The 54492-nt window shown below is 54.6% G+C and overlaps 2 protein-coding genes and 2 long non-coding RNA genes across 14 annotated transcripts; 2 read left to right on the top strand and 2 right to left on the bottom strand.

The window, feature by feature from the left end:
* Positions 1 to 1105: 1105 nt before the first annotated feature.
* Positions 1106 to 12529, bottom strand: FES (FES proto-oncogene, tyrosine kinase). Of its 7 annotated transcripts, none has more exons than XR_015150049.1 (19): positions 12402 to 12529; positions 11703 to 11924; positions 11345 to 11518; positions 9640 to 9736; positions 9328 to 9511; positions 7219 to 7356; positions 7025 to 7144; positions 6760 to 6882; positions 6441 to 6627; positions 6227 to 6345; positions 5548 to 5757; positions 5063 to 5185; positions 4382 to 4435; positions 3535 to 3653; positions 3115 to 3209; positions 2872 to 2995; positions 2487 to 2644; positions 2249 to 2371; positions 1106 to 1469 (listed from the first exon to the last, which is right to left on the bottom strand). XR_015150049.1 is itself a non-coding variant. In XM_086364509.1 (19 exons), exons 2-19 carry the CDS (start codon positions 11913 to 11915, stop codon positions 1327 to 1329), a joined length of 2469 nt encoding a protein of 822 aa, XP_086220635.1. In that variant the 5' UTR covers positions 11916 to 11924; positions 12402 to 12529; the 3' UTR covers positions 1106 to 1326. The 7 variants fall into 7 exon arrangements, 3 of the variants coding, with proteins under 3 accessions (XP_086220635.1, XP_086220634.1, XP_086220636.1); XR_015150050.1 differs by having other exon boundaries at positions 4382 to 4504; positions 12457 to 12529; XR_015150048.1 differs by having other exon boundaries at positions 12457 to 12529.
* A 1049-nt stretch (positions 12530 to 13578) lies between these two features.
* Positions 13579 to 26705, bottom strand: FURIN (furin, paired basic amino acid cleaving enzyme). 3 transcript variants are annotated; one of them, XM_086364505.1, is made up of 16 exons: positions 26582 to 26705; positions 22000 to 22340; positions 21554 to 21652; positions 21372 to 21467; positions 20941 to 21069; positions 20778 to 20854; positions 20400 to 20488; positions 19263 to 19435; positions 18536 to 18748; positions 17436 to 17536; positions 17216 to 17319; positions 17009 to 17126; positions 16727 to 16906; positions 16177 to 16301; positions 15954 to 16064; positions 13579 to 15728 (listed from the first exon to the last, which is right to left on the bottom strand). In XM_086364505.1, exons 2-16 carry the CDS (start codon positions 22174 to 22176, stop codon positions 15127 to 15129), a joined length of 2394 nt encoding a protein of 797 aa, XP_086220631.1. In that variant the 5' UTR covers positions 22177 to 22340; positions 26582 to 26705; the 3' UTR covers positions 13579 to 15126. The 3 variants fall into 3 exon arrangements, with proteins under 3 accessions (XP_086220631.1, XP_086220628.1, XP_086220627.1); XM_086364502.1 differs by lacking the exon at positions 26582 to 26705 and adding an exon at positions 25807 to 25997; XM_086364501.1 differs by lacking the exon at positions 26582 to 26705 and adding an exon at positions 25138 to 25431.
* Positions 22481 to 24381, top strand: LOC147349627 (uncharacterized). Its single transcript, XR_015150060.1, has 2 exons — positions 22481 to 22615; positions 24153 to 24381. It is a non-coding gene; the product is annotated as an uncharacterized LOC147349627 (long non-coding RNA).
* On the top strand, positions 26115 to 32342 carry LOC147349625 (uncharacterized). Of its 3 annotated transcripts, none has more exons than XR_015150058.1 (3): positions 26115 to 26281; positions 31637 to 31736; positions 32026 to 32342. It is a non-coding gene; the product is annotated as an uncharacterized LOC147349625 (long non-coding RNA). The 3 variants fall into 3 exon arrangements; XR_015150057.1 differs by having other exon boundaries at positions 26155 to 26281; positions 31637 to 31724; XR_015150059.1 differs by lacking the exon at positions 31637 to 31736 and having other exon boundaries at positions 26137 to 26281.
* Positions 32343 to 54492: the final 22150 nt, after the last annotated feature.

Below are 54492 nucleotides of genomic sequence, written 5' to 3'. Positions count from 1 at the left end.
ATTTCCTCTTGTTTAAACAAGTATTAGGCCTTTCACCTTTCAACCCTTTGAAACTGGATATCAACGGCTTGTTGAACTTTCTTGAAAGATGGTCATTTTTACCTCAAAATTCTTACTGCTTTGTCCTTTGGAGCTAAAAGTCTTCCTAGTTTCTGTTTTTCTGTTTGTTTATACTTCTTCTTTTTCTTTTTTTTTGGCTGCACCGCACAACATGCAGGATCTTAGTTCCTCAACCAGGGATTGAACCCACTTCAGGAGAAGCACACAGTCTTAACTGCTGGACCACCAGGAAAGTCCCTCTTTGTCTTTTTTACCTTCACCGTTGCTGCTAGAAAAGTTTCAAATAACCTTTTAGGTTTCGGGGGACTTAAGGGAGGAAGTGAGGGCCCCTCATTGCTCGGTAAACTTGTCTTGAGAGATGCAAAGCATTTTCTTTCTCTCCAGCCACTCCCTCCGCTCTGGGTGGAGCTCCAACTTTCCCTGACACTCTCCTCTTCCCTCCTGTGTCTCATCTGACTGTGGGACACAGACTCAGGGTCTGTAAACATTTATAAGCTAATGACTTCCCTGGTGGCTCAGCTGGTAAAGAATCCACCTGCAATGTGAGAGACCTGGTTCAATCCCTGGGTTGGGAAGATCCCCTGGAGAAGGGAAAGGCTACTCACTCCAGTATTCTGGCCCAGAGAATTCCATGGACTATATAGTCCATAGGTTTGCAAAGAGTCGGACACGACTGAGCAACTTTCACTTTCACAAACCTCAGCTGCCAGCCTTTACTTCACTCTGAGCTTCCAGACTTACATGTTGCACTTAGATCCCCACAGGCCCCTCAAATGCTTCTCCTAACTCGCCATCGTTCCCATAGCTCTGATCCTCTGCCTGGGCTCCTAGTTCAGAAATAACACCTCCATCTGGTCTGAAGCCTGCACATTGTCCTGGTCTCTCTCCCTCCTCCCCAAGTCTCACGTCCAACAGCTACCAACCACACCACGTCGGTTCCACCCTGGGAACGCTGCCCGTCCTCCTCCTTCCCCACGGCCACGGTACAGGCCCTCTGGTCCTCCTAAGACCTGCCCTCCAGAGGACTGCACATGCTGAGAGCACCTGATGAGCACAAATGGATTTATTATTTCTGCCTGGAAGAGGAAGCCCTGGAAGGAGCAGGGATGCAGGGCAGGCCAGGAGCTGCAGCCCTGCTCACAGCATAGAATCCAGAGGCTGGAGTCCAGGACGTCGAAGAGCTGTCCAGCAGAGTGAGCTGGAGCCCCGTTGAGGAGGTATGATGTTGCCCGCAGGGGCCGCTGGCTTGAGCAGTGAGGCCCAGCCTCACCGGTGCCGCTTTCGGATGCTCTGTAACTCCTGGTAGATGACGCTGAAGGTGGGCCGCTGCCCTGGCTCGTAGGCCCAGCACTGCTCCATGAGTCTGAACACAGCGTCAGGGCACAGCTCAGGGCAGGGCAGACGGCCCCCTGTGAGGACAAGCACAGCATACCAGGCATAAGGAGGGGGTCTGAGGGCCCCTGGCAGCCCCTGGGGACATGGCAGCTTAAGCTGCAAAGTTCTCCTTTTTTTTTTCTTGCAGCATTTTTAAGGAGCCCCCTGTTCTTTCCCAGAAACACAGAGATTCTAATCTCAAGTCACTGTGTGCTAGCTGTGTGACTCTTGTGAAATCTCAATTTCCGTCTGTAAAAGAGACCTTTTAATCCTGACCTCACATGTTATGAAGAGTAAATGAGGGGCTTCCCTGGTGGCTCAGTGGTAAAGAATCCACCTGCCAACGCAGGAGACATGGGTTCAATCCCTGGTCCGGGAAGATCCCACGTGCTGCAGAGCAATTAAGCCCATGTGCCACAACTACTGAGCCTGTGCTCTAGAGCCTGGGAGCTGCAGCTACTGAAGCCTGCGTGCCTAGAGCCCATGCTCCCCAACAAGAGAAACCACCACAATGAGAAGCCCAAGCACTGCAACTACAGAGTAGCTCCCGCTCGCTGCAACTAGAAAAAAGCCCACACAGCCGCGAGGATCCAGAGCAGCCGAAAATAATTGAATACATAAAAATTTTCAAAAAAGAGTAAATGAAATAAAGGTATAGCCTGGCACATAACAGGGGTTCCCTGGATGGTACCTCAAGAATTGTCCTTACTGTGCCCCAGTGGGGAAGATAGACAGGAGACCTGGAAGAGTCCAGCTGGAGAGCCAGGAAGAGGGCCTGGCTCTGGGGCCACTGTCAGGCCACCGGTTCCCTTACCCTTTTCCACGAACTCCCGGGTCTGCTGATTGCTGAGGTTGGGGTAGGGGGAGGCCCCCAGGCTGAAGGTCTCCCAGAGCAAGATGCCAAAGCTCCACACATCGCTCTCGGAGGAGTAGCGGCCTGCGAGGAGGTGAGGCAGCGTGAGTGGGCTGCGCCCACCGGCCACAGAGGGGCAGGCGGTGGCACCCGTGCCCGGCCTCGGGCCTTGTGGCCAGCGTGGATCAGGCCCAGGTACCGTAGTTAAGGGCCTCCGGTGCAGTCCACTTCACGGGGACTTGTCTGAGACCCCCTGAGGCCGCGTAGATCCCGTCGGCTTCCTCCCGGGACATCCCGAAGTCGCTGATTTTCAGGACATTCTTCTCTGTCACCAGGCAGTTCCGAGCAGCCAGGTCCCTGGGCAAAGCAGGACACAGGGCTTGTGTGGCCAATGTCCGTGTGGCATCTGCCAGCTGCCTGGCCAGGGCGCACTCGACACAGCCATGGGCCAGAGCTGCCCCTGCAACAATGCCTGGTCCCTTTGAGGCACACCCCACCTCTGGAGCTGGTGGCTGCTGGTGAAGGGGCAGGGGTGGGGGAGGGGTGTTGGGATGGCCTGCCATGCCCACCCCTCACCCCCTCACCGGTGAATGCAGCATTTGCTCTCCAGGTACTCCATGCCCGCGGCTGCGTCCCCTACCATCTGCAGCAGTGTCTTCACCCGCAGGCGGGCTCCCTCCGTCCGAAGGAAGGTCAGGAAGTCGCCCCCTGGGAGTGGGCAGTGTTGGTGGGGAAAGCTCGGTGAGCCTTTGGATGGGGGGTTTGAGACGGAAGAGACCTAGCCCAGCTGAGTGCCCCACCCCCAGAAATCAGCCCCCTTGGCTCACCCTGCACAAGCTCCATGACGATGTAGATGGGCTGTTTTTGGGTGCAGACGCCAATGAGACGCACGATGTTTGGGTGGCTGTACTGCTTCAGGATCCTGCGGGGTTGGGGGTGCTGCTTATGCTCCGCCTCGGGCAGGGGTGGGAGGGATCTTACACATTCGCTTCCCTAGCCCCTGGAGTCCCAGGGAAGGCCAGGTGGCCCGAGGGAGAACAGAAGACAGGCAGCAGAGGAGAAGAGCAGCTGACCAGGACGTGTGATTTCGGGTGGGTCCCCGAGCCTGGACCCTGCCAAGCTACGGGGGGGCCAGGACGCTTAAACAACACGGCAGAAGTCAAGCCCTTTGGAGGTCAAACGTCCTGCCATGCACTGGGAAAGTTGTAGTATGGGGGACCTACAGGGATGGGTGTTCTATCACCCACCTCGCTTCCTGGAGAAACTTGGCCTTGAGGTCAGGAGGGAGTGTCTCGCGACAAGATTTCACCGCCACCAGGGTGTTGTCTGCTCGCAGGCGTCCGCTAAACACTTCGCCAAAGTTGCCCTGAAACAGTCTGGGGTTCCTACCTGTCTTCCCTGGACTGTGGGCCTCTCCTGCACCCAGGAGCGCAGCCCACCCTGTCCCTACCCGCCCTTGACTCAGCACCACCCCCCCTCCCCATGCTTAGTCCTGCTCATTTTGGCTCTCAGTTCAGGGGGCCAAGCAGACATAGGGGACAGGCGGAGAAAGTCACCTCTGATTGACTACAGTCACTGAGACTGTGACGTGCAGGGTTCAAAAATCACTTTTGCTTGGGTTGGAAAAGCATTCTGAGTTTTAGGACAGTGGCTTCTTTCCTAAGAACGTATTGTATGTATTTATATTCGTTTATATTTGTTTATCTATTTATTTTTGGCCATGCCATGCAGCAGGCAGGATCTTAGTTTCCCGATAGGAATCAAACTTGTGCCCCCTGCATGGGGAGCATGGAGTCTTCACCACTGGCCCGCCAGGCCACAAGCTGATATTTTATAGGTCACATGAATAGAGCGTGTCTCACCTCCTTGAGGTGGGCGGTGGGTGGGGGTGATGTGCGTGCGTGTGAGGGGAGTAGGGTGCGGAGCTGGCAAAAGAAGCGTCTCTGGGGAGTTGTCAGGGCAGGCACTCTCCCCTCGGTTTCTGGCAGGATGGTGTATGGCAGTGGATGGACGGTGGACAGGGGTGCAAGCTGGGAATCAGATTGAGGGTGGGAAGGCAGGCGGCCAGGAGCTGGCAGAGCACACTCGACTCACCCGTCCAATCTGCTCGCCTAGCACCAGGTCCTCGTGGCTTAGCGCCCACTTGTCCTGAGGAAGGGAGGTGGTTGGAGGGGTCGGAGGTCAGTGGCGGGCACACGTGCTGGGCCCTACAAAGGACTGAACACCCCCCACCAACGCTGTGTCTTTCATTGCTTGGCATCTTGGTTTGTTGCTCTGTAAAATGGGGACTGGACCCAGGATCACACCTAGATGACTCGGGGACCAGACAGGCGCACTGAGTGTATGAGCACCAGCCTGGCATATGAGGTCCAGGAAACGGGAGTGATCTTGACGTTCCAAGCCTAGCGGGAGGCTGACTGGGCTCCCTGTATGTATTAATGTGCATCCTGTATGTGTGTGCTAAAGTCGCTTACAGTTGTGTCTGACTCTTTGTGACTCTATGGATGGTAGCCCCACCGGGCTTCTCTGTGCATGGGATTTTCCAGGCAAGAATACTGGGTGGGTTGCCATCTTCTTCACCAGGGGAATCTTCCCAACCCGGGGACTGAACCCACATTGCTCGCGTCTCCTGAACTGGCAGGTGGGTTCCTCCCACCTAGCACCACCTGGGAAGCCCACATATGTAGATGAATTGCCGGGGACCTGAAAAGCCCTTGGCGTTAGGATCCTCTGTGGGCCTAAACCCGCAGCCCCCAGCCCCTGCCCCAGGCTCACCTTGGGCACGGCCCTGTTCAGGATGATGCCACTCTTCTTGGTGAGGGGCTGCTGGGAGCGCAGCAGGTGGTCGATGAGCAGGGGGATGCTGGGAAAACCATCTCCTTCCAGTCGGTACAGGTTCTGCAGGGGTGGGGGGACCTGGGGTCAACGGCCTCCATTGCTGGGGGCAGGGAGTCACTGAGCCATGGGAGAGGAGAGGAAGGAAGAGCAGTGGAGAGAAAGGGACTGCCTGGGGCGAGAGGCAGAGATCTGAGGGTGCACGACGAGCCTGCTCCCCCATCTTATGGGGGGATGCAGGCTGAAGGCTTAACTTCTGTTGGTTTTTGCAGGGATTGGGTGGTCTCTGCGGCCCCTTTCAGCTCTGCCGGGAGGCATCTAAGATATAGCAGCTCCTTTCTACCGCCTCAAGGTCATTCTCTGCTGAAGGGAAGGGGAGGGGAGGGGAGGAGAGGGAAGGGAAGGAGAGGCTGGGGTCCACTCACGTCAGCGGACTGGATGATGAAGTGCCGGGGCTGGCCGTCCCAGAGCACCGACAGCACATACTCCTGCTTGCCCTGGCTCTCCCGGACGAGGAAGTCCCCGGAATGTGTCAGGAGCTCAGCCACCTCTGTCCGCGGGATGGCCCCGTGGTACCACACCTGCTCATGCAGGGGTTTCTGCACCTCTGGAACGAGCTGCAGCGGAGGGGGGAGCTGGAAAGGCACGGGGGAGGAGCAAGGAGGAGTCGCTAGGCCAGCCAGTTGGTTGTGGGGGAGGTGTCTCTGGCTGTCTGCCTCTCACAGGCTTCCCGTCCTCACAAACCACCGAAGTGCCACATAGAGCCTCCTGCAACCCTCAGAACCAGCAATAAACTTGCCCAGGCTGGCCGACCTCAAACCAAGCTTTGCCTTGAACACCAGTCTGCAGCCTGCAACCACTCCAGGAGCAGGGAGAGCCCTGGGGTGACCGTGCCACACAACGTGGGTGATAGAGAAGAAGGGGTAGGCAGAGGTGACAGGATCTGGACTCCCAGGGAACAGAGGGGTGCCCCAGTAAAAGTGGCCTGGGAGGAGCCTTCAGTAACTAAACTCCGGGACTAAACCTAGTGGCCTAGGGAGACATCCCTGAGAGCCCTGGCCTGGCCCACCCCTTAGGGAAGGGTGGAGCTGTGGATCCACTCACCGAGAACTTGGGACGGAAGATTCCCGAGATGTGGCTTTTGAGGATCTCCAGGGTGGGCGTCCTTCCCCCTTCTCGCTCCTGCTCCTGAGGCCAGGGACAGACGTCAGCGGGTGGCCGGGCTTGGGGAGGGAGGGGGAGGTGAAAATGAGGCGGGCAGCCCCTGGGGGTGGGCGGGCAGGGCTGGCGGCATGGGGGCAGCCGGTGGGCGGCTCACCGAGGAGGAGGTGGAGTGGCGGTCGTCCTGCAGAAGCAAGACGGGCTGGGGCTCGCCGGGGCCCAGCCACTCCAGCTTGGCCTGCAGCAGCTCCTGCTGGGCCTGCAGCTTGGCCTGCCTGCACAGCGCGACCTGCAGCCCCTGCAGTGCCTCCTGCAGTGCCTGCTTCTTGCCCAGCAGCTGCACCCTGCAGGCAGGGGCGGGCAGTGATGGAGGGGAGAGAGGGGGTCAGCCTGCAGCTGAAGGCTAGGGGTGAGCCAGGCAGGCTGGATGGAGGGCAGGGAGGACCAGGAGGCCGCTGTCAGCAGGCCCCACTCACCGCTCCCGGGGGTGGGTGGTCTGCTCCTCATTCCAGAGCTCTCGCTGCAGCTGAGTGACTGCTTCCTGCCGACTGAGCACCGTCTGGGTGGCTGCGGCCAGGTCATCTGTCACCGAGGTCAGCCTGTGCCCGGAGGAAGGGCAGTGTGAGAGCCATGCCCCTCGGCTGCCTCCCTGCCAAGCCGAGTAAGCCCGGCAGGCTGGCCGCAGTGCTGCATGGGCAGCGTCTACCGCCCCCCTTGGTCCCCAGGAGAGCCCCCACACACGTGTGCTGCACGCTCTCCACTGTCAGTTCGTTCAGCTGCAGCTCCCCGGGCTCCAGCAGCTCAGTCTCCTCCAGCAGTGACTCGTCAAAGGTGACACAGGGTGGGATGTCAGGGGCGGACCTACGGCAACGGTGCCCGTCAGTGCCCGACAGTCCAGCCGCCCAGGCGCCCGGCCCCCGCAAGGAGGGGCTTACCCGTACTGCTGCAGGAAGCCTTGGTACTCAGCCTCCGGCTGGATGCGGGCCACTGCTGCAGCCATCTCCCGGTGAATGGTCACCACCTCGTCTTGCACCAGGCTGCTAATCTCCAGGTACTCCTGCAGGGTCTCCTTCCTGCCCCCAGACCAGACCCTGGGTCAGGGAGACCTCAGGCTGGACGAGGCTAGAAGCTTGGGGCCCATGGCACTGGATTTGGGCTCACCTCCCCCCTCCCCCATCACTGACCAATCAAATGACCACAGGCAAGTCACTTAGCATCTCCCGGAAGTCATAACAAGGCCCCAGTGACCGCAGATGAGTGGAGCGTTTGGTGTGAGGAAGTGCTCGGGAAATGTGAGCTGCAAATGTGTCTGCTCTGGGCAGTCAGCCCCACAGTGGGGCTCCGGGGGCTCTGATAACCCCCGAAGCCATCACTGTGCTGACCCCATATTGATACCTCCAGTCCCAACACCTCCCAGAGCTTCAGTTGTCTCATGTAACCATCCATCTATTCAACACATCCCATTGGACATCTCTTAGACACCCAGACTCCACCAGCTGAAAAATGAACTCCTCTGGCTGTCCTCTGAACCTGCTTCTCTCAGTGCCTTCTCCACGTGGCCTCTGCCTTCCAGGGGCTCTGGACCAAGCCCCTGGAGCCATCCTTGACTGTTCTGTCCACACCCCGCTTCCAGTCCATGAGGAAATTCCACTGGCTCCACTTTCAAAGTACTTCCGAGACCGGACCACTTCTCCCCTCCATTGCTACTGCCTGGGTTTAGTGGCCGTAGTCTGTGGTCCGGATCACTGCAGTGGCTCCTGTCTGGTCTAATCCTGTCTTGCCCCCTTAAGTCTATTCTTAACTTGGCAGCCAGACTGACCTTAGTAAGACGGCTCAGATCCGGCCACTCTTCTGGTCCACTCGGAGCCAAAGTCCTCACAATGGCCTGCCGGACCCTCTATTATCCTCCTGCAGCCCCTCGTCTGACTTCCTGTGCTCTGCACAGGCTACCCTGGCTTCCTAGCTGTTCCTTGATTTCAGGCATTCTCCCACCTCGAGCCTGCGGTTCCCTCTTTCTAGTATGACCCTTCTCCAAACATCTGCCTGGCTCACCCTTGCACTTTTGAGGGTTTCCCAGACCATTCCCCTTAAAATAGTAAGCTCCCGGACTTCCCTGGTGGTCCAGTGCAGGGGACACAGGTCGATCCCTGCTCTGGGATGGTCCCACATGCCTCAGGGCGACTACTCCTGTGTGCTACAACTCCTAAAGCTTATGCTCTAGAGCCCGTGTTCCACCAGAGAAAAGCCCTCACAGCACAACTAGAGAGTAGCCCCTGATCGCTGCAACTAGAGAAAGCCCTTTGCACAGCAGTGAAAACCCAGTGCAGCCAAAACTAAGTAAGTAAAGATAAAAAATAAATACATATAAAGAACTGTCTCATAAAAAAAATCCCAAAAAACAATAACCTCCTACCCTGCCCCCCTGCATCCCCATTTTCTTATTTTTCTCCATAACATCTATCACCTGTAACAGGCTTTCTGCTTTACTTGCTGATTTCCTTTTCTTTTTCCACAAATGAATAATCCTAGAGGACAGAATTTTGTCTCTATTTGAAAGTCTCTATTTGAAAGAATTTTGTCTCTATTCTCTGCTGGGTCACCCAGGAGAGCCTAGAATGGTGTTCAATACATATAATGAAAGTGAAAGTGCTAATCACTCAGAAGAGTTTCGTCCGACTCTTCTGTGACCCCATGGACAGAGGAGCCTGTCCATGGGATTCTCCAGGCATGAATACTGAAGTGGGTTGCCATTCCCTTCTCCAGGGGAATCTTCCTGACCCAGGGATCAAACCCAGGTCTCCCGCATTGCAGGCAGATTCTTTACCATCTGAGCCACCAGGGAAGAGCCCATACACATAATAGAACCCTGCAATAAGGGCCCCAGAATAATATAATTTGGATGTCAACTGACTGGCCCAGGGCTCATTTGCACGTGATTACAAGACTGTCAGTTTCACAGGGTGGGGTTTTCTGGACCCTGCCTCTGGGCGTTAGGGCTGTGGCGGGCTAGGTGGGAGCAGGGATGGGCGGGGCTGTGGGCTCACAGGATGCAGGCCATCTCCTGGTGCAGGTCTTGCAGGGACTGAAGCAGGCTGGGCAGCATGAGCCGGTGGTGGTGCTGGTGATGCAACTGTGCTGCCCGCACGCCCAGGACGTAGCGGTTGTGGTGAGCAAAGAGCTTCCACAGGCTGCGCACATACTTGTCCTTGGCCTTGTCACGGTCCTTGTCTACCAGATCGGGGGAAGGAAGTGAGGGTTACCCAGAGCAGAGGCCTAGGCAGCGCCCGCTGCCCCGTGATACCTGTGGAAGGGCCCGGGCTGAATCCCCACCCTTTTCAGGGAGGGAAGCCTCGGACCTTTGCCGGCCTCCTGGTACTTGCGCCGGGCCTGGGCGCTGTCCCGTGCCAGGGCTCGGTACTGGCTTTTCAGCTTCTCAATGTCCTGGCTGTGACTCTGGAGAGAGAGGAGGGATCGGTGTAATTCAGCAGGTCCCTGGAGGATTCCTGCCTAAGGTGCAGCCCTGGATGGGGCCTGTGGTCCAGGTGGGCAAGTGCTCCAAGCCCATACTTCAGGAAGGACCTGGAGACCCCTGAGACTTAGCCGTTGCTGTTGAGGTTAAGGTCAGAGGAGCTAGGCTAAGGACAGGGAGGCTCTGGGGGTGGCAGAGAGCTGGACTGGGCAGGCGACAACTGTCCCTCCTTGGCCTAGAGTGGTATCAGGTGGCAGGCGTGTGTGTGGGCTGTGCAGAGCTCCACGCTTAGAAGGACCTGTGCTTGGCTGAACGCCGTTGATGCCATCTTGAAATTCTTAATTATTTGTTGACAAGGAGCCCTGTATTTTCCTTTTGTACTGGGTCCCCAATTATGTTCCTGGTGGCAGGAACAACAGATGGTCAAGATTGGATGAAGACCCTAGTTCCCTGCTGATGCGCTGGGATACTCAGAACAAACCCCACCCCTCTCCTCTGAACCTCAGCTTCCTCATCTGCCACAGAGCGAAGTGCACAGACTAGATCAACCTTTTCCTTCAGGGCCAGAGCGGAAACATTTTAGGCTTATAGGCTGTGCAGTCTCTGTTAAAATTGCTCGGCTCTGGCATTTTAGCTCTTCAGTGCTATTGTTTAGTCGCTAAGTCACGTCCGACTCTTTTGTGACCCCCATGGACTGTAACCTGCCAGGCTCCTTCTGTCCATGGGATTCTCCAGGCAAGAATACAGGAGGGGGTGGCCATTCCCTTCTCCAGGGGATCTTCCTGACCCAGAGATCCCATCCGCAAATGCAGGCGGATTCTCTACCACTGAACCACCAGGGAAGCCCTAGCTCTTTAGTAGCCATAGTATGACAAACATATGGGCAAGTCTGTGTTCTGCTTACACTGCTTACAAAAAGCAGGCTGACACCTGAATTAGGTGATCTCCTGGAGAGAGGGATGACTGGGTGAAGACTGGCCACCAGGGGCCGCTGTGGGGCCACTGCAAAGCTGGGGTTTGCGCTGGGAAAAGGGGTGTGGTGCAGACGGCTGCCCAGCACATTGAAAAAGGCTAAAGCCTCCACGTAAATAGCTCCTATCAAACAGCCTCTAGACCGAGGAGCTGGGCAGGATTCAAATGCGGGCAGGCCCACTTCACAGCCCCAGTCCTTAACCTCCGAGTCAGGGGACCACGCTGCTGCCTCGTGGAGTCCCTGAGTCCCTGGGAGGAGTGAGCCTTGGGCCAAGTGCCATCCCTCTCTGTCTCCCTCAAGGGCCAGCTGGTGCAGTGCAGGAGATGAGCACCCCGCCTTGGTCCTGAGCTCCTCCCAGGCGATGGCTGGATCACTCATCCTTGTGCTTCCCAGTGCTCCTCTGCCCTGGCACACAGTAGGGGGACAGAAAAAAGAACAGAGGGGCCCCCCGCCAAAGGCCAGTCCTAGCTGCAGCGGGAAGGAGGGAAGGAAGCTGGACCTTGCTCTGGGGGCAGGCCTGTGGTCAGACACTTCCACTTCTTCAGGAAATCCAGGGGTTCCTTGCAAAACCAGCCCTCTAGGCTCAAAATGTAGGCAGGGAAGACAGAAGCCCACCCACCTTGGTGAACTCCTGCTGCAGCTGCTGCCACTGCTCGTTGTAGGTTTTGCGCAGTTGCTGGCGCTCCCGGATCAGCAGGCTCAGCTTGCTCAGGGGCCCTGAGTTCAGGTCCTCCGCGTGCTGCCTCAGCACCCGGCTCAGGCCCTCCGTCTGGCTGGTGAGCTCTGTCCAGGACTGCAGTGGGGAGGGGCAGGCAAGGCAGGGAGTGGGGAACCTAGCTTCCGAGGTGGGCCTGCCAAATCTCCAACCCTCCCCAGCGGGGGACTCCGGGAAATGGAAGGGGCAGGCGGACCTACCCAGGCACCCATGGGAATTTGCTGGTGGAGGGCAGGAAAAGGGGGGGAGTCTAGAATCCCACCTGACTGATGAGGCTGTGCGGGCCGATGCCCCGGCTCTGGCCCCCGCTATCCTGCAGCGACATGTGGTGAAGCAGCCCGGCATATTCCCTGTCACTCTTGACCCGCTGGGCCATCCATTTCCTCATGCCCTCCAGCAGCCGGAGCTCGGCCTCCTGCATCTGCTGCACGGCCCCGTGGCCCTGGGGGTTGCACAGCTCTGAAGAGAAGCCCATAGTGTCGTCCTGGGGACGGAGAGAGGAGAGGCCACCACTGGGGGTGAGTAGCTGGAGATGGACGGGGCGGGGGCGGCGGGACAGAGAGGCGAGGGGCTGAAGAGCCACAGACAGGCAGAAGGTAGACACTTGTCCCCCTGGAACGCTGCGATGGGTACGAAACACCGCCTGGCCTGGGAAAGCTGTCGGTGCTTCCCGTCCTGCCCCTCCCCACTGCAGTCCCAGGTGGAGGCCTGATGCCGGAGGTCTCCTCCCCAGGCCTGGAACAGAAACCTCCCCCAGTCTCCCTCCCTGGATCTTTCCACCCAGCTCCTGCTGCAGGTGCAAGATGTGCACTGGGCCCTCGATAGGGCCAAGGCTGCCCCGGCAGGCACCCCAGGCGGCCACTCCCCACCCCCACCCCCAGCCCCTACCCTCCCGTGGCCCCTGTTCCACCCTGTCCCATGTCCCTCTCTCTGATCGCCCGCCAGGCCCCTGCCCAACCACCTCGCGGGTTGGCCGCCACCTCCCGGGCCTCGGTACAGGTAGGTACAGGCATTACCGGTGCGGGCAGCTGCTCCTGGGCCGCCGAGGACCGACTTACACTCAGGCCCCACACCGCCCGGCCAGTTCCTGATTCCGCGCTTCCTCCTCCTGTGGTTTCAGTTGGCCCAGGCCCCGGGGCGGGCCGGCCAAGGGGAAGGGGCGGGCGGGAGCCCCGACGCCTGCCCGCCCCCCCTGCCCAGCGCCGGCCGCTGTCTCAGCTGCCGGCCACACGGGCCCCGCGGAAACGGAAGGGAGGAGGGGGCTGGGAAAGAATGGCCCAGAAGAGAGCAGTTTGCGCCGGGCACTCCCCAGGGCCCAGACAGCGCCCCGGGGAACAGCAGAGGGTGCTTGGGGAGCGCTAGCACAGGGCAGGGCTGTGGCCTTTGCAGTGGCCGGGAGGGCCCGGGGGCCCAGAACCTAAGGAAGGGCAGGCGGGCAATTTGAGCAGCAGGCCAGGGACGCCCCAAAGAGGCAGGGGGAAGGCTAGTCCAGGCCTTTCCCACCCCACTGGATTCCCCAAGGAGGGCTCAGGCGCCAGCCTCTATTTGAATAAAATTTCCTAGTAAATATCCCGAGGAGAGGCCTACTTCTCAGGCATGGATCCTCGTGGAACTGGCCTGGCTCCTCTCCCCACCACAGGCAGGGGTTTCCTGTCCCATGGGAGACCTGGGGCAGGAGAGGGGCCTGGGCCAGAGTGTGTGTGTCAGGGGTGGGGTGGGGGGTATGGCACTTTCAGTGTGGGACTCAGGTTCTCCCCAGCAAAGCCTATCTTGATTCAGTTAGGCCCCACCAGAGGCCTCAGCCCTACAGCTGCTGGCCTAGGTGCTTCAGCCAAGGGACACCCTGAGCAACTGGACCCCGGGCCATCGCTCTCCACCCAGCTGCAGCCAAGGCCTATGGCGGAGGAAGTAAGTGCTCAGCTGCTTCCACTCTGGGGCTTCATCTGTCCCACCCCTGGGGCTTGTTGCCAGCTACTGTCCCTTCCACACCTCCTAAACCCCTCGGGAGATTGCCTTTGGGCAGCTAGAGCAGGCAGGACATCATGTGGGCACATAACTCTCCCCATCCCTCACCCCCGCCCCATCCTGGATGCAGCCCTGCAGTCCTAGGAAGAATATCACACACTGGAGACCAGGTCTGGTTTGCATAGTCTGCACGTTTAATCACTTTAAAACCTCTAACATTATCTCGTGTCCATTAAATAGAACCAACAATGCTGGGCCTGTTTAAATTACAAGAAAAAAAAAATCACTGTGCACCAACCCAGTATCTTACAAAACCAGCTGGGCTGGCCACGGGAGGGTGGGGGTAGGTGTGGGAAGAGGAGGGGGCACCTCTGGGCAGGTGGCTGGGTGCCAGGAGGGGCTGGGGGAGAGAAAGGAAAGGGAGCTCCCAAATGGGAGGGGACTGATTGTCCTAATGGGAGGGGTGCAAAAGGCACGTCAGAAGAGGGAGACATGGGGGGCAGGACAGGTCAGTGCTTTCTCCACCAGGGCACAGTGTTGGAGGGGGCTCGGTGCCACTGCCTGCCCACCCCTGGCACTTGGAGAACTAGTGACCCATGAGCCCTTGGCACGACGAGCCCCATCTCAAATGGACGACAGCCTGCCCCTTCTACCGTGATCCTCCTTCCCTAGGGCCCACTTGGCCTGGCATGCCTTGTCAGTATCCTGGGCTCAGCTGCAGCCCACCCCCTACACCTCAGGCCCAGGGCAGCCGAGGGCAACAGCAGGGTGGACAGTGGGTGTGGGAGGGTGGATGGTCCAGCTGCTGCTACCACCGTTAAAAATACAAAAAAAAAAACAAAACAAAACAGCATCTAAAGTGAAATAATCACAAAGTGAAAATATATCCTCAAACAGCCCCTGAGATCCCCACAGGGGAAAGCAGCATCGGGTGGGAGGCGGGAGAGGCCGGCTGGGCCACCGTCCCTCCCCACCACCCACCCAGGGGCTCCAGGGCTGTGAGTGCCAACAGCCCAGAAAGCCCCGGGCTCAGAAAACAGGGACTCGGGCCCTGGGGGGAGGGGAGAGTGTAGAGAGGGGAGGGTGGTCAGCACACCAGCCTGGGGCCGGGCCAGCCTTGCTAGGCAGGCAGCCCGCCCGCTGTAGTGGAGGTGGGCCAAGGGCCGAATGCACATGGGCACACATGTGCATGCCCCGGAAGTGCCTGCCCTGCCTTGGTCCCTTCCTTCGCTCACTGCTTTTGCCTGAGGCTCACCAGATATGCAAAACAGGGTCTGGACGCAGAAGCCCTTAGAGAGGTGGCCGCCTCCTTCCGATACCCCCTAGGCCAGTCTCCTGCTGCCTGGATGGGGCCCATTATTGCTTTAGAGGGACGGGGAGAGGCAGGAGCCGCAGCTCCGGTCAGGAATCCCGGGAGGGCCGCCCCTCTTCACCGGGTGCTCTGGCTGGGGCCTGGACCTTGGAAAGCTGCCCAAAGGTTTCATTCCTTTCTCCACATGGAGGGCTGCTGCGGGTGGGGACAGGCTCTCCCCCCATCCCCCCACCCCCAGCTGGCCCACCTCAGGCCGCCAGGGGGCCCAAGGGTAGGGTGGGAAGCCGTTTCTGCCCCTCTTGCCTCCCGGCTGGGCTCCAAACCCAGTCCCAAGATAAAAAAATACTTTGGTGAATTAAAAAGTGCCCAAGGAGGGGATGGGCTCGAAGGGGCGGGCAGTAGGCGCTCGTCAAAGGGCGCTCTGGTCTTTGATAAAGGCGGTCCTCTCGCCCCGGCCCTCTTCCTCCTCTGAGTCGGACGGGCACTCCTCCTGCCAGGCTTCAGGGGGTAGTCCCTTGTAGGAGATGAGGCCGCGGTCCATGGTGTACACTTTCACCCCTCGGAAGCTGAAGCCCGAGCGCAGCTGCAGGACCAGGAAGACGGTAACGAAGACCAGCACGATGAAGGCGCAGCTGAGGCCGGCCACCACCTCGGGCAGGTGCGAGGGCAGCAGGTCCGCCCGCAGCCGCGGCTCCGTCGCTACCTCCGCGGGCGGTGGCCGAGGGGGCGGCGGCGGCTGCTGCTGGTGCGACTCGCGGCTGCTCTGGCTCTGGCGCGAGCACGTCTGCTCCACCGGGTCCAGGGAGGCGTGGCTGGGGCAGCTGAGGCAGTCTGTGGGGGCGGGGCCCTGGCACGTGGCGCACGAGGCGTGGCAGGGCGTGCAGACGCTGGCCCGGATGATCTCCACGTCGTTCTCTGTGCTGTAGTGTGTGTCCAGGACTTGGGGAGCGAAGCCTGGGGGACAGTGCTGGACGCAGTTCTTCTGGTGCAAGGAGAAGCCTTCCTCGCACACTGCCGGGCCGGGGAGGGAGGGAAGGTGGGCGTCAGCCAGGCCGCCAAGGCTGCTAGGCCCTGCAGCCCTGGACACAGTCACTGCTGTCCCCAGGAGCTCCCAGACCCAGAACCCAACCCAGGGCCCCAGGATGTCCCTTCACACCCCCTTTCCTCCTTTAGGACAGGCACCCTCTATCCCCCCAAGTCTCAGGTCCCCAACACCCTACAGCGCCCACGACTCACCCACACAGGCCTGACTGGAAGTGAGGGTCTTACAGCCGATGCTCTCAGGGGGTGTGGGCAAACCCTCAGGGGCCGTGCCATAAAGCACGAGGGTGAACTTGGTCAGTGTCCCTATTGAGGGGCGTGGCAGAAGTCAGGAGGTACCAGGAGCATGCCTGCCCACCACCCCCAGACCCCGCCAGTTCTTCTCCTGGAACCCCAGCCCTCAAGCATCCCCCAATACCATAGTTGTTGGCTTCACTGGTGTTTTCAATCTCTAAGACCCACTCGCCAGAGGGATCCTCGTCCCAGGAATGGGTCGTCATGAAGGCCCAGTCGTTAAACCCATCTGCAGAGTAGTCATGTGGCCTGGGGAGGAATGTGCACATGGCTGCCTGAAGCATTTGGGGGACCCCAGCCAGGGGGTGCCAAGCCCACAGCACACGGACCACACACACTCCCCTGGTGCCACACCAACCCTGCTGCGCTAGAAATGCCTGCTGGTTGTTTCCCAGGAGGCCAAATGTTCTCAGCTGGAACATTCTGGAAACATGCAAGGGAAAACTACATGCAGACTACACATGGGGAGGCACACAGATGTGGCATGTCATGGGTAGACTCAGGGATTCCTGCAATATGGGACAATCCCATAGGACATAAACCATCCCTCCCAGAAACGTCAGCGTTTACCCCATGGAGAAGTATTTGTGGACCATCGGGGCTGTGTGAGTCCATGAGTGAGTGCACGTGGACCCAAGGGACAGGACAGGCTGGGCGGGAGAGAGGGCAAGTACCTGGCAGCCAGCAGGGTGGAGCGGGTGCCCATGGGGCTGACCAGGTGGATGGCAAGGTCACCGCGGCGGTTGTAGGACAGGGTGAGCCGTGCCTGAGCATGCTCCAGCCGCGTGATGTGGCTGGGCTCCCCCAGGCAGGCGGTCACGGTCTTCCGCACCTCCAGCCGCTTCCCGATGTCCCTGCAAGGAGCACGTGATGGGCTGTGAGAGGGGGGCCAGCAGGCACCACGGCGACCCTTGGGTCCACCCTGCCCCTCCTCCCAGCCGGGATCCAGCCCTCACTTGGGCTCAGTGAGGATGTCGATGGTGCATTTCCGCTGAGGGGCCACCGTCGTCCAGTTCTGGGCCAGAGCCACCATGGCGCCGGCGTCCAACAGCCCGTAGCCGTACGAATGGCTCACTGTGGGGCACGAGGGACGGGGTCAGCTGCGGGGCACAGAGCAGCCCCCCAGGACCCTCAATCCAGCCCAGGGAGCACGGTGCCCTCACCTTTGCGGCCCACACCATTGGTGGCCCAGTCGTTGGCGTTGAGGTGGGCTGGCTTTGAGGTCCAGACTACCAAGTGCTGCATGTCCCGCCAAGTGAGGTTCTTACTGCAAAGGAGGGACCGAAAGGCTCAGTCTCTTCAGAGACTCCGGCTGGAGTCCGAGGGCTGCCCTGCAGGGGGCGCTAGTGGGGACAGGCTCGCCCCTCGGTCCCCACCACTCACTTGGCCTCCAGGGTGAGAGCGATGATGCCTGCTGCCAGTGGGGCAGACGCAGAGGTGCCCGTGTGAGACTCTGTACACTTCTGCCGCAGGTCAGTGGTCACCTACAGGAGGATGATGACGTTGGGCATGTGACGTGGGGAGGACACCAGAGGGGTCACCTGGCTGCCCTCCCTCTGGCCACAGGCCCTGGGGAGCCAGGGCCAAGATGCCTCGTTCCCATTTGCTGCCTTGCTAACTCACTGCCAACAGGACAATGCCTGTTTCTTTCTGGGCCTCAGTTTCCCAAAGAATAAGAGGGCTGAACTAAAGGTTGGAGATCACTGAGAGCAATGCAGGGCTTCCCTGGTGGCTCAGTGGTATACAGAATCCGCCTGCAAATGCAGGAGACATGGGTTCAATCTCTGGGTCGAGAAGATCCCACATGCTGTGGAGCAACCAAGCCTGTGCACCACAAGTACTGAGCCCACATGCCAAAACTACTGAAGCCCAAGCACCCTAAAGCCCATGCACCACAAGAGAAGCCACCAAAATGAGAAGCCCTCCCATTGCAACTAGAAAGTAGTCCCCGCTTGTCACAACTAGAGAAAAGCCGGAGCAGCAACAAAGACCTAGGACAGCCAAAAATACATACATAAATGAAATTATAGGTCACTCAGTTGTGTCCAATTCTTTGCAACCCTATGGACTGTAGCCTGCCAGGCTCCTCTGTCCATGGCATTCTCCAGGCCAGAATGCTGGAGTGTGTTGCCATTCCCTTCTCCAGGGGATCTTCTCCACCCAGGGATCAAACTCATGTCTCCTGCATTGCAGGCAGATTCTTTACTGTCTGAGCCACCAGGGAAGCCCAAATAGATTGTTAAAACAAATAAAAAAGAGAGCGATGCATGTTTTTAGGGAGAGTCTTATCAAGGGCTTCACCAGTGGCTCCGTGACCCTCAAGAGTCTTAGAGAGGTCCCCTAGCTCCCATCCCATGATGCCTTCGCCACCACCGCCCAGCCACGTGTGGGTAGAAGGCAGATAGGGTCAGAAAGGCGGCTCCGGGCAGAGCCAGAAAGCGAGCAGCCCCATTTCCCCAGCCCCCTCCCAGGAAGAGACTCACGATCTGCTTCTCATTCTGGTTGCCACTACTGTAGGTGGTGGCCAGCGTGGACGAGCAGGCCTCACTGTACCAGGGCACGTTGCCGAACTGTGTGGCGCTGCTGATGGACAGCGTGTAGATGCTGTTGGTGTAGCCGTCGCAATTGCAGCTGTCATGTTCCCGGCCCCCGTTCCCCGAGGCCCAGACAAAGATGGAGCCCAGACCCCCGCGGCCCTGTGGACAGAGCAGGTTGGGGTCACACAAGAACAGGACTTAGGGGAGGGAGGGCCTGGTGGGAAGATGCTGCTTGAGACTAGGAAGGCTGAAGCATCCTTCTCCAGCGACGCTCTATCCAGCCCCTTCCCCCAAGGAGACCCCTGGTAGATCTCTCTCATCTCTTTTTACACAGAGACCCAGTCCACTACCAAAATCTTCAGAGTAGTGATTCTGGAGAGTGATGCTGCATGCTATGCTTAGTCACTCTGTTGTGTGTGACTCCATGCACTGTCTCCTCTGTCCATGAGGATTCTCCAGGCAAGAATACTGGAGTGGGAGTTATGGGCAATTAGCATTTACTTTTCTCTTCCTGTCCTTCACGTTTTAATAAACGTGCTTTGTATAAATTAAACACAAGAGTAAATAAATAGCAACAGAAAAACACAAAGGCGAAGCATGGCCAAGACAGTGCCTACTTTGCCCCCTGAGGCCAGGCCTGGTTTCCAGGGCTGGGACAGGACCCCCACCTCACCTGGCTGACCCCCCGGAAGAAGGCCTCCTCAGCCAGGTGGGCTGGCCCATCCACGGTCTTGCCGTCGTCCTCGGGGCCCCAGCTGGCACTGTAGATGTGGATGTGGTTGGGGTTCAGGCCCAGCGAGCGTGCCTCCACGGCATCTGTCACTTCGCCATCCAGCATGCGCACCCCTGGCCACAGAGGGGGGCAGGGAGAGAGAGGCTGCGTGGGTCCAGCTGTCAGGGGCACCCCCAGGAGCACATCCAGCCCTGCACCCGGAAGGGGAGGGCAGAGGCTGGTGCTAAGAAACCCTGAGCCCCTGGCTTCTTGGGTGGCCTCTGCCTTTTGAAGACAAGACCCAGGGGAAAGGGGAGATCTCTCCAGCCCTCAACCACACATTTTGGACTAGGACAAATCTCTGGGGTCTCAAAGGAGCACGGAGCTCAAGGCCCTTCAGAGTGGAAGATGAGGTTTTGGGGCAACTCCTGCTAAGAAACGGTCCCCCCGGGACTTCCCTGGTGGTCCACTGGTTCAGAACTCGCCTTGCAATGCAGGGGACATGAGTTTGATCCCTGGTCGGGGAACTAAGATCCCACATGCCACAGCCCAACTAAGCCAGCGCCCACACCTACTGGGCCAGTCCACCACAACTAGAGTCTGTGTGCAGCAGTGAAACATCCGGTGTGCCACAATTAAGATTTGATGCAGTCAAATAAATATTAAAAACAAATAAACACTCCTCCCGCCCTGCAGCACAGGGCCACCAGCAGAAGACGATGCCTTCAGCTCTTTGAACTGCAACTCTTCGTGGCCCTGTGGCCCTCCCAGGCTCCTCTGTCCATGGGATTCTCCAGGCGAGAATACTAGAGTGGCTTGCCATGCCCTCCTCTGTGGGGGGTTGCGGGGAGAGTGGCCTTCCCCACCCAGGGATCGAACCTGAGTCTCCCACATCTTCTGCATTGGCAGGCAGATTCTTTACCCGCTGAGCCACCTGGGAAGCCCCTCTGAGTTGCTAAGAACCCTCTATAGAAGAGCCATGTGGTCAGAAGGATGTACGGCAGGAAAGTGAGGACACTGGTTGGATGGGAAGTGAATACAGAAGAATCCACCAGAAAGGGTGGTCCTGAAGACAGGGTGGCTAAGGCCCACACCCACCTCCAATTCGGGCATTGTAGGCCACGCCTACGCCACAGACACCATTGTTGGCCACCGCAGCCACCTCTCCTGCACACCGTGTGCCATGCCTGCCGGGGTCAAGAGCACAGCATTAGCAGCGGACCGAGCATGGCAGGGGCAGCCTGAAGAGCGGGAGGGGCCACACGCCCCTCCACCTTAGCCTGCTGTCCCACGTCTATGCACAGACAACCCCCCACCCCCACACACATACATAGACACTCTCCACTCTGACCAGACCCTCCCGCAGCGCCCCAGCTAGACCAGGACTGCGGAAAAGACTTCAGCCTCTCGGACGGGGCTCGTCTGCTTCCTTGATGGAAATGAGAAGGGAGACAGAGGCCAGGGACCGGTTCTTACCTGTTGTCATTCATCTGTGTGTACCGGGGCTGGGGGTCAGGGTCCTGATCATTGACATCGAAGCTGGCCCCAGGATCCTGGAAGGGAGGTGGCCATCATAGGGTCAGCCTGGACACTCCAGCAGAGCAGGACCGTCCCTGGACTCCCCTCCCCGCCTCCTCACATAATTGCCTGCCAAGTCTGGGTGGTTCTTCTCGATGCCGTCGTCCAGGATAGAGACCACAATGCCACGCCCCGTGTAGCCCTGGGCCCAGGCCTCCTTCACATTCAGGTCCCGCTGGGTGACGCCAGACTGCAGAGACACCCACCCCCATTACCCAGCACTTAGGAGACGAGGTTGGTTGCTAGGTAAGGTCCCTTTGCCGTTCCACAAGCCCCTTCTCCACCTGCCCCTGCTCCTGAGATGCCACCACTGGGCTCCCTGGAATTATCAAGAACTCTGGGAGGGCACTCCCCAAGGCTTAGCAGGATGGGCAAGAAAAAGAGGAAGCAGACAGAGGAAGACTGACAGGAGGCCTCAGAGTCAGCCTTGCCTGCTCATGGAACCCTGAGTGGACAGATGGACGGGTGGAGGCAGCCGGGGAGGCCACGTACCAGGTACCACTGCTGGGGAAACTTGGGGTCCGTGGGCTCCTGGTATATGTCCCGTTTGGCCCGTCGCTTTGCCACCTGCTGCTCCAGCCACTTAACCTGTGAGGCAGTGAGGGGAAGACGGTGTGGGAGGAGGACGAGGGAAGGGGAAGGCTGGCGGCGGGAGGGGCTGGGGCTGCACTCACTTGAGGTTCCCGCTGCAGCCGGTTGTGCCGCAGGCGGTGAGGAGACAGGGACCGCTTTGTCACCGCTCGATGCCAGAAGTGGTAATAGTCACCGAAGATCTGTAACAAAGCAGGGAGACTGAGCTGGGCTTTCCATCTGTCAGTCCCCGGGGAGGCGAGGGGTGGGGGTGGACAACCAGTTGCAAGGGGAGGCTCAGGATGGCAGGCTGGGTGGTGGGCATCCGGTCCCTGCCCAGGACCCAGTAAGAAGGTGCAGGGGGCTGAGGGGGCCTCACCCACCCCCACCTCCCGCGACGCACCAGTCCACTGAGCAACCTAAGCTAGAAGCCCAAGGGAAGGACGAGCCTCGGCTCTCTTCCACGCCAGGTGCAAGAACACCTGCCCCCGCAGGCCCCACCCCCAGGTGACGTCCTGTGCCGAGGCCAGCCAGAGGGAGCAACACCTACCTGGCCCAGGTTGAGGAAGCCATGCTTGCGTGCCACACGGTCAGCGACGGCTGGGCCTCCAGGAATGTGCACGGCCCAGGTGTTGGTGAAGACCTTCTCTCCGCGGGCATCGGCCACCAGCAGGACCAAGGCTCCCGCTGCTGCTACCACCCAGAACAACCAGGGCCTCAGCTCCATGGGGGGGGACAGGTGGCCGGGACCCCGGAGCCCCCGTCTCCTTGGCCTGGTCACAGGGCCTGGGCTCCGGCGTACCTGCTCACTGCCTGTGGCCCGGGGCTGACTGGTGGGGGCATGGGGCCGGGACGGGCAGGGCTGTGCAGGAAGGAGGCAGGCTGCCGGCTCTGAGGGGAACAAGGGAGGGAAAGGCGGAGAGTCAGTCCCTCCCTGGGCATGCACTATAGCTGCCTTCCCACCCCTCAGCTCACTCCAGGCCTGAAAGGGCCTCTGGGGGGTGAGGAGTGAAAACCTGGCCCCCCAAGGTCAGCCAGATAGATGGAGCGACAGACCCCTTCCACACGCAGGAATACGGAAGTGGGAAGAAGAGGATCGAGGCTCGAGTCGCTCCAAACCAGAAGCAACAACTGAATAAATGCTTCCCAGAATCTAAGTCCAAAAGGTGGGGTATAAAGCAGCAGGTACCCACAATCCTGTTTTTGTTTTGAAAGAAACTATTTATACACATACACGTATATTTATATAAAACCACAGGACATAATCTGGAAGGACACATGCTGACAATGGTTTTCTCAAGACAGTGATAATTACAAGTAACGGTTATTTTCTTCTTCGTGTCACTGTGTATTTTCCAAATGACTCAGGTATATTTTGTAAAAGGATAAAATGTTGACTTTTAAAGTTTTTTAATTGGCGGCATCTACACAGCTCACTAGGGCTTCCTGGTTCAGACCCAGCCGTGGGGAGTTACCTGCAAAGACTCATAGCCTCTGGCAAGAAAGAGGGGGGCCGCCTAAGATGGGGTGTGGGCTCCGGGGGCTGAGCAAGGGAAAGGGGATCACAGTGGCTTCACCCTCCCTCTATGGCCCAGGCCATCAGCAAAGTCAGGGGGCCCAGGCTCTCTTTTTACACAGTTTCCTCGGAGACGACAGGGCCACCCAGCCCTGGCCTGGAGGCCTCCAGCAGCCCCCTTTGGTGGCTCCACGCCCACCAGCCTTGCATCATCCGAGCCCAGGCAGCCAGGGCAAACACTGGCTGCTGAGCCAGGAGTGCTAAGGTGAGGCTGAATCAATAGTCTGCGTGTTGTTTTTCCTCCTTCGGCAAACAGAGAGCGGGACCTCTCTGCCTGGGGCCACATAACTGTCCCCACACAGGGCCCCTGGCTAGCCAGAAGGCTACCCCTGGGGTGGGGAGAAGCTGGGGAAGGTCCTGGAGGTGTCCCGCCTCAATGCCAAGCTTGTCGAGACTGCCCACACAGCCCCGGATGCCCCCACCCCTCCTGGGGCCCGGCCCCACAGGACGTCACTCTGTTGGACAGCAGAGTGAAGCTCCCAGCCCATCCAGGGCCTAGGGAGGCGGACCAGAAGGCTCACCACTGGGAAAACTCACTTTGCCCGGGGCTGCCCTCAGCACCCCCAGCCTTCCTGCACGCTCCTCCTGCACTCCCACCCTGCAGGCTGGAGAGCTTCAACTCATAATTCCTGGAGTATTTTCAGTTTACACCAAAATAACCTGACAGCTGATGGCAGGAGGCATCCACAAGGCAGCTCCTCCTCACCCTCGATGGGCAGAGTCCATAGGGTTCCCGACGGGCCGGGAAGCCACTGCCCCATGATGCCTTGGGCGACCAAGTTCCAGAGAGCTGTCTGAGCAAAGGCTGGGCAGCCCTTGGGGAGGGTGAGGGTTGAGGGTGGCGGGCGCTGAAGGGGCCCCGTGCCCTCACTTAACAGAGGATGTAGAGCCCTAGGGGCAGGGCCTTACAGAAACAAGTTCTCGTCTCCCCTTTCTGACACAAGAGCTGCCTCTTGGGTTCAGATGTCAAGCAAGGCCACCTCCTGACCACAGTGCTATGAGCCATACTGGAATCCCCCCATACACACATCAAGACTAGGTTCATCTGGGTCTAGCCCAAGTTCTGGCATATTGTGGGCGAACCGCAGCTGCTTGGTGATAAAGGTGATTATTTAATTACCTTGCAGGACCCAAAAAGGAAGCGGGCTTCAGGCACAACCAAACAATCCTCCAAGAAAGGACTGGCCTCCGTCTGCTCAGCATCCCCAGACACGCTGAGCCGTGGATATGGCTTCCACAGAGCCTGAAGCCCCAGACAGCCCTGCCTCAGCATCCTGGAAGCAGGGAGGATGGCCCCCACCTCAAAGAACAGGCGCTGAGAACAATAAATGAATGGGCTTCTTCTCCCCACCCCCATCCTAGACTCTGACTCACCCTCTGAGTCCCTGTTCAGCTCAAACTGGTAGGCTTGCCGTATTTCCAGCCTCCTGTGAAGCCCTCTATGGGGCTCCACTCCAGGCTTGGCCACAGAGAGACCTGTGGGTGCTTTTCCTGGCTGTGTTCTCTTCTCCCGCCCCAGGAACCTCCCGACGCAGCCAGCATCTCCAAGGCATCCGAACTGAACCTCACCCAGGTCCAGCTGCTGTTTCCCAGGCATCAGGGGGTCTGGAGTGGTCAGGGCTGCCTGGGAAAACTGGTTCCTTCCTTCCAGCAGAGACACCAAACCAGCTCCTGTGGCAGGAGCTGATGGCTCCGCTGAAATTCTGAATCCCAGCCTTTGCTCAGCTACTCATTTGCTGTGTGATCTTAGGTCACTTCCTCTCTCTGTCTGGGCCTCAGTTTTCCTAGGTGGTAAAAACTGCTAGACCAGAGGTTTTCAAACTTTTTTTGAAAGCCACAGAATCCTCTTAAAAAAAAAAAAAATCAAATCTTATGTGGAAGCCCAATATAGGACATCGTAAAACTTGGGCGGCTCTAGAACAGGAGTCAAGCTTGGCTCCTCTCCTCGGTTGTCTCCACACCTGGCCAGCGGCTGCCCAGCCCTCACTAGGCCACATCACCTGGGTTTCCCTCCCATTTCCCGAGGCAGAAAGAATTTCGACACCCTCCTGTGGAGGAGGGTCTTCATCCCCGGGGTAAGGGGTGAGCGGACGGCGGGAAGGAGGCACTGACCTGACAACCGACTGCTGTTAAGACCTGTCTGGCACGCAGGCCACCCCACGGGGGCAGCAGGGGCCTCGGCCAGGCCTTCGCGGGAGCCAGCCTCCCCACTCCCGCAGACCCCGCACCTGAGTGTCTCGCCGCCCAGGTGTGCGAGCGGGGACGAGGCCCCGGCGGCGAATAATCCCCTCCGCCGCGAGCAGCCGCTCCACCCCCCCACCCCCCCGGCGGGAGCGCAGGCCCTCCCCAGCCACGGAGTGGGCGAGCCGGCGGTGGCTGCCCCCAAGGACGGCGGGGAGGCGGGAGCACCCGGCGCCTCTGGAATCCTCTCCCCATCCCGCCCCCGGCGGGGCCCCGGCGGGCGCTTCCTGGGGTCAGAGGGCTCGCCCCCGCCCCAAGCGGAAGAGCACCGGCACCCGCGGGGGCCCGGCGCGCTCAGGTGGGCTGCGGGATGCCCTTCCTGCTCCCCGCGGCTCCACCCTCCGCGCCGGCCCGCGGGCCAGTTCCAAAAGCCGGGCGGGCATCGGGGCCCGGGCTGCCTCCGCGCCAGCGACCCCGACCCTCCCCCGGCCTGGGCGCTCGGGCCGCGGAGCCTGCTCCTCCGGCAGAGCGGCCCAGTCTCCTCGGGCCCGGCTCCCGGCGCGCTGCCTCCCCCCGGGGCCCCGCGCCCTCGCTGCTTACCCTAGGGAACCCGGGCGGGGAAACTTTTCCAGGCGAGCGCCGGGGCGGCTCAGGCGCCCCTCGGCCGAGCGGAGAGCCCGGCTCCGGGGGGCCTGGGCTCGGCGCGGTCCCCGCGCCCGGCAGCAGCGTCACCGCGCAGAGGCGGGGAGGCGCGGCGGCGCGGCCTCGGCCGGGCCGGCGACCAGGGCAGGGCTCGGCCTCGGCTCCGGCTCCGGCTCCGGCGCGGGCGGGGGCAGCGGCCGGGCCGCGGCGGCGCGGCTTGTTTACTCGGGCCGCTGTCAGCGGCTGCGGCGGCCCGGGCTCCTCCTCCTCCGCCGCCGCGCCCCTCCCCCTCGCGGCGCCACCTCCGCGCTCCAGGCCGCCGCCGCCGCGCCGCCCATGCCGCCCGGGCCCTGGCCCGCGTTCCGAGCAGGAGCGCCGGGGCCCCGAGGCCTTCCGGGGCGCCTGCCGCCTCCGGCTCCAGCTTGGGGCAGAGGTAGGAAGTGGGGCCGGCGATCCCAGAGCCCTCGCAGCCGCTCGGCGGGTCCCCCAGGCCGCACTGCCAGCGCCCCCGCCCCCCGGGCTCCGCTGTTAGCCCCGCGAGCTCTCTGGGCCGGCGGCGGAGACCTGAACTCGGCACCCGGGGCAGGGTTTGGGAAGGACTTGAGGCGTCACTCTGAGCCCAGTCTCGGCCTAATTCTGGGGGAGTTGGGCTTCTCCCCCACCCCCCGCCACTTCCCCACACCTAAGCCACGAGTTTGGGCACGACCGGGTTAAGTGCCCTGGGATGACGCACCTGGAGTACCCTCCTTGAGGTCGGGCTTCACCGCGTCTGGGCAAACTTCCTCGTGGCCTACAGTTAGAAGACTCACTACTTTATTTGCATTTATATAGACAGGTGGATGAGCAGAACAACTAGCCCATCCCCTTTTAATTTTTTTAAACTTTTTTTTTTTTTTCAACTCCAACTGCCTGCCAGGCACCAGGTCAATCACTTTATATTATCTCCTTCTTATGTACATTATTTAATCCGCTTAATCCTTTCAGGCTGACATTATTAATCCCATTTTACAGATAAGAAAACTGAGGCACACAAGGTTTAAATAATTTGCTGAAGGTCCCACAACTAACAGGCCTCAGATCCCAGAAGAGATCTGGAGCTTTGGCAGAGCCTGCATCTGAGCTCTTTGCAATATACCAACCGGCTCCTCTCCCTCCCTGGGTCCCTGCCCCAGAAAACGTCTGTGCTACTTGGCTGAGGCCATCACTGCTTGAGCTGAGAAAGAAAAGAGGGGAAGTGTGGCCAAGAGCTCCACAGGCTGGGTTATTTTAAGGTCACAGAGCAGTAGCTGCCCATCCCTTCCTGTCCTCTTTGAGATAACCTGGCAGAACAGTGTTATCCTGTGACCTCTTCAGTACAGGTTTGGGGATGATGAGGAAAATGGATTAGGATATTCTGAGCTCTTTCCCATGTGTTAACTTGCTCCATGCTTACCATGGATCCTGCAAGGTGGATATAGTTTTCCTTTAGGCAGCTTTCATGTATCACTATCTGTGCTTTACACAGGAGGAAACTGAGGCCCAGAGAAGTTAGTAGCGTTTGTAAAGTAACTCAGTAGGTGACAGTCAACCCCCAAACCTGAGTTCAAGTCGTAGTGGCCCTATTTTAAACTGTGCCAACCTTAGACAATGATTTGAGCAAACTCTGGGAGATAGTAGGGAGACAGAATAGGAAATGTTGGTCTACTCCAGTATTCTTGCCTGGGAAACTCCATGGACAAAGGAGCCTGGTGGGCTACAGTCCACGGGGTCGCAAACAGATACGACTGAGCACATAACACTTTTACTTTTCGGGAGATAATGTAGTTCAGAGGAGCCTGGCATGCTGCAGTCCATGGGATCGAGAAGAGTTGGACTTGACTTAGCAACTGAACGACAGTGACAACACCTTAATTCTCAGAGCCTCAATTTACCCCTCTGTAAAATGGAAATAATATTGAACCAGTGAGATAACATATGATTTGGGTACCTATACAAACAGCACAAAACCTAGAAACTCGGGGAAGAATGTGGGGTCCAGAAATTTGAGCGGGAAGGTGAGTCCGGTTGGCCCTCTTTCTGAATGGGAACTGCTCTTCCCACCACAATCATCAGGGAGCAGAGATTCCTCAGGGCCACCCCAGGGTAGCCCCAACCAGCAGCCCCAGCTACAGCTGGGAAAACAATGCTTCTGCAGTCAGACCTAGGCAGGAAGTGAGTCACGGTTCTTCCTAAATCTGTGAGCAAGAGAGCCCTGTTGAGGGGAAACAGGGACTGGGCTGGCCCCACCTAGCCTCTGAGTCCCTCTGTGCCCTTCCCACTTGTCCCCTGGCCTACAGAAAAGTCAGCCCGGAAAGAAAGCAGGGCTGTCTGCCTCTCGGTGCCCCACCCGTCCTGGAGGCTGGCCCAGGGAAGCTGCAGTGGGTCTGGGGAGGAGGAAGGGGCACTGAAGCCCCAGTTTCTCCCACCAGCCTGTGCCTCCAACACTGCCTTTGGGATAAGGAGGATTCTTTAAACTGTTATTCAGAGGGGCATCACCGAGGGGAGGAGAGGACTGAGAGCCTGTCCCAGGGCATCCCCACCTTAGTCTTGCTCCTATTTTAGGGTTGTATTTTACAGCAATTCGGTTGTTAAAAAAGAATGTGGAGGGACTTCCCTGTGCTTCCACTGCAGGGGACACAGGTTCGATCCCTGGTCAGGGAACTTAAGATGTCCTGCAAGCTGCTCGGCCAGGCCAAAAAAAAAAAAAGAATGGAAGCCACTCCCCTTGAAAAAAACCCTCTGGAGAGAATCCCGCCTTGCCACAGCTGGTGACTGCTAGTCAACTTCTTCCTTTATCTCCTGGAGCAAGTCCTAAAGGCAGGTTTTGTTCTCTTTATCACTCCCAAGAATTTATCTGAGGCTTAAGGCCTGAAGGACCTAAACTGCCTGCCCAGGTCCCCTGACTTGGGGCCTCAGTAAGCTCACGGGCCTCTGGACAAGTTATCAGTTTTACACAGCAGTTATTAGGACAGGGACACCAAGTGACAGAAGCCTGGCAGTGGGGGCTGGGGGGTGGGGGGCACAACCTGTGGGGTTGAACAGGACCTAGTGGGTAAGGCCAGAAGGAGGAACGGGCTGTGAGCAGTTCCCATCTTCCTAGCAGGGGGCTGGAAGAAGGGTCCAACCAGGCCTTTCTTTATCCCTGGATTTGAGGCTAACCAGCCAGGTGGCTTGACTTCCCAGGTGGCTCACTGGGTAAAGAATCTGCCTGCAATGCAGGAGACACAGGAGATTCGGGTTCGATCCCTTGGCCAGGAAGATCCCCTAGAGAAGGGCATGGCAACCCACTCCAGTATTCTTGCCTGGAGAATCCCATGGACAGAGGAACCTGGAAAGCTATAGCCCATACAGTCACAAAGAGTTGGAGATGACTGAGTACACATATACAGCCAGGTGGCTCAGACAGTAAAGAATCTGCCTGCAATACAGAAGACAGGATTTGATTCCTGGGTCAGAAGGATCCCCTGGAGAAGGGAATGGTTACCCACTACAGTATTCTTGCCTGGAGAATCCCATGTACAGAGGAGCCTGATGGGCTAAAGTCCTTGGGGGTCACAAAAAGTCGGACACGACTAAGCAATCTGGGGAGACCTCCAAGAGCAACTGGTGTCCTATGATAAAATCCACCCATTCACCCTTACCTCAGGCACTCCCATTGTCCCCTTAGAGTGCTCCGGGGTGTCCCTTCCTCTCAAAATCTCTTCCTCCCTCTCTCAGACACCTCAAACAAAGCCTTCAGGATCAAACAAAGCATCCAGGATCTTAGTTCCCCAACCAGGGATGGAACGCTCACCCCCTGCAGTGGAAGCTCAGAGTCTTAACCACTGGATGGACAGGGAAGTCCACCTCCACCAACACCCGGTACATCCACACATGCCTGGAAGAGCAGACAACAACATTTAATTGGGGTTTTCTCTAAAAGACCGGGAGTTGAAAGCTTTCTGTTGTTTTCTTTTTGCTTACCTGCATGCTCAGAAATTCCTGCAATAACTTTTAGAATAAGATAATTAAAATATTTAAGTCATGCAAAACTGAATAAAGCATGCCCATACTTCACCAACTAGCTCCAGAACACCTGGGGTCCATCCTGAGCGCTGCTGAGACAATAGTCAGGCTCCTCCTGTCCCGTCACAGGGCAGGGTCCTTCCAGTTCTAGCTAAACCGCTTTGGGAAAACCTCCTTTATACGACAGGCAAACTGGATGTCTGTGTGGGAGGGGGGAGGAGTGAGGAGTGATCTGGCGGTGATGTATCTGGTCACGCTGGGACAGGATCGCAGCTCGACCAGCCCTTCTCCTGTTCCTAATTATTAGGCTAGGTCCACGCTTACCTTTTACCTGCAGGTTCTGCCGCATCCCCAAGTCACTGCTCAGCTTAAAGGTTCCCTTCTGCCAGCTCTGTGTCTCTGCTTTGCCCTCACTGCCCAGCCAGTGCTGCCCACGATTGGGCAACAAATAGGTGCTTTGGGTGCAGTCTGAATGCTAAGCCCTGGGACCTCAAGCCGAGCCCCTTAGGACTTGCCTTTAGGAAGCCAGTGACCACCCCTGGGGAAGATAGAAGGATACGCACCAGGAGCTTCCTGAAGCTTCGCCTTCCCTCTTGCCTTGCAGCTCCAAAAAGCTCTGCCCTTCCTTCTCTCTCTTGATACAACAATGTAAAAACAATCAGTTAACATGACTTCTTATTGAATTTTCCTATCAGTTTTATTATCAGAACAGGATTTCTCTACCTCGACACTATTGACATCTTTAGCCAGATTATCTTTGTTTGGGAAACTGTCCTGTGCATGCTAGGGTGGTTTAGCAACATCCCTGGTCTCTGAACACTAGGGGCCAGTAGCACCCCCACCCCCATTATTGTTAGGGGAAGCACACCGACTGAAACCGCCCACCCTGGCCAGGCACCATAGTAACCATTTGCGTGAGTTATTTTACAACAGGAGGTCCTACTAAGGAACACAGAACTAATAAGCCACCACCAACAAGAAGCGTTCGGGAAAGGGTCAAAGGAGATGCCACATGTCCTTCCATCTGCCAGAAGCCTCCTCGCTGGCATCCATCTTGGCTGAGCAAAGCATGTGCGACCAGGAAGGACCCTGAGTCAGAGTGACTGGCCAGAGACAACCCGGAAACTAATCCCATCACCATAAAACCTGAGACAGCGAGCCACGCGGCAGAGCAGTTCTCCTGACTTCCCTCACACTCCTGCTCTCCACCTGGCGTCCTCTTCCCAATATAGCCTCTTGCTTTGACAGCTCGTGTGTCTCCTTGGACAATTCATTTCCGAGTGTTAGACAGGAACCCTCTCTCAGGCCCTGGAATGGGTCCCCCTTCCTGCAACATTATGACAACCAAAAATGTCTCATGTGTGTTTAGTCGCTCAGTCGTGTCCGACTGTTTGCGACCCCATGGACTTAACTTTCCCCTATGGAGCCCGCCAGGCTCCTCTATCCATGGGCTTCTCCAGGCAAGAATACTGGAGAGGGTTGCCATTTCCTTCTCCATAAAATGTTTTGAGACATTGTCAAATGTCCCCACAGCGGGGTACAAAACTGCCCCTGACTGAGAACCACTGGTTCAGAGTGAGGAGTGGGAGGACTTGGGAGAGGGTTGGTGTGCCAGGGTTCCGGGCGGCATGGGCTGTGTACCAGGAACTGCACCGAGACAGCTGGCAGCAAGAGAGAAAACTCCCAACCCCAAACCACCTGGCAGGGAAGGGCAACAATGGGGCCATTTAGTGTTCAGGGCAAACAATCTTATGTATCTCCCCAGCATCTGAGGACATGGCTCTCAAGAACGTTAATGATAATGCTGAATTGAGGAGAGGAACCATCACGTCGATCACACTCTGTTTACTGAGGTGGGGAAGCGGGTGAGACAGCTCTGCATTAAATATGTATTTGGAAAGCAGACAGAAGTGGTGGCTGAGGGAAGAAGGGTGGGGCGGAGGAGACTTTGGGGAGTGACAGATCTGTTCATTACCTGGATTGTGGTGATGATTCCAGGGTATTCACAAATGTCAAAGTGGATCAAGTCATCAGAATAAAAAAAGAAAAACAAAAATAACAAACAAAAATGGATCAAGTCGCATGTCTTAAACATATGCAGTTTATCATGTGTCAATTATATGTCAATAAAGTTATTTTAAAAATGTATTTCAGGACTTCCCTGGTGGCTCAGTGGATAAGAATCCACCTGTCAATCCAGGGGACATGAATTCAATTCTTGGTCTGGGAAAATTCCTCTTGCCACAGAGCAGCTAAGCCAGGTTGCACCACAACTACTGAGCCCACGTGCTGCCAACTACCGAAGCCTGAGCACTCTAGAGCCCGTGCTCCCCAACAAGAGAAGCCACGGCAACGCGAAGCCTGAGCACTGCAGCTAGAGGGTAGCCCCTGCTCACCTCAACTAGAGAAGAGTCCATGCACAGCAACGAATACCCAATAAAAAATAAATAAAATGTGTTCATTGTTTAACATTTTAGTGCTTGAAAAGCATTATTTTGGAAGTGTGCTACCATGAAGTAGTCATTTCTTGACTGTGCCAGATGAATGGTGGGGCGGGACAGTCACTGTAGTCCTTAAAAAGGAAACGGAAAACAGGAGAAAATGATCATGGACCTCCAGGCATATCTAAGAAGGAGGGGAAAATGATGGCAAGAACATTCAGCTCCAGTGTCTTTCCATGAAGCCAGCGAGAGCCTGTCCGCTGGCTTAGAGGAAACACTGGAGAGTTTTTCTGTTGGATGATGCTATCAGACCAACGTGTCTGGAACGGTATTATCAGGGGCTTGGGGAAAAGAAATAACAACTCTAGTGCTGGCTGCCAGGAAAGGAACAGATGAATCTGGAAATTACAGGCTCCTCCACTGCCTTTAATCCCTAAAACAAACATTGCTGGGGGAAAAGCCAGTTAATACCTGGAGGAGGGCCGGTGTTATCCCTCAGTGGGGCTGCCGCAGCTGGGGAGCAGAGAGCCTTTACAGGAGTTGGCTGCACAGGAAAGGTGCCAGCAGCCACTGTGCCCAGGGGGTGTCCTCTGCAGGGAGGGGTGCCAAGGTGCCCAGGAAGAAGAGCTGGGGATGGCCAACAGTGAGGGGCATCTCGGCAACAGTTCAAGTGCCTTTCTTATTTTAAAAACCAAAATGTATTTATTGACTTGGCTGCATCGGGTCTTAGTTGCGGCACGCGAGATTTTTGGTCTTCCTTGCAGTATGGGGAATATTTTTAGTTGCAGCGTGTGGGATCTAGTTCCCTGACCAAGGGTTGAACCATGGGCCCTTTGAACTGGGAGCATGGAGTTTTAGCCACTGGACCACCAGGGAAGTCCCTGAGCTTCTCTTATAAACTGGTTTAGTTAGCCTGCTGTCTGCCGCCCTCACAAGTGGAACACTGGAGGAGATCCTGCACCCAGCAGGTGCTCAATCAATGTCCGAGGATTGAAGGAAGGAAATGCCCAGAGCACAATCAACCCTGCACAAACGGAGATTTTTATGGTCACACATAACATCCCTGTCACAAAGGTCTGACCTTGCTCCCCCTCTTCACTCTAGGCTCCTGAGAACTTCAGTGGAGGCTTCAGTGGAGACTTCCCTGCTGGCCCAGTGGCTAAGACTCTGAATTCCCAATGCAGCGGGCCCAGGGTTTGATCCCTGTTCGGGGAGCTAGATCCCACACACTGCAGCTGAAGATTTTGAGTGCTGCAATGAAGATGGAAGATTCAGCATGCCACAACTAAGACCCAGCACAGCTCAGTAAGCAAATAAGAAGTTCAGATCATGGTGAGTACTCTGAAACAAAATAACAGAGGGTGGTGTAGTAGTACCTGGAGGACGGGAAGGTACTATCCCTGGGGCGGTCTTCTTTGAGGGAAGGCTTCTCTGAGAAGGTGATATTTGAGCAGAAGCTCAAATAAGAGATAAAGGTGTGACGATCTGGCAAGAGGGCATCCCAGGCAGTTAGTGGAGGAAAATAGTGCACGAGCCTGGTGAGTAAGCTTGTGCACTTGGAGAGCAGACACTTCTCCGGAGCACTGGGGGAGAGGGTGACAGAAGGAAGAGAGGGATGAGAGTGGTCAGCAAGGCTAGACCACGCTGCGTGTAGCAGGCTGGGTGGGACACTGAGCTGAACAGTGGGAAATTTTACTAATTTACCTTTTTCAAAGACCCTCTGACTACCGTAGGAGAGAAGACACATCAGGGCAGGTGGGTAAGAATGGGAGCCCAGGGACTTCCCTGGTGGTTCGGTAGCTAAGACTGTGCTGCCAAAGCAGGGGGCCCAGGTTCTGGTCAAGAAGCTAGATCCCACTTGCCGCAACTAAAGATCCTGCATGCTGAAATGAAGATCAAAGATACTGAGTGCCGAAACTAAGACCTGGGGTGCTGCCAAATAAATAAATATATATATAAAGAGTGGGAGCCCCATGACAGTCCTGTGCAGGAGGCACCATTCGTGACCCTCCCATGTTACAGCTCCGTGAGGGTCTGGAGATGTCAGAAGACTCTCATAACCCAGTAATCCGGTTTGTGGGCTCTTGAGCCATCAGCAGGTCTAGGAAGGATGGACAGGAGCCATAACACGTGTCTGGCCTGGGAAGGCAGAGCCTCCTCAGGCCAAAAGCTGGCCCTGGGCGGCCAGGCCTGGAACCCCACTGCCCGACCCCTTTGGTGGTTCAGGTGCTTCTCCCTGAATCACATCCCTGTCAGCATCTTTAGCTGCAGCCTTGGCAACAAGGGATGCCCGAGTTCCCAGCCAGGACTCCCAGAGCACCCCCCACTCACTCCCCGGCAGGCACCCTGCCAAGTGCTTTCCTCTCACTGCCTCCTGTATTTGTCTTGGCCACCCTGGCCCGGGCACCGGTGTTAGTCCCATTTTATTTATTTCTTTTTTAATTGAAATGGCCCATGTTTAAGCCATATCATCTTATTTATCCATTTATTTTTGGCTGCACTGGGTCTTCGTGGCTGTGCACAGGCTTTCTCTAGTTGCAGCGAGTGGGGCTCTTTTCTAGTTGTGGTGCTTGGGCTTCTCATTGCAGTGGCTTTTCTTGTTGCAGACCACGGGCTGTAGAGTTTGGGCTCAGTAGTTTTGGCACACAGGCTTAGTTGCCCCATGGCACATGGAATCTTCCCTGACCAGGGATCGAACCCATGTCCCCTGCACTGACAGGTAGACTCCCAACCACTGGACCACCAGGGAAGTCCTGTTATTCCCATTTTACAGAAGAGGAACCTGAGGCCCAGAGAGCCTGCTTGGAGTCAGTTAGGAAGAAGAGGATCCAGGATTTGAACCTGGGGAACACACACACTTCAGCCTCTCAGCTTTCTGCTTCTAGAAGAGGGAGACGCTGATTCCCCAGGCACTGTCATGTGGGTGGCTCAGCCATGGTTCACCTTTGACTTTTCTTGGAGGAAGCTTGTATACCTGCCCTCTCCCAGCTGTGATTTTTTTAATTAATTTGTTTTACATTAATCCATTCTCAACTTTTGAAAAAAAAAAAAATTGGGGCCTGGGTCTTCATTGCTGCTTGCAGGCTTTCTTTAGTTAAGGTGAGCAGGGGCTACTCTCTAGCTGCGGTTCTCGGGCTTCTACTTGTGGTAGCTTTTCTTATTGTGTAGCACAGACTCTAGGTTCTTGGACTAGTAGTTATGGAACACAGGCTTTAGCTGCCTGTAGCCTGTGAGGCTTTCCCGGACCGGGAATCAGACCCATGTCCCCTGCGCTGGTAGGTGGACTTCTATACACTGTATGATGAAAGAATTCCTCCCCCACCCCTTCTTGTCTTGTCCCCCCCGACCCCTTGTCATAATGATGTTTCTATAACATGTGCGCTGCAGAACCAGAGCTGTTCTTCCCCCAACCAGCCCAGCTGTGGGCTCAAATGCAGCCCTAACGCTGGCTTGAGTGCCACCCCCAGTCCCTGGGCAAATTACTTAACCTCTCAGGGACTCCATTCCCTCATTTGTAAACTGGGCTGAAAACTGCCCAGCCCATCAGGCGTTAAGTGTATTAAGTCCTCACTCAGTGCAGCGTCTGGTCTGAAGCGGTGTCTGCTGTGAGTAAATTCCATCCTCCTCTCTGAGGCAGGCACCCTCTTCCAGTGGGCCGGCCCTGGAGGCTTCTAACTGTTCCGCATTGGCCCAAACCCAGGCATTCGTGGGTGAAATCTCTGCTCTCCCTGTGGTCCTTCTTTGGTGCCGTTGGCTTATTTTTTTCCTCGGAGGAGAGCGGCGAGCCTCCTTGCCTTGCTGCGGTGTGCAAAGCAGCCTTTGGTGTGGCCTGGTCCCTGGGTGGCCCATGAGATGCCTTGTAACCGTTCTGCAAGATGCTGGCTCCTTTGACCTCTTGCCTTTGAGGTTGAAGATCAGCAGATGGTCCTCTGAGGCAGTGTTTCTCAACATGGTTACATGCAGAGAATGTGAGTAGTCCTGGGGCCAAGGGACCAGGCAGATGACGTTGATGGGGTCCTTCTGGCAGCTGCCACTGCACACCCTGATGCCCACCTGGGGGCTGAAGGCTGTAGAACCCATTTCAGGCACATGAGTCGGCAGTGCTCTCTAAGGGGAGGCTGGCGTTCTGGCCACGTCGGGGACAAGTGGCTAGACTGTCCCACCACCTGCCACATCACTGTGTTGCTAAGTTCTCTCCTCATAGAGTCCTGGGCAGGGCTGGTCTTGCTGACGTTCTTGTTTTTAGAAAGAAGAAATGTTTTCCAGAGAGCATTCTTAGAAGGTCGTTACCCTGGGAAGCAATAAGGCTCTTTATCATGGACACGGGTCTCTAATCTGAGTCTTGTACATTCCCTTTATGGGAAAGACACCTGAGCAACCTCCCCAGTGCTCATGGAGATAAATTATTTTTGTTTTATTAGATATCTCCTTCTTATAGTTCTCATGCAACCACCAGGCCAAAACCATTCAAAGTGAAAACTATGTGGAAAAATACACATAAAGCAATCTTGCTTCCACCTCTGTCCCTTCTGTTCAACCCCCTTCCACACTTGGGTGCCAATTTTTATTAGATCTGATTTATCCCCCCAATATTTCTTTCTGCCAAAAAAAAAAACATAAATTATATGCACATAAGCATTTATCTCTCTCTCTATTCTTCTAAGATTTTTTTTGATGGGGACCATTTTTAAAGTCTTTATTGAATTTGTTATAGTATTGCTTGTTTTACACTTTGGTTTTTTGGACAAGAGGCATGTGGGATCTTAACTCCCTGACCAGGGATTGAACCCAAATCCCTTGTGTTGGAAGGTGAAATGTTAACCACTGGACCACCAGAGAAGTCCCCTCTCTATTCTTGTACTTTCTTTTTTTCTTAATCAAAAGGGAGTATATTACTTTTTTTTTTTTTTTTACTTAGCAGTACATTCTGGAGAAGTTTACATAATAAAAATAAGCAAAGGATTAAAATATACACACTACTATATATAAAATCCCTGGGTCGGAAAGATCCCCTGGAGGAGGAAATGGCAACCCACTCCAGTATTCTTGCCTGGAAAATTCCATGTACTGAGGAGTCTGGCAGGCTACAGTCCATGGGGTCGAAAAGAGCTGGACATGACTGAGTGACTGAGCATGCACACACACATATATAAAATAGATAACCAACAAGGACCTAATGAATAGCACAGGGAAATATACTTACAATCTTTGAATAATCTATCATGGAAAAGAATTTTTAAAAGAACATATATATATATGTGTATATATATATATATGTGTATATATATATATATATATGTGTGTAATTGAATCACTTTGCTGTATACCTGAAACTAATACAACATTGTAAATTAACTATGTTTCAATTAAAAAGTTTTTTAAAGGGCAAAGAACACAAAAGTAAATAAACCAAACTACAAACCTAATGCAATTCAAAGTGAAAACTTTAGCTTAATGGGAGGGGTGATGCTGCTTGGCTGAAATAAAATTGCCGCTTGCCGTGATTTGGGACTGACCAATAAGAGTAGGTCTCCTTTCGAGTTTGTCATACCTATGGATGCTCCATGTGCTGGGGATGACTCAGTTCTCCCAGTCCTTTTCTCTATTTGAATTGCTGCAATACTTCTGTTTGCATAGTGGGCTGTTACATCATTTGGCCTCCACTTGGCTTCAATGCATCATTTACGCATTAAATCCGCCTCTGTTCTTTTCTTGTTAGCCAGCAGCAATCCAAAACGGCTGCTTGATGCCAACGCCATCATAAACACAAATGCAAACTCAGGCAGTGAAATCCTGTGTCAACAGTAGATGGTAAGGTGGTCATGCCGGCAGGAATGATGATGAAAATAATCATAATGACCAACACTTACTGAGTACTTGCTCTGAGCTGGCACCCTGCTGAGTGATTTACATGCTGAGTCTTATGTAATCTTCCAAACAACCCTATAAAGTAAGTACTACCCATTTTACAGACGAGAACATTTAGGCTAAGAGGGATTAAATAATTTGCTCAAGGTCACGTGTATGGGAAATGGGACAGTCAGAATTTGAACCTGTGTCAGTCTGGCCCCAGTAATCATCACAAGGGCTGCGAGCTGGGGCAGGGACCTTACTAACCTCTTTGCCATTAGATGCTGGCCATAACTGCTCACCCGGCTAGGTGTTCCTGGGCCGGGCCAGGTAGGACGTGTAGGGTCTGGGGCAGAAGGTGGAAGGGGAGGTGTGGGTGGCAGTCCCTGTGGGGGCCTAGACTCTCTGGGATCCTCTCCCTGAGTCGTGGGTGAGAGTGTGTTGAGCCTGTTACTTCCCTCTCAGTATCAAAATGAATAAACACACACACACGCCAGAAACACCATTTCGAAGATAATGCTCTGTGTCCATGACCGGTGACTGTGACAGTGACACTTTGTCAGGTTCTGGCAAAGGACTGAGAGTTCTGAATGTTCTTCTACAGTCCTTGGCTGGCTGCGCTGGCCTGGGGTTGGGCCAGGCTCAGGGCGAAAGAGCAGACTCTGTAGCCATCCCGCCCCAGGGCCTCCTCAAGGCCTTCCACTTCCCCTCGACTCCTGCCCTGTCTCACTTTCTCTCCCAGTCCCTGTCCCACCCATTCCCCCTCTCCTATCCATGCTCATTTCCTGCCCTGGGTCTGCCCTTGTTCCCTGTTGCAGCCTCAGCCTGTACCCCCCAAGTCCGGGAGAAACAGGGCCGGTCAGGTAGGCCTGGAGCGGAGACCTCAGCTCAAACCCCAGCACAGGTGACGGAGCGTGTCTGAGCTTCACCGGCTTCCTGGACAACGGAAGTGGTGTACTAGTTCAGTGACGAAGATGGTGACCCAGTGGAGTCCTATTGGTGGCTGGCTGCCACCCTTTTGAATGGCAGCCCAGGGAAGGGGTTTGGCCGTCAAGAATCGGGACATTCCCCCCCAGGCATACCAGGCTGCTGGGGCTGACTCACCCCAAGGCTTACATAACAAATGCCTGAGCCCTGAAAACCTGGGCACTCCTACTGCCTGCCCGAGACCCTCTCCTGCTGAAGGTCCTAGGAGGCATACATAGGCCCAAGGATGCAGGGGCAGGCACCATTCCACACCCACCTTGTATCCAGGCCTAAGACCCCAAACACCCTTACCCTTTACCCTATATTAGGCCCCAGGAAGCCCAGCCCTCTCTGATTTGCTTCTCACCCTGCCTGGTAGTTTGGTTTCTGTTTTCCTAGAACAAAATGACGGTAGAAACTAAACCTGCCCCTGTGGCTCCAGGTGACACCCCAGGCATTGTTAGAGCTCCTGAAATGCTGGTCGGCTTCCATAGTTCCCAGCGTGGTCTTTGATGGGCTTACCATGATTGGATATCGGTAGCCTTCTTTTCATCTGGGTTTGAACGTCTACTAGAGTTTTTTTTTTTTTTGGTTGCATGGAATGTGGGATCTTAGTTCCCTGACTGGGGATCAAACCCACGTGCCCTGCAGTGGAAGCCCCGAGACTTAACCACTGGACCACTGAGGAATTCCCCTGTACTTCTACTAGAATCTAACCCTTTCCTGTTAAAAATTTTGGTTTCTTGCACTTCAAAAAGAGTACATACATAAGCACCATCCATCTCGTCCATTCCGACCTCATCTCATCTACTCCAGTCCTCTCCTGGCTCCCTCAGCTCCAGCATAGGGCCTCCCTGCTATGTCTCTTCTGTCCATGGGATTTCCCAGGCAACAATACTGGGGCTGGTTGCCGTTTCCTCCTCCAGGGGATCTTCCCGACCCAGAAAATATGCGTCTCTTAAGTCTGTGGCATTGGGAGGTGGGTTCTTTACCACTAGCGTCGCTTGGGAGGCCCATGGACAGAGGAGGCTGGTGGGCTGCCATCCACAGAGTTGCAGAGTCAGACGTAACTGAAGTGACTAACACTTTCACTCTGTCACTTTCTTGCCATCTCAGCCGCATAAACTAGGTCTGAATTTGCCTGGCAGCCGAGGATGGGTCACCAGGGGGAGTAAGTTTTGGTAATGGGGGCATTTAGAAGCGGGTCACTGCCAGGAAAGTAGGAAGCCTACAAAAGCTGTTCTCCATGACAGGAGTCCTCAGAATCGGAGAGCTCAAGACAGCAGTGACCTCACAGATAAACCCCAGTGCAGGCATTGGAGCTGGTTATCTGGGACAGGAAGTGGCTATGGAAGAGCTGAACCAACTCAAAATCCCCTTGCAACGGCTGCATAATTTCTCCAAGGACTCAGTCTTCACAGAAATGAGGTTATTGGGGCACCTCACCTGTGGGGAACGTTTGGGGAACTCCTTGCGGGTTCACTTGGGATGGACACTTGCAGGATCACGTTATGGCAAACACCCATCACTTCTTTGTCCGAGCCTATAGCAGACATTGCTAATCCATCCCCACATGGCGGTGGACTCCTTGTTTCCGTGGTGCTCCAGGCAGTCACTGTTAATCTATCAGAATTCACCCAGGAGGTGAGATGTAATATCTGTTGCTGATAGAAGAGCCATTCTTGAGTGTGGGGCAAAAGAAATGCGTCTGCAAACATCACAAGGTTAGGATTCCTCAGATAAGGAGACCAAGGGTCTGAAGGAATGAGACCTTGCTGAGGTCACGTGGGGCACTCATGGCGGAAGGGTCTGGAGCTCTGGTCTTCCCACTCCTGGCCAAGAAGCCTTGGTCTGTAACTGGACAGATGGTCTGGGAATCAGAGCACATATGTGTGTCCCTGTGCCCACATGTCCACCAGAGGCAGACCATTATATTAACAGCCCCTCATGCTGATAAGCGCAGGGGGTGAAATCCCAGGGTGGTTGGGTTGATCTGATGACCTTTGAACATTCTGGGCTCCAGTGGGGCAGCAGTGCGCAGATGGCCAGGAGGCTCAGTGCCTAGAACACAGCTGCAGGCCAGACAGGTTCATTTGACGCTTAGTCTGTGGCCAGTGTCCAAGGCAATCTCAGCAGGACTCTCCGACACAGGTGTCCAAGGGACAAGACTTGCTTTAGGCCAGTTCCCACTCTGGGCAGGTTACCTCTGCCCTCTTGGCCTCTGAGGCCTGATGCATCCATAAGGAAGCTGACCTGTGGCTTAATCTGGCTGAGCCTAAGTTTCTTCATCCATTAAATGGGGATAATGATACCTTCCCTGCTGAAATGTCTCAAGAATGGGATGAACTAATTCTATGAAATGCTCAGCATGAGGACCTGCACACACACGGCGACTCAGGGAGGGCAGCTGGAATCACCCGAGGACTTCTCCAGCTCTAAAAGGCCCAGCCTGTGACCCACCCACACCTTCCTGCAGAAAGCTGGCTGTCCCGTCTTCTGCTGGCTCTGTAGTCACCAGAACTCAAATGCCTTGGCCAACCTGGAAGGGTGAGAAAATTGATTTCTCCTCAATGGGAGAAAGGGCAAGAGGGATGAAGAACAGCCCAGAGGTTCCCAAACAGCAGTCCCAGGTGCCCATGTCCTGTGGCCTCTTTTGTGTGTTAGCTGGGGGAGCTACAAACAGAGACCCCTCCTAATGGAGGGAATTCCCTGTGTGGTGGGGGGCTTTCAATCAGCAAATCTCCAGCTTGGAAATAGGTTCTGGCAAGAAGTGCCCGCCTCTGACTTCCTAGGGGCCATTGCTGGGGACCACTGCTCTCTGTGCCCACGCACGTCACATGGGTTGATGCCAGAGAAGGGGACTCTGGTGGCACCAGGTAGGAGGAGAAAGAGCTGGCATTGACTGATCTTTAGCGGGCTTGTATTTTTCTTGGCCATGCTGTGCCAGATCTTAGTTCCCCGATCAGGGATGGAACCCATGGCCCCTTCATTTGGAGCAGAAAGCCTTACCTACTGGACTGCTAGGGAAGTCACTGCTCTAGTGTTTTGAAATAAAAATAGTGTAGTTTTAAATTTTAAAAAGGAGCTAATTATAAAATAGTACCTAAAATGAAGCTTACACTCACATGGAAAAAAAAACTGGAAGGAAATATACCACCAGGCTGAGAATTGTTGTCTTGGGTAACCAATGGACTGGAGGCTGGATTTTTCACTTTCTTCTCTGTGCCTATCAAACTTTTCCACAGCAAGCACGATTTGGATTTGCTTTTATCATCATCAGAATAATGACAACAATGTCCACTATCTTTAAACAAAGGTACACAAAGCCTAAGGGTTAGGGCTCCAGCTGTGCAGGTTGGACTGACTTCCTGACCCGCGCCCCGGGGGTGGGGTGGTGACCCCCAGGCTGGGGTGAGGCTAGGTCCAGTCCCTGGGAATGGTGAAATCTGGCCCTCGGGGTGCCGGGGCTGGGGAGGGGGCAGAGGGAACACAACCTCCTCCCCAGACCTCTTCATCCCCCCACCCCACCCCCCACCCCCATCCCGTCCTGAAGGCAGCGTGTGTCCTGCCAATCCTGGCCCGCTGGCAGCGGGGCTGTGGCTTCAGCCCACACACACCAGGGGCCTGCTGACTCCCTGCCTACCGGGAACTGGGCCAGCGGACGGACGTGGTGACAGGCAGCAGTGACGTTTCCCCCCACTTCCTTTTACCTGCCCTACTTTGTCTGGTGCTGAGTCAGGGTCCCTTTGGGGACCGATGGTGGGATGTGGCATGACACAGAAGGATGTGGTGGGAGGCTCTGGGTAGGCCCCGGAGGGCAAGGCAGGCTTCAAAGAGAAGCCAGGAGCTCCGAGGGAAATCAGAGAACATGAGCCAAGAAGCTGTGTCCCCACGTGTGTGCGCCTCCTCATTCTGTGGTGGGTTCTTTGCAGTCTCTTGGCCCCTGCAGCTCTGGTCTCACAGGGCTTCATCTGCAGTCTCTCAGCTCTCAGGGGACCCCAACATTTGCACCTTGACCTGAGCACTTACCTGTGTGCCTCATGGCAGCCTATAAGGTGGAAGTGAGTGGTGGCCAGTGCCCTGAGCTGAGTGACCCGCCCGCATTCCCCAGCTGCCCTTCTTCCTTGCTTTTGCAATGGAGACCAGAGGAGCTTCTGAGTTTTTCAAAGGGGAATGTTTTGGGCACAGGGTGGGGAATAATTCTTCATGTAAAATGCTCCATGAAATGCAGATGTGCGATCATGGTGGGCACCCGAAATGTCCTCCCTCGTCTCCAAACATCCCTTCAAGCTGAGAACCACTGAGCTGATGCTCCATCCATCACCCTCACTCAGGTAGGGGCTCACGTGGCTCCATTCTGGACAACGAGATCAAGGGCAGGTCTTCAGGGCAAAGGGACTTTTAAAAAATTGAGGTATAGTTGATTTACAGGGATTCTCAGGTGATGCTAGTGATAAAGAATCCGCCTGCCAATGCAGGAGATGCAAGACTCTCAGGTTTGATCCCTGGGTCAGGAAGATCCCCTGGAGGAGGAAATGGCAACCCTCTCCAGGATTCTTGCCTGGAGAATTACATGGGGACTGGAGCCCGGTAGGTTACAGTCCATGGGGTTGCAAAGAGTTGGACATGACTGAGCACACCCTACATTCCACAGAGTTGATTTACAATATTGTGTTAGTTTCAGGTGTAAAGCAAAGTGATTCAATTATATATACATTTTTTTTTCAGATTCTTTCTTTTTGGCCTTACTGTGCTGTGTGTGGGATCTTAGTTCCTTGACTAGGGACTGAACCTGTGCTCCTTGCATCCGAGTGTGGAGTCTTAATCACCAGTGTGCATGCATGCCCAGTCACTCAGTCGCATCCAACTCTTTGTGACCCCATGGACAGTAGCCCACCAGGCTCTTCTTTCCATGGGATTCTCCAGGCAAGAATACTGGAGGGGGTTGCCATTTCCTCCTCCATTTCTTCCTGACTCAGGAATCGAACCCAAGTCTCCAGTGTCTCCTGCTTTGGCAGGCAGATTCTTTACCAATGTGCCACCCGGGAAGCCCCTTAAGCACCAGACCACCAGGAAATCCCTCAAAGTCTTTTCTATTGTAGGTTATTACAAGATAGTGAATGTAATTCCCTGTGCTATACAGTACATCCTTGCTGTTTATTTATTTTATATATAGTGGTGTGTATCTGGTAATCCCACAATCCTAATTTATCCCTTCTCCCCTCTGAGACTTACTAAGGGACAGAAACCTTCTGTCTGAGCTCCCCAAATGACAACCACCACCACACATCCAGGTTTTCCCAGATCAGAGAAACGAAGGCTCCATTTTGCCAAAAGCACTGAACATTAGGGTCCTCAGTTATTTACCATCAAACGCATTTCCAGCTGCTGCAAACAGAGAAGCACAGAGAGGTTGGGTCACTCACCCAGGTTCTCTCCCCTGGTGAGGAGTGGAGGGAGGATTTATATCCACACATTCTGGGTCCAGCAGCCCCACCTTATCCACCGAGCTGGCTGACTCTGAGCCCCACAGACACTCCGCTCCATTTCACAGACAGGTGCCTGAGTGTTTTTCTTTCCCTGAGGAGAGAATCCATTCCATTCATCAGATTCTCAAAGGGCCCATGATATGAATAAGAGACCTCTTCCTTGTATTTGCTTATTTTACAGGTTATGAAGGTAAACTCCATAAAGGGGAATGGCTTGCCATGTTGGCAACCAAGCTGAGATGGTAACTGCGTTTCATGACTTTAAAAAAAAACGCACGACATGAGAGGTGTGAATTAAGTTTTATTTGGGGCAGAATGAGGACTGCAGCCCGGGAGACAGCACCTCAGAGAGCTCGGAGAGACTGGTCCCAAGAGGCAGGAAGGAAAGGTCAACACAGATGTGATTTTGGTGAAGGGAGACTGTATACAATCAAGCACATATTTTCCCACTAGGTTTCTGCTAGTCTTGAGCAGCCTTCACTAGTCACGAGAAACAGTCATCACCGTGAAGGATTTCAGTGATCTTCTAGATATGAGCAGATACAAGAACTGGGCTCATAAAACTGACTCCTGAAAATATCTATCTGAAGACCTGTTCAGCTAGTCCCCCACCCCCACCCGCCGCTGAGCACAGAGTGGGTTTCCATTTCCTTCTCCAATTCATGAAAGTGAAAAGTGAAAGTGAAGTCGCTCAGTCGTGTCCGACCCTCAGCGACCCCATGGACTGCAGCCCACCAGGCTCCTCCGTCCATGGGATTTTCCAGGCAAGGGTACTGGAGAATAATTTCCTATGCTGCTGCTGCTGCTGCTAAGTCGCTTCAGTCGTCTCTGACTCTGTGCGACCCCATAATTTCCTCTACCTACTATCAAAAATGGCCACAGAAATATTTCTGGTCCCACATGGTCTTCTAAAACCTTACTGCTCCCTCCCAGGAGGTGGAGTCAATTTCTCCTCTCCTTGAGCTACAGACCTTTGTAGATACTTTGATGAAGAAAACAGCAGAAGTGATGCAATGTGGCCTCCAAGGCGAGGTCATGAAAAGTGGTAAATCTTCTGCCTCTCTCTCTCCCTCTCTGTCTCTTTTTATTTCAGTATTTATTCATTCATTTATTTGTTTGGCTGTGCCAGGTCTTAGCGGCAGCACTCAAGATCCTTGATCTTCACTGTGGCATGTAGGATCTTTTTAAATTGTGGCATCAGAACGCTGGTGGCTCAGTGGTGCAGAATCTGCCTGCCCATGCAGGAGATGAGGGTTTGATCCCTGAGTCGGTAAGATCCCCTGGAGGAGGAAATGGCAACCCACTCCAGTATTCTTGCCTGGAGAATCCCATGGGCAGGGGAGCCTGGAGGGCTACAGTCCTCGGGGCTACATAGAGTCAAACCTGACTGAAGTGACTTAGCAGGCTTAGCGAGGCTCAGCCTGTGCCTCATTTCTCCAGGGTCAGCTCCGTCAGGTAGCCTCTATCTCTCCTCCCAAAGGCTCTGGTTTAGGTCCCACTTCTGATGTCTCACCTTGCACACGTCCTGTTTGCTGTGTCTAACTGATCATCCACTTCTATTTTGCTTTTTTTTTTTTTTTTAATTTTGCTTCTTTTATTTTAATTGCCAGGCCAGGGAATTCCTGGCGATCCAGAGATTAGGACTCTGCACTCTCATGATGGAGGGCCTGGTTTCAGTCTTCGGTCCAGGAACTAAGATCCCACAAACTGCGTGGTGTGGCAAAATGAATTAATAAATACCTAAAAGTAAAAATAAAAATTATTGCCCAGGGCCATTTCTACTGCATGACTGTCTCCTCCTTTGATGATGTTCCCAGTTTCCCTCCCAGGACACTCAGATGAGAGTTTACTGTAGAGTCTGTACTGGGGAGGAAGGGCTAGGTCATAAATACACTTGCCCTCAACCTGGCGAGATGCCACATCATGCAAGTGTCAAATGGCCATATCTGTTCCTCCATCAGCCATGGGGTCTGCTTTGGGTAGCACTAGCTTTTTTTTTTTTTTTAATTTTTGCCAATTTGAAGGCAATATCTCATGGTTGTTTTAATCTACATTTCTCTGATACTGGCAAGGTAGCACCTCTTTTCTTATATGGTTATTATGCTTCTCTGGTGGCTCAGATGGTAAAGAATCTGCCTGCAATGCAGGTAGACCTGGGTTCCATCCCTGGGTCAGGAAGATTCCCTGGAGGAGGGAACGGCACCCACTTCAGTATTCTTGCCTGGAGAATTCCATGGACAGAGGAGCCTGGCTGACTACAGTCTGTGGGGTGGCAAAGAGTCAGACACAACTGAGTGACTAACACTTACTGGCCATACAGGTTTCTTTTCCTAGGAGGTATTTGTTGACAACTTCTGCTGAAATTTTTGTTGGGTTGGTTGTCTTCTTGATTTGCAGAAGTCCTTTATATATTCTGGAAACAAATCTCCTGCTGGTCGTGTATATTGCAAATATCTCCTCCCAGATTGTGGCATATCTTTTAATCTTGTTTATGATATTTTTTGTTGAACTGATGATTTGAATGTTAATGTCATCAGACTCATTATATTTTCCTTCACAGCTGATGCTTTTTTGCACCTAAGATGTTCTTCCCTGTCAAGACGCACAGGGAGGCTTTTTCTGAGCTGCTGGTTGCATCCTGTTTCTTGGCGTGGGTGCGGGGTACAAAGCCAGGTTCACTTTGTGAAATTTTATGGAGCGGCTCAATTATAATGTGCACTTTCAAAATGCATATTGTAATTAACAAAAGGTTTGTTTAAAAAAGAAATCTTTCCTTACCCTTAGGTCATAAAAATATTCTCTTAGATTTTCTCCTAAATGTGTTAAACGTTTTGTTTTTCACATGAAGCCTGGAATCCACCTGGAGTTGTGTGTGTGTGGTGTTAGTTGGGGATCTAATTTTACTTTTTCCATATGGATCACCACTTGTCCCAACACCATTTATAAAAGAGTCTGTCTTTTCCCCTCTGGCTAGTGATGCCTCCTTGTCATATAGCAAGTTCTCCTTTATGCACAGTCCTGCCTCTGGGCCCTTCTTCTGTTCATTTCATCTCTTTATAGCCCGATGCCAAAGCTGGTATCCTTAATTTCCTTTAAAAGGTTAAATATTCAGTAGGACCCCTCAGAGGGTTTGAGGACAGGAAATGGTGGAGTCAGAATGATGCTGTGTCGAGGTCACTCTGAGGAGTGGAGAATGGATTTTAGGCCAAGGCCAAGGGGTCAGGAGTCCAGTTGGTGGCTGCTGCAGTGTCCAAGCCAGAGGAGAGCAGCAAGGCTAAGGAATGGATTGATATTGGATCTAGAGAGGACGGGATCTGCTGACGGGTAAGAACTGGGGATCCAAGACGACTCCTTGTTTTTTGGCCACAGTGGCTAGTGGTGTCATTGGCTGAGATGGGAAGGTCTGGGGTGCAGCTGAGAGGTGGGGCCTTAGAAAGTGCTTGATAATTGACTGAATGAATGAATGAGTCGGGGCAGGTAGGAGGTGTGAACTGGCAGGGCCGCCCCACCTGCTACAGCTTTGCCATCGGATTCCTTGGGGACGATGAAGCACCACCCTCTTTGTTTTTCACATGCTTTGGCTACCAGACCCTGAGGCTGGGAAAAGATTGAGGGCAGGAGAAGAAGGGGATGACAGAGGATGAGATGGTTGGATGGCATCACGGCCTCAATGGACTTGGGTCTGAGCAAACTTCAGGAGACAGTGAAGGACAGGGAAGCCTGGTGTGCTGTAGCCCATGGTATTGCAAAGAGCTGGACACGACTGAGTGACTGAACAAGTTTTTTCAGCACGTGTGTCATTTCCCCCAAACAGGACTCTCATTGCTGGGGCAAGGGGCGGGGGGAGGGTCATCTTCCTCCCCACCCCCATCCTGGCTCAGCTCGGGGCCCTTGGATTCTTGGTCCCAGGATACTGGCTTCCAGACTCAGTGAACAGAGGCACCGGAAGGACTGAGCTGCGTCTGAGGCTGTAGGACCGACTTTGTTACTCACCTCCCTCCTCAGTTAAGGAAGTGGCCTGGATGAGTCTCCATGTAATTTTTGGGGGCGTGGGGGTAGGGAGTTTGTGTTATTATTTGCCAGGATGGAGGAGAAGCTTACAGCCTGGGAGGCCCTTGTGTGGGTGGGGCCTTAAACCAGGGCCATTTTTTTTTTTGCTCTATTTACAGCCTGCTATTGATTCATCAACGCCGGCTGTTGTGAAAATACCTTTAGTCCATAAAATGTGGAAAATTGCATCTGAGCACTCATGCTGAGTCATTTCTCTGAGCATGTATTCAGCCAGGACAGCTTTCTTGAGGCCAGGCCCAGGGTGAGGCCTCTGTGTGGGTCTGTGTTTATTATTTTTTCTTTAAAATTTTTTTATTTATTTCTTAAAAAATTATTTATTTATTTGGCTAGGCCAGGTCTTAGTTGCAGCTTGGGGATCTTTTACGTTTTGGCATGTGGATCTAGTTCCCAGACCAGGGATCGAACCCAGGCCCCCTGCATTGGGCACACAGAGTCTTAGCCTGTGAACCACCAGGAAAGTCCCTGTGTCTATATTTAGCCTGTAGGCAGCCCCCGGTGGCCCCATCAGCCAGCTCACAGCACACAGGCTTCACTCATTCATTGAGTCAAGAATAATTTTAAGCCCTTTGTGTGTTGAGAGTGAAGCTGTGTCACCAAGATGGGGAAGAGCATGGAGGGCCTCCTGGGGGTTCTCAAGTCTCCAAATAACTTCAGGGGTGTGTCAAGGGGTGGGGTGTGGGCAGGATGAAGAAGAGAAAGTGAAGGTAGCATCTCAGTTGTGGGGTGGGGAGGAAGCCTAGGCTTAGCCTGAGTCCTGCGGAACCCTTGGCCTGAGCACTGTCCACTCCATCACAGCCCTGGCCAGGGGCGACCTAGACGCTGGGGCCTGGCATGACTCTCGGCTGGTAGGGAAGGAGGGAGGAAGGCAGGAGACGAGAAACCAGTCTTTCTTAAGCAACTACTTCATGCCAAGTCCTCGCCTGAGCTTGTTCTTAAGGTCTCGTGCCTGGTCCAGGAGCGCTGGTGGCTGGGACTACAAGGCCCTGGGCCAGGGACTTCACCCCTCAAGTCTTTTATCCTCGTCTGCCTCATCTTTCTCATCTGGCCTCAGGCTTGTTGCGAGGCTCAAGTGAGGCGATGCAAAGGCACAATCAATAAATGGCCCTTCGTGGTTTTATAAATAATAATGACACGGTTCACATTTATTGAGTACACCCTGTCCAGGCTCTATGCTAAGTGTTTTCCTTGCAGTAAATAATTTAACCCGCCCCCCTGCTGCAACTCTGAGGCGAGTTTAGTCCCATTGTACAGATGAAAACATCAAAGTGTAGAGACATTAACTTGTCCGAGGCCACAGGAACACTAATGGTGGAGCCAGGATTCTGACCCAGGTGATAATGATTTATATCTTGTTCAATACATCAAGCCAGTTGAATTAAATTGGTGTTTCTCAATGTGAATTCTCCAGAACCCTCACCTTTGACCCATCTAAAAAATTCGCTTCACTATCTGATAAGCATGAAAAATGCTGGAACACTGCATTCTCTGGCACTCTGATATATCAGAGGCTCTCAGACATGTTGTGACAAAAAAGGAAAAAGCAAAGAACCTGTTTATGTGTAACCCAGCATTTTGAAGCTTGTTCGCTCTTGGTGTCCTACTTCTGAGTCTTACTTCTTACTTCTGGGATGCCCTTACTAAGATCAAGATGGAGACTTACACATTTTCCCTGACTTTCGCCTGCTGCATCGGGAGTCTTTTACTTTCTTAAAGGGGTGGGGGGCATCCTGTGGACCACCTGGTTTCTGTTGTTGTTTAGTTGCTCAGTTGTATCTGACTCCTTAGCGACCCTCATGGACTGTGGCCTGCCAGGTTCCTCTGTCCATGGGATTTCCCAGGCAAGAATACTGCAGTGGGTTGCCATTTCCTTCTCCAGGGGATCTTCCTGACTCAGGGATCAAACCTGGGTCTCCTGCGATGGCAGGTGGATTCCTTACCACTGAGCCACCAGTAAAGCCACCCTGATTTTAGGATGCTGTCTTTTTGCTTTGTTCTCTCATTCATTTTACTTATTCATTCAACAAACGTATCTTGAGTTCTCACAGGCACAATGAGAGCTGGAGAAGATGCAACTTCTCTTTTGAGAATCGCGTGGTCCGACGGAGGAGATAGTGTGACCAGAAGTTGCACGGACGGGGCTTCCCCAGTGTCTCAGTAGTAAAGAGTCCTCCTGCCAATGCAAGAGACACGGGTCCCATCCCTGGTCCAGGAAGATCCCGCGTGCCTTGGAGCAACTAAGCCTGTAGGCCACAGCTAGTGAGCCTGTGTTCAGGGCCCGGGAACCACAGCTACTGAGCCCACGTGCCTAGAGTCCATACTGTGTGACCCCATAAGTCCCCAAGCTGCAGTAAAAAGTAGCCCCCACTCTAGACAGCTGGAGAAAAAGCCCTCTCAGCAACGAAGATCCAGCACAGCCAAAAATAAATACATAAATAAAATTAGATATTAAAAAAAAAAGGAGTTGCAGGGGCTAGGGAAGCAGGATGGATAATACCCACCCTGTCTGAAGCCAGGGAGGGCATTCTAGGGGAGGCGTGACCTCAGCAGGTCAGGTGAAGGGCTTTGGGTGCTCAGGGTGGTGGGCAAATCATTGTACTATCTATGGAGAAGCCCTGCATTACTTCAACTCTGCAGGACTCCCCTGGGATTATCGGATTCCATTTTATGAAGGCTGTTTTACAGCTCCGCAGATCCTAGGTAACTGATGGTGACGCAAACCAACTTCGGTCTATACTGTGGATTCAGAGCCCGCCTGTGGAACATGGACTGACTGCCCCTCCCGGGTTTTGCCTCCATGTCTACATTCACTTCAGTAGTCCCGATCAATAAGTGTGTTTGTTCTTCACCTTCTCTTTTGAACTGGTTATATCTCCTAATTTTCCTATGGATTTAGGAGTGTAATAAACTCTTTAACACATGTTCATTTTTACATACGTGTGACAGTCATGATTTGACCTCTTTTTCAAAGGATAGTAGCTAGAAGCTTCTCAGGTACAGACCCAAAGGCTTGCTGTCAGCACTAGGCATTGAGTAGCAGGTGGCCCGACCCAGATCCTCACCCGACCAAACCGTTGGGAGCAACTGAAATGGGCTGTTTTTTCAGCCTCCACTCATGAAGAGTTGTCGTTCAGTTGCTAAATCGTATCTGACTCTTTTCGACCCCCATGGACTGCAGCACACCAGGCTTCCCTGTCCTTCACTATCTCCCAGAGTTTGCTCAAACTCATGTCCATTGAGTCAGTGATGCCATCCAACCATCTCATCCTCTGTCATCCCTTTCTCCTCTTGCCTTCAATCTTTCCCAGCATCAGAGTCTTTTCCAATGAACAATCCCTCTGCATCAGATGGTCAAAGTATTGGAGCTTTAGCATCAGTCCTTCCAATGAATATTCAGGGCTGATTTCCTCTAGGATTGACTGGTTTGATCTCCTTGCAGTTCAATGGACTCTCAAGAGTCTTCTCCAGCACAACAATTTAAAAGCATCAATTCTTTGGCGCTCAACCTTCTTTATGGTTCAACACCCCCCGCCTCCAACCACCACCCCGGGTCTCCTGCATTGCAGGCAGATTCTTTACCATCTGAGCCACCAGGGAAGCCATGGGGGCAGCTAGAATAAAACAAAAACATTGTTGTTTAGTCACAACAATGTTGTGTTCGACTCTTTTGTGACCCCATGGTCTGAAGCCCGCCAGGCTCCTCTGTCCATGGAATTCTCCAGGCAAGAACACTGGAATGGTTTGCCATTTCCTTCTCTGGCAAATCTTCCCAACCCAGGGATTGAATCCAGGTCTCCTGCATTGTGGTGGATTCTTTACCACTGAGCCACCAGGGAAGCCCAGAACAAAAAACATGCTAATGATCGATTGACAGGCATCGATGTGCATGGAAACTGAATATTGCTTGGCTCCGTGTCACCTCCCAATTGGCATGTCTGCAGAGGAGCTGAACATGACTCTTCTCTGGTGAGATCCATAGCATCTTCTGATGCTGCCATCTATTCCTCAACAACAGTCAGGGAGCAGACAACAGACACAGCTAATTTGTTTAATGAGCTTGCCCTGAGCATAGATGCAGGCAAAACTCACCAAGAACAGAGGTGAGCAGGGACACCTGAAGCCTGCGTCTGAAACGAGGCTTGTTAGAATCGCCAATCTAGGCACCAGAGCCCTTAAGATAATTAGCCAAAAAACAATTCCTGAAATGCGCCAAAGAAGGTGAGAGAAACGACTCTATCTAGGAACGTCATGTAATATAGGCATTATTTGAAGGAAGCTGGCCTGGGCTCTTCCAGCCTCACCCCGCAGGCCTCGGGCTCCAGGAAAGGATTTCTTCATTTCTCTTCCTCCTCCCTCTTCTTCATTTGTTGCTAGTACCTCTGGCCGGAGAGCTGATGGGGCCCCATTTCTTGTCCTCCCTGGGGCCGGGCCCTGCTTGGGGGCCCTCAGCCAGACACGACTTTGCCCCACTCTCTGTCAGTGTGGGACTGGGAGGGTTTCCAGTGGGCCAGAGCACTGGGCATGTATGATGTACCCAGGCTCTGTGCCGGTGCCCATGACCTAGACCCATTCACTGTGCAGAAGGGTCAGGACTGTGGGCACAGGGGCGCCCCCATCAAATATTCCTGCAATACCCAGGGACTCTGTAGGCATCTGAGGAGCCAGAATTGGCAAAGGGCAAGGAAACGGCCACACAGTCTCAGCACCCGCCCAGACTGGCTTCTGAGCTCTCTGGAGGGATTCCAGGAACGCAGGAGCTGGGGTGATGGCTGGACCCTTTTCCCTGTGTCCGGGTGGTCACTGTACCTTCCTTGAACCCCTCAGGACTCCTGCAGGGGTGGAGTCCCTAAGGTCCCCTTCCTCCCTGGCAGGCAACCCAGCAGGAAAGTGCCCCTGATCCCCAAGCTCGGCTTCCTCATCTGATTTGCTTAACAATCTGCCCAGACCAGCTCTGTCCATTGAGCACCCAGGGCTGGAGCCCAGCACTGCCCTTTGGTCAAAACCCCAACCAGCCAAACAAACAAACCTCTGATGTAAGGACAGGCTATCGGTGGTTCCTGGGCAGTCTTTCTGGGGAGCTGTCTCCTGGGGACTGGCTGGCTTTGGAGTAAGCTTGGGTCAGTCCCAAGTGAGGGGCCCTCCTGGAAACTGCATCCTCCTGGCGAGAGGCCCACCATCCCATCTGTGGGACCCAGATTGGGGGTTCCCACATCGACCCAGGGGCTGGAGGGAGCCCTGGGAGAATCTGTCACACACACACACACACACACACACACGCAGGCAGACACACACAGAAGCACGGAGAGGGATGTCATCACAGTGCTACCTGTCTTAGCAAGACTAGAAATAACCTCCTCCGTGTCCACGAGTGGGGGAAGGGATCAAGGATTCTGGGCTTCCCTGGCAACTCAGTGGTAAAGAATCCCCTGGCCAACGCAGGAGATGTAGATTCGACTCCTGGGTCCGGAAGATCCCCTGGAGAAGGAAATGGCAACCCACTCCAGTATTTTTGCATGAAAATTCCATAGACAGTGGAGCCTGGTGGGCTACATACAGTCCATGGGGTCGCAAAGAGTAGAACATGACGTAGCACGCAAGCACACGTTTCCGTGGAGTACTGCAAGCCCAGAAAAGGAATGAGGGTCTCCAGAGTGTGCTCACAAGGGGAGAGGGTAGCTTCTTCGCGCCCATCCCCTCAGTGCACTCAGCAGCTCAGTCATGCCCAACTCTTTGTGACCCATTGACTATAGCTCTCTAGGCTCCTCTGTCCATGAGATTCTCCAGGCAAGAATACTGGAGTGTGTTGC

Source organism: Bos grunniens, chromosome 21 (assembly GCF_055505025.1).
Source record: "Bos grunniens cultivar Pamir isolate PY7600 chromosome 21, Bosgru_T2T1.0, whole genome shotgun sequence".
NCBI lineage: Eukaryota > Metazoa > Chordata > Mammalia > Artiodactyla > Bovidae > Bos > Bos grunniens.
This window is presented reverse-complemented; position numbering and strand designations above follow the sequence as displayed.

Coding starts and splice junctions, on each gene's coding strand:
- FES (XM_086364509.1), bottom strand. CDS start 11,915: ATGGGCTTCTCTTCAGAGCTGTGCAACCCCCAGGGCCACGGGGCCGTG. Junction 6,883..7,024: donor GTGGAGAGCGTGCAGCACAC/GTGTGTGGGGGC, acceptor CTCCGGGCACAG/GCTGACCTCGGTGACAGATG. Junction 1,470..2,248: donor CCGGGAGTTCGTGGAAAAGG/GTAAGGGAACCG, acceptor TTGTCCTCACAG/GGGGCCGTCTGCCCTGCCCT.
- FURIN (XM_086364505.1), bottom strand. CDS start 22,176: ATGGAGCTGAGGCCCTGGTTGTTCTGGGTGGTAGCAGCAGCGGGAGCC. Junction 19,436..20,399: donor CTACAATGCCCGAATTGGAG/GTGGGTGTGGGC, acceptor CTCTGTGGCCAG/GGGTGCGCATGCTGGATGGC. Junction 18,749..19,262: donor TCTTCCGGGGGGTCAGCCAG/GTGAGGTGGGGG, acceptor CTCTGTCCACAG/GGCCGCGGGGGTCTGGGCTC.